We start from the raw sequence: 58,254 nt of genomic DNA on the forward strand, positions 1-58,254 counted from the left end.
TGGGGCTTAAGAACTTGGATCGATAATTTTCAGGGCCCCACCATCCAAATTCCTTCGAGGGGGTGACTCTAAAAACTGTGTGTCTATTCTTTGCTACTTTCTAGATGAGCCACAATAATATGTTATCACTGGAAGCAGCCAGTAGGATTAATAGGAAATTAGTTGCGTAATAATAGCTTGAGAGACAGCCAGCAACAGGGAGATAGCTGAGGAACACAGGTGGCAGGGCCAGACTCCTGGGGGCACAGACGTGCCCGTTTGCCGGCGGCATCATCACACAGGCATTTCAGGGGTGCGCAGGGACAGGGTGGGGGCCCCATGGCCCGAGAGGATGGGGCCGTGGTGGAGGTGAGGCGGGATGTCGGGGGCAGCAAACGGGAGGCCCTGACATGTTTACCGAGCGCGGGGTCAGCCTCGGTGGTCAGCTGTGACCACTGGGTGAGGTCAGCATGGCGGCCCACATTGCAGGAGAGGAAACGGCGTCTGGGTGGGTGGGGGGCTGCTCGGGGCCGGGGCCGGCGAGCGGCAGGGCTGTGATGGGGATGGGGCCCCGGGCTCGAGGACGCTTTGCAACACGGACTCTGGCCAAGTGTGGACAGGACCCTTGTCCCCTGGTCTTGCCTGGTGTGTGCAGTGGTGCTCAATAGATGCTCCTGGACCCACCTGCTCGGGCGCAGCGCTCGTATCTACACTGTTCCCGTGTGGCCGGTGGCCAGCTGGAGAGGTGAAGCCCTGGGGTAGGGCCGCGGAGCTCCAAGCCCCCCGACTCTGCTCTCCCTCACTCAACGATGCCTCCCTGGGCCTCGGTGTCCTCACCTGAGACCCGGACCAGCTCAGCTCCTCCCGTCTGTGGTGACAAAGGGAAGAGCAAGGTTTTGTCCCAGGAAGCCTGGCCTTCCCAGAACCACGGTCAGCACTGCGCTCTGAGCATCCTGGCCCCTGCCTGGGCCCAGCTGGACACCCAGGCCTCCCCCATCCACCTCCCCCTCCTCCCCCTCTCCTTCCTCCCTTCCTCCCCTCCCCCTCCTCCCCCTCCCACTCCCTCTTCCCCCCTTTACTTCCTAACCTCTCTCCCTCCTCCCTTCCTCCCCTCCCCCTCCTCCCCCTCCCCCCCCTCTTCCCCCTTCACTTCCTAACCTCTCTCCCTCCTCCCCTCATCCCCCTCCCCCTCCTCCCTCTCTCCCCTCCCCCTCCTCCCTCTTCCCCCCTTTACTTCCTAACCCTTCCTCCCCCATCCAGTTCCTCCCCCTCCCCCTCCTCCCCCTCTCTCCCTCATCCCTGTTCTCCCCCTCCTCCCCCTTCTCCCCCCTCCCCCTCCTCCCCTCCCGAAGGAGTCCCAGGACAGGAAGTCAGGGGAGAGCTCTCTTGTCCAGGCCCTGGGAACAGGCTGCCTCAGGGACCAGGGCTGTCCGCTGGGCAGGGCAGTGGCTGGAGTGTGGATGCCTACACACAACCAGGGAGAGCATGCACACACACCACACTCACCACACACACACACACACACACGCACACACACGCACACGCACCCCTGAGCACACATGGACACGCACCACACACCCAAAGCCATACATTCACCACACCAGCACACACACACATTGCACACACATGGACACGTGGGCACATGTATGTGCACATGTGCGTGCACACACATCTCTTAGAAACCACTATTCAAAGTCTTACCCTCCATACGTGTCAGTGGAGAGAGAGGCAATCAATAAAGGAAAAATTCACCCAGGGCCGTTCCACCAGGGTTCACATGGAGAGTTTCCTTCCGGATTTTGATAGAAATGTACAAGGCATAGACCCAGGCTGATTTTTACCAACGTGGCCTCCAAGGAGGCCACCAATGTCACACCAGTCTTCAGGGTCATAAATAGCACCGTGGGAGACTCACAGCCAAGCCTCAGTTGTTTATTGATAAACTCCCAGGAGCCCATCGTGAGCAGCATTTTACCTACACAAGAATCGGTCTCTGTCCACCCATCTGTCCAGGAGTCCCCGTTCCTGCACAGGCGCCCAGCACAGGGGGAGAAGACAGAGGGTGCCCCCGGATGAAGTGGGTGTTCCACTTGGCTGGAAAGCAGCATGGGCAGAGGCCTGGAGGTTTGCCCTGCGGCCGAAATCTCCCCAGGTGCTTTGGAGGGAATGGAAGTGGGAGGGCAGGCTGACTTTCGCCAGGGCACGAGGCCCCTCATTGCCAGTAAAGGAGGTGTGGGCTTTTTCTTTCTAACTGTAGTGAAATAGATACAGCATAAAACCTGCCTTCCAGATCACTTTTAGGTGCAGTTCAGGGGCATTAAAGACATTCACAACGCACACCGCCAGCAGGGTCCACCTCCAGACAGAAGTGTCACTGCAGGGAGCCTGGCCATGCTGGGAGGTAGGAAACGGGGCTGGAGAGGCCCAGGAAGTGAGAGGAGGACCCTGAGCTGCACCCCAGGTCGGGCCAGGGCCCCGCCCTGCGCTCCAGAGCATCAGGCCCAGAGTGGGGAGGGAGAAGGGGTGTGGGGAGGGGGCATGCCTTGGGGCTGAGGTCACTCGGGCTGGCTGGGCCGGCGAGGCGGGAGCCCACGTGCTGCGTCTGCACAAACTCAGGGCGGGCTGGGGGTGGCCAGAGCCGGCCGAGGGCGGGGTGGGCACCGAGGCCTCTTGGGGGCAGGGAACCGCGGGCCTTGGGGCTGAAGCTCCCGACCTATCCGCAAGGAAATTATAGGGAAGAGCCTGGCGGAGTTTGCGAGGAACACATCCACTCTGGGGCTTGGGTTAAAGAGGCATCGTACTGGCAGCTCAAAGCACCACAGAAGTGCAAAGCCCAGTGCTGGGCACCCTGGGCCAGCCCAGGGGGGAACCATGCTCTCTCAGCTACTTCGCCCCTCCCCTCCACAAAACGGCCCTTGCCACCCTCAAGGACACATCAGCCCACCCTCCCGCCCCCTGGCATCCCAGCTTGGAATCTTTGCGCGAGCCCTCCTCTCCATCTCCGCTTTTCCCTGCACGTCCCCTGCCCACACTCTGGCCACAGAAAGCCAACTTCAGGCTCCCCAGGAGACTGACTTCAGAGAGGGGTAAGGTCCTGGTGGTCTCCAGGGGGTCAGGCACTCAGAACTGTTGCAGAGGCCATGTAAGCAAGCCACAGGGATGGGCAAAGGGCGCTGAGACCCTGGCCTCCCATAGCAGATGACTGAAGCTGGGCCCCTGCTGCTCGCCAAACACAGAAATTAACTCAGAATGGATCGCAGACCCAAACAGAAGAGCTAAGTCTATAGAACTCCTAGAAGAAAATACAGGAATAAATGTTCGTGACCTTGGGTTAGACAGAGGCACCTTGGATAGGTCACCCAAAACACAAGAAACCAAAGGAAAAATAGACAAACTGGACCCCGTCCAAGCCAAACCTCTGGGGTTCCCTGGGGGTCCGGTGGTTAGGACTTTGTGCTCTTACTGACAAGGGCCTGGATTAGCCCCTCGTTTGGGAACTAAGATTCCCCAAGCCGTACAGCTTAAAAAAAATTTGAAACTTTCGTGCTTCAATTCAAGTGTTAGGCGTCCACTTGTGTCCAGCCCTTTGCAATTCCCGTGGACTCTAGCTGGGCTCCTCTGTCCATGGAGTTCTCCCGGCAAGAATAGTGGAGTGGGTAGCCATGCCCTTCTCCAGGGAAGATAGTCCCAACCCAGGGTTGAGCCCAGGTCTCTCATGTCGCAGGCAGATTCTTTACCACCTGAGCCACCAGGGAAGCCTTCAAAAGCCACCAGTAAAAAGACAGCCTATGGAATGGGAAAAATATTTACAGATCATGTATTTGATAGAGGGATTTTATCCAGAATGTTTGAAGAACTCTTACAACTCAGCAAAAAAAAAAAAAAAAGAAAGTAACCCAATTTAAAGATGGACAAGGGATCTGAACAGACATTTCTCCAAGGGAAATATTCAAAATGCCAATAAACATGAAAAGATGCTCAACATTAGGGGAGTGCAAATCCAAACCACAGTGGAATACCACCTCATATAGAGTAGGATAACTATACGAATTTTTTAAAAGACACAAAATAACAAGGATGGGCAGGGAAGGATGTGGAGACATCAGAGCCTCACCGCTGGTGGGAACATAAAATGGTGCAGTCTCTTGGGAAAGCAGGCTGGCGGTTCCTCAAATGGTTAAGCATAGAGTTAGCATCCTTCCCTGGTGGCTCAGCTGGTAAAGAATCTGCCTGCAATGTGGGAGACCTGGGTTCTACCTCTGGGTCAGGAAGATCCCCTGGAGAAGGAAATGGCAACCCACTCCAGTATTCTTGCCTGGAGGATTCCATGGACAGAGAGGCCTGGCAGGCTACAGTCCATGGGGTCACAAAGAGTCGGACACGACCTGAGCAACTAACACTTTCTTTACCGTATGACCCAGCAATTCCACTCCCAGGTATGTATCCAAGAGAATTGTAAAGTTATCTCCACATAAACATATATGAATGTTCATACTATTTTTCCATAAGAACCAAAAATCTGAGCACAACCCAAACACCCACTAGTGGATAACAATGGATTATAAATGGACATACAGTAGGTGGCATATCCATGAATGGAATAGTACCTAGCCATGGAAAGAAATGAAACACTGTTATGTAATGACAACATGATGAACCTTGAAAACCTTAGGCTAAGTGGAAGAAGCCAGTCACAACAGGACCATGCGTTGCGTGATTCCATTTGTGAAATGTCCAGACCAGGCAAAACCAGAGACAGAAGCTAGATCAGAGGTCATCAGGGGCCCTGGTGAGGGGAAAAGGGGGAGTGACAGCTGCCAGGTGCAGGGTCTCTTTTTCGGGTGGGAAATGTCCTAAAGTTAATCGTAGTGACAGTTGTTTCTGTTGCTCAGTCGCTCAGTCGTGTCTGACTCTTTTTTGCGACCCCATGGACTACGGTACGCTTCCCGGTCCTTCACCATCTCCCGGACTTTGCTCAAACTCCTGTCCATTGAGTCGGTGATGCCATCCAACCGTCTCATCCTCTGTCGTCCCCTTCTCCTCCCACCTTCAGTCTTTCCCAGCATCAGGGTCTTTTCCAATGAGCTGGCTCTTCGCATCAGGTGGCCAAAGTATTGGAGCTTCAGCTTCAGCATCAGTCCTTCCAATGAATATTCAGGACTGATTTCCTTTAGGATGGACTGGTTGGATCTCCTTGCAGTCCAAGGGACTCTCAAGAGTCTTCTCCAACAACACAGTTTAAAAGCATCAGTTCTTCAGAGCTCAGCTTTCTTTATGATGAGCTCAGCTCTCACATACGTACGCAACTACTGAAGAAACCATAGCTTTGACTAGATGGACCTTTGTTGGCAAAGTGATGTCTCTGCTTTTAATATGCTGTCTAGTGATGGCTGTACATAGTGAATACGCTAAAAAAAAAAAACCCCACTGAACTGTACTTCATAAAAGGGTGAACTGTATGGCATATGAATCACATCCCAACAAAGTTGTTATATATTTTTTCAAACCAAGGTTAGGGGAAATTCCCTGTCAGTCCAGTGGTTAAGTCTCTGAGCTTCCCCTGCAGGGGGGCATGGCTTCAATCTCTGATCGGGGAACTAAGATCCCACAGCTAAAAAAAAATAAATAAAACCAAGGGGGATGGTTAGAAACTGAGATTTCAGAGGTGAGCAGTTTCTGGTGATATGAGATCCAGGATGTGGCGTGGGGGCTGAGGAAGGGTGGAAGAGGAAGTCCCTGCGGTGAGGGGTCCTGGGAAGGGGCCACAGGATGCGCGTCCACTCAGTCACTGGGTGGGATGGGGACTGACATTCGGATTTGGGGAGGGAGGGGTGAGCTAAGGACGTGGCAGAACCTACAACTTGAGCTAGGAGCCGCCTGCACCCTGGAGCCAGCTCGGGCCAGCACTGTGCTCTCTCCCACCCCTGTCAGGGATGCCCCCAGCCAGCCAACACTCCCGGTCCAAGGAGTGCTGGCGGACTTGCCAGGCTGGCTGGCAGGATGGGGGTCCACCTGGGAGAGCCTCCCCAGATGTCCAGCGTGGCCAGGCTCTGGGCTCCAGCTCACAGGCGGTGCCCTGGGAGGGACTGCCCAGGGGCAGAGAACCCACAGGGGCTGTGGAGTTGGACAGACCCAAGTTCAAATCCTAGCCTTGGGTAAGGGTTGGTGATCTATCATTCTCAGATCCTCGCCCACGCAAAGGGAACCTCGTCGTGGGGACGTAAAATAGACAGCTTCCGGCACATGGCAGGCAGTCCGTTCAGGGGCGTAACCCCCACCAAGTGGCTGAGTTCTTGTGAATCTATGTTTATCATCAGGGTTGGCTGGGCACAGACCCTGAACAGCAGTCTGAGCTGTAGGTAACACAGGAAGCTCAGTCAAGCTGACTTCAGCATCACTTGGCTCAATCATCTGACAGCTGAGAAACAACAGCTTCAGGCGTGGCACGATCCAGGCTCAAGACCAGCTTGCTTTCTCTCCTTTGCTCAATCCAGGCTGAAGACCAGCTTGCTTTCTTTCCTCTGCTCATTTCCGCTCCTCAAGCGGCTCCATTCCAAGGCAGGCTTTTCCCTCAAGACCATCAGATGGCGACTGGTCACTCTTCACGGCTCCCACACGGAGGAAAAGAGTCTGTGTAGAAAGAAATGTTTCTTCCTGACAGTGCCAGTGAATGATTGATCCGTCATGCAGATTGGCTCTCATTGGCTAAAGGACTCGCCCCTGAACCAATCACCATGGAAGGGGGGCAGGATATGCTGATGAGCTCAGCCAATCAGGGCTCACCCCTGAAGGCACTGGGGTTCAGACCCACGTGAGGTTCAGGATGGTCAGGAAACCAGGCTCCACGTGATGGATAAATGATAGGCAGTTCCAGAAAGGCACCAGGGTCTGCCTCCAGAGCTTGTACTGTCACCGGGTGGGCTGAGAGGCAGAGGGGAGCCCAGCCTGGCTCAAGAGACGTGGGTGTGAGGGTCTCCCGGGCCCAGGAACAAAGCAGGGCAGGCTGCCCTGGCAGGTGTGCAGGAGGGGTTCCCATCCCTGCCGGGGGTGCAGGTCATCAGGAGGTTGCCTGGAGGGCCCTCTAGCCTCTCAAGGGGCTCCCGCAGGCCCGGACCACCTCACCTTGGCTACTGTGTGACCTCAGTCTCCAACTGGCCACCCCACAAACCAGGGCCCAGCCGTGAAACCCGTGGGCCAGCACCCTGTCTTCCGTGCCCTGGCCGTGTAGCCCTGCAGGAGCCACTTCCCCTTCTCTGAGCCTGTAACACGGGGATGGCAGGAGCTTCTCTGCAGGGACCCCGTGAGGGGTAAACCTGGGCGTGGAGCATGCTGCGGAAGGGCGTGAATGTGGGCCGTTGAGGGGGCGGGGGCCTGGGCAGCACCTGGGCCCCATTTAGCAGCTTGAAAGCTTGGAGGGGAGCCCCCGGAGGGCCAGAGGCGGCCTCCTCGCCCTCAGCTCTGCAGCCCTTCCTCTCTGGCTCGTCCTCGGTGCAGCAGGCCGTCAGGAATGTGTGGAAACAGCTCAGGGGTCCCGAAGGGCAGCGTGGCCCAGGGGCTGGGGGAAAGTGGCGCGAGATCCCCACCCAGCCAGCCGGCCTGACACCCTAGGGGCCCAGTGTGAGTCTCTGGGAATCTGCTCGGCCACAGCTCTGGGGAGGATGGAGGAGGGTCTCAGGCTCCTCAGAGAGTGGCCAGAGGCCAAGCAGCCTCCAGGACAGCTGCACCGTCAGCTGGGGTGGGAGGGGGGTGAGCCGGCAGTCCAGGGAGGGCTGCCTTGCTGGACAGGATGGACAATATGTACCTTCCCAGGCGTGGGGAGGCAGTCTCGTCTAGGGGAAGTTTCACGTCCAACTCCTATCAGCTTTGGGGTGGGGCAGGCAGGGTCATTTCCAAGAAAGTCTTGGGCTGCAGACAGTCAAAGCTGAAAGCTGTTGTCTTAAAAGAAGGGAAAAGGACAAAGCCCTGCTGGCCGGGTGGCCCTGATTTCACCATTTCATTCAGCTGGGGCCCCTTACAGACGTCTGTCCGCTCCTTATTACCAGCTCTGCTTACCCAGTCCTCAGTGTCTGCTGGTTCTGAACCAGCTCGTGTAGGAGAGGCACGTTGCCTGGGTTCCCATCGCAACCTATAGCTCCCTCGCTTGCTCTGTGACCTCGGACAATTACTGACCCTCTCGGTTCCCTCTTCATCTGTGAAATGAGCACGTCAGCCGGAGCACGTGGTCAGGGTCAGATACAGGTGTTTGGGCTTCTGCATAGTACAGGCTTAGTCCGTGTGACTTTCTGTTATCAATTAGCCTGGTGTCTCTGCAACCCACCTCCCCTTCCTGAGCCTCGGTTTTCCCTTCTGTAAAATGGACATAGAACAGAAATGTGGGGTGAGGTAAGAGCATGAGCTTTGGGTTCAGACCCACCTGTGTTCTAACCCTGGGTCCATCATCACCTAATGCCTTTGGGGCCTTGGAAAACCACAAGCCCTACTGGCTTGGTTTTCTCCTCCCATTTGGTGGGTATAAATAGTGCCCACCTTGTTGTATCCTCCCTGGAACTTAAAAAAAAAAAAAAAAAGCTCGCAAGAAAGGGCAGACCTGGCCCAGCCTGCAGGGCTCTGGAGTGGCTGTCTCCCGGGGCTGGGGCCTGGCCCCGGGGTGCAGGGGGGTGCCTCCCCTCCTCCAGGCTGTTGTCCCCCCAGCCCCCCAGCTGCTCCCCTGACTCGCTCCCTGTGCTCCTCTGAGTCAGCTCCCACTTACTCAGTCCTCACTGCCTATATTTGTTTTCTATGCTCACCACAAACCTAGTGGCTGGAAACCATACATGTTTATTTTCTCCTGGTCTCTGTGGGTCAAGACCCCGGCACGTTTCAGCCGGTCCTCACTCAGTGGCCCACACCCCCGGCTGCAGGCTCAGCAGGGGGAACATCTTCAGGCCCTTCAGGTTGCTGGTAGAATTCCTTTCCTTGTGGGTAGGGCTGAGATCCCCACTATCTTGCAGGCTGTTGCTGGGGACCACGTAGCTCCTAGAGGTCACCCCAGATCCTTGCCTTGTGACCCCCTCCATGGGTCCCTCACACTTCCAATCTTTCTACACTTGTGTGTCTGACTTCAGAAAGCGCCCAGGGCCTTTTAAGATTAGGCCAGGCCCACCCATATTCAAAGAGAGTGGGAAGGATGTGTCCGCCGGGGGCAGGAATGTTGGGGGGCACCTTACAGCTCTACCTCCTGCCTCTGATGGTCCTTAGGAACCCCAGGAAGGTTTCCTTTTCATTCTCCAGATAGATAGAGAGAAAGCTGAGGCCCAGGGTCACACGGGAACTAAAAAGAGAAGGAAGAACTTGAGGTCCAGCCTCTGATGTTTGCAGTCTTCTTCTGGAGATGAGGAATCAGCGTTTTCTCCCCAGCCTCCTGGGGCCCAGCAAAGCCCACAGGTGGGAGTTGCAGGAGCAGCACTTAACTCAATCAGAGAAAGAGCACTCTAACAACAGAAAAGACTGCCTTGATGGGTAGTGAGCTCCCCATCACCAGGGGTGTGCAAGCAGAGTGTGCAAGCCTGTGAAGGGTCAGTCACAGGGCAGCTTCTTTCAGCTCAGTCTCTGAGGCATACTTTCCTGCCATCTGGGACAGTCATCTGGTTGGGAAATGCTGAGCCCAGCAGGAGGTGATCAGAGCTGGACTGCCGGTAGCCGCCAACTCTGCTGCCTTCATGACTGAGTCGGGGATAGAGGTGAGAACCACTGTAAGACACACTGAGATTTTTGCTAGGACTGCGAGGGAAAAGGACCCTCAGAGTATGTGGGTCTGGTTCTGCTGACAGCTGTCCTGCAACCCCCCGGGCCAGTGCTGCGGGGAGCACAGCCTAGATGGGCCACAGGACACTAGAAGCTCCTGGATCAAGCCACCCCTGATGCTAGCCCACCGGGACCTGTGGGGAAGGTGCACACATATGCCCTCTTCAGCTGAAGCCAGTTGCAGTCAGGCTTTCTTTCATTTTTTTGCATACAACTTGGGGCCAAAGCATCAGCTTGCCCCTGGGACCCTGACACACCCTGCTCTGGCCCACCCGGGCCCTCAGGTAACCCCACGCCACGCTGCTGCTTCCCCTCCTCCGGGGGTCCTTGCTGCCCTAGGGAGAAGGCCTGTCTTCCTGAGCCCTGCTGCCCCCCTTTGCAGCCCTGAACCTCTCCTGCGGCCCCCTGTCTTCTTGCTCTGCCTGGCAAGCCCTCCTGTCTTCAGAGCCTGCTCGGGGAAGGCCCTCTTTCTCCGGGGGCCCCAGAGTGGCCCCTGCCCAGTCCCTGGGCTTCCCTCTGCCCCAGCATCTCCTGGATGTGCAGTCACAGTGTGGTCGCCCCGAGACAGCACAGGGGACTGGCCGTGGGCATGAACTGTGGAGCCAGACAGCCTGAGTCCACAGCTGGCTTTGTCTGGGGCAGGCTGTGTGCCTTTGGGCACGTTACTCCACCTTTCTGGGCCTTAGCTGCCTCACTTGCAGGGATATTTCTTTTTTTCTGAAAGTCACTCAGTCCTGTCTGACTCTTTGCAACCCCATGGACTATACAGTCCGTGGAATTCTCCAGGCCAGAATACTGGAGTGGGTAGCCTGTCCCTTCTCTAGGGGATCTTCCCAACCCAGGGATCGAACCCAGGTCTCCCGGATTGCAGGTGGATTCCTTACCAGCTGAGCCACCAGGGAAGCTCAAGAACACTAGAGTGGGTAGCTTATCCCTTCTCCAGGGGATCTTCCCGACCCAGGAATCAAACCAGGGTCTCCTGCATTGCAGGCGGATTCTTTACCAACTGAGCTATCAGGGATCCCAGGAAGCAGGGATCATAAAAGCCCCTATTTCCCTGAGCAGTCCTGAGTGCTGGCTGGTGCCTGTCTGTGTTCCTCCCCTTGAGGCCAGGGGCCAGGGTGGGCACAGGGCTGGGGAGAGAAGTCTCTCTCTCTGAAGGACTCACTTCCTCTAAGTGTGGGGAGGGCCCAGGGGGTGGGGGCTGAAGACAGAGCGGGTCCCACCCACCCCGACCCTCCTCCCCACCCCAACCCCGTGCAGGGGCCCACCCTCTGAGTCATTCACTGATGAGTCTTACTGCAGGCCGAGGTGTGGCTGGGAGGGCCTTCAGGTCCCCAAAGTTACATGAGTCATGACCTCATCCAGAGTGAAGCTGTAGACAAAGCTGAGGTCAAAGGACAGAGGCTGCCCAGAGCCTGGGGACCCAGGCCCCGCTGGCTGTCCAGCTCTGTGCAGAGATGGAGGCATGGGATGGGGGTGCCCCAGGGGGCCCACACACCCTGGCCCAGCTCAGGTCCCCCCCTGGAGGGAGCCGACCCCATTCCCATCAGTGGGAGTAATGTTGGCCGACGCCCAGCCTGGCCAGCGCTGGGGAGGTGAGACACTGTCCCCAAGGGGGCTGATGTCTAGATGGGAGCCAGACCCAGAGGGTGACTGTATTGTGATGGAGAGCTGAAGCAAGATCACTTTCTGTAGCAGGAAGCCCTACCGGCAGGTGCAAGACCTTGAGCCCCACAGAAAGCATCCCCTTGGCCCAAGAATTTGTGGGTGTTTCCTGGGGGCGCTTCTCCCCCAGCTCACAGAGGCGGCAGAGTCTGCAGGGAGCAGGACTGTCCTTGGCCCGCCGCTGCTCTGCTGGTGGTCAGGAACGTGCTGGGCAACCCTTGGGGCCCTTGGGCGCCAGGCTATGGGGAGATTACCTTGGTCCCCCGGGCTATGTTTGGTTAGAGGGCCCCGAAGCAGAGTGTCGGGGCCCTCGCTGACTTGTTTCTGATGGCCTTCGGTCCTCTCGGGCCTCCCACCTCTTCTGGAACCTTCTTGCCCTACTGGGTTGTGGGCCACTGGTTGGATGGGCCGACCCAGCCTGTGCACTGAACAAAGGTTCCTGGAGCTCTTTCCCTGCGGTTTAACGTGTCATGGGGGCAAGGACGTGCGCAGGGAAGACATGCTTATGAATCCGTGAGGCCGGTTCTCATCACTTTCAGTATCACACGCTCTCGCTCCTGAATGAGCTTCCAGGATGTTCTGCCAGGCCTAGGCACCACGGCAGAGCTCCCCTGCCTGCCCGGAGCATCTGAATCCCACCTGCTAAGGAATGGCGTTTCTTGAAGCACGCCTAGGCTGCTTGCCCCTCGTTCCCACTGAGAGCTGTTTTCTGGGGAGCCACGCGGGACCCGCTATGGGGGTGCCTGGACATACCACAGCATCCTTTCTGAGGCTCCCCTGGGGACGCTCTCTCCTCTCCGTAGTGAGAAGTCAGGCTGCTCTGGAGTGACGGCTTGTTTCTGTAACACGGGCATCTCATCTCCATCCTTGCCCCGGCTGCTAGGAAGCTGGGAGCCAAACTTACAGCCATGCACTAAAACAGGGGTCCTCAGCCCCCAGGATTCGATGCCTGATGTTCTGAGATGGACCTAATGTAATAGAAATAAAGTGCACAAAAAATGTAACGCACTTGACTCATCCCGAAACCATCCCCTCCATCCCAGGTCGGTGGAAAAGTTGTCTTCAAGGAAACTGGTCCCTGGTGCCAAATAGGTTGGGGACCACCGCACCAAAAAACAGCATCTCAGGGCAACAATTTGTGGACCAGCCCTACCTCTGGCTTCCTGGTTTTTTGTTTTTCTATCACTGTTTTTGGCTTTACTTGGTTTCTCTTCTTTCCTTTTTATCTTGATCTTGTTTGTAAAGGGGCTTTAGTACTGAGAGCAGCGGTGGGGGTTGGGGGATTAAATGTAAATGAATAATAAACAGGAGGAACCTCCAGCGTCCTTGAAGCTCCACCCAGGGACATCCTAGAGCTTTGAGGATGCCCACCCTCAGCAGCCGTGAAATTAAAAGACGCTTGCTCCCTGGAAGAAAAGCTATGACCAACCTAGACAGCATATTAAAAAGCAGAGGCATTACTTTGCCAGCAAAGATTTGTCTAGTCAAAGCTATGGTGTTTCCAGTAGTCATGTATGGATGTGAGAGTTGGACCGTAAAGAAAGCTGAGCACCGAAGAATTGATGCTTTTGAACTGAGGTGCTAGAGGAGACTCTTGAGAGTCCCTTGGACTGCAAGGACAACCAGTCCATCCTAAAGGAGATCAGTCCTGAGTGTTCATTGGAAGGACTGATGTTGAAGGTGAAGAAGCTTCAATACTTTGGCCTCTAAGAGCTGACTCGTTAGAAAAGACCCTGATGCTGGGAAAGATTAAAGGCGGGAGGAGAAGGGGACGACAGAAGACGAGATGGTTGGATGGCATCACCGACTCAATGGACATGAGTTTGATTAAATTCCGGGAGTTGGTGATGGACAGGGAAGCCTGGCGTGCTGCAGTCCGTGGGGTCACAAAGAGTCGGACACGACTGAGCGACTGCTGAACGGAACTGACCCTCAGGAGGGGCGGGGCTCTGGGGGAGACTGAGACGCGGGGAGCAGGGGTGGTGGTGAAGGATTCCTGCCACCCAAAGGGAAGCCCTGAAGGTGTCCTGGTTTGCACCCGGAGGCAGAACAGAGTCTGACCAGCAGGGGGCACTGCTCCCTCCGTCTCCTGGGCACTGCCAGGACACCTGGAAACCAATTCCCTTTACCAACACAAGCACTTGGGTCCTCCAGACAGCCATGCTTACGGCAGCTTCTGCGACCGGGGGGCCTGCCCTTTCCAGGCAAAAACTAAGGCGACCCCAGGGGCCTGTACCCCAGTTTCAGATGGGAGAAGGAAAGCGAGGGATGGGTCCTTTCACTTAAGGCTTCAGTTTCCCCACTGTTGTTTAGTCGCTCAGTTGTGTCCGACTCTTTGTGACCTCATGGCCTGTAGCCCACCAGGCTCCTCTGCCCATGGGATTCTCCAGGCAAGAATACTGGAGCGAGTTGCCATTTCCTCCTCCAGGAGGTCTCCCCGATGCAGGGATCGAACCTGCATCTCTTGAGTCTGCTGCGTTGGCAGGTGGGTTCTTTACCATATACTTTAACAACTGTGTTCATAACAGCATGGCTCCCCGCCCCCCACCCCCAGTAATGCTGTGCAGCTTGTTTGATGCATGTAAAGCCATCATTCTGAGCAGGGCTCTCTAGACCTCAGCAGGCGGCCGCAGGGCCTTGCAAAGAAGGTGCGGACCCCCAGCTCCAGGGTCTTCAGCCGAAGGCTTTCTCCGCCTGACAGGTCACCCCCTGACCTGGCTTTGCTTCTGAGCCTTCACCCAGGGGGGAACTAGCTCCCTGCTTGACGCCAGCAGCCCACAGGCCCACTACAGCATCCAGACCCTACACCCTCTTGAAGCTCACCTCCAAAGAGGGTTCTGTCCTCTCTCTCCTTGGACCACACCCACCCACAGCCCTCGTCACACTGCAGGCAGCCCGGTCACCAGGCTCTGGGCCCTCGGGGCAGGGTCCCCGGCCTGGAGCGTCTTTTCCGAGAACGTGTGCAGAATAATCAGCCCCCTGTGGGCTGACTGCATGCCATGCCCCAACTCAGGGGACGCCCCCTATACAGCACAGCCCTACGCCTTCCCCTTTCCCAGGGGGGACACTGAGGCACAGGGCTGTCAGGTGACCCCGCCAGGGTTCCAGGGCACCGAGAGCTCGGGTGGAACCAGACAGACCTTGTGCGGAGCCTGGGGAAGCAACTCCTCTGAGCTCTAAGGGCCGGGGTCGGTGGGGTGGAGGCGCTTCCTGGAGGTCTGTCCCCAGCGTCTCCCCAGGGGGGGCGATGTCCACCTCGACTGCCGGTGGGCCGGGGGCCAGGCCTGTGAGTCCTGAGGGCACCCAGGCCCAGGAGGCCCGCGGTGGGGGTGGGGGCGCTGGGCCGCAGGGCAGGGAGAGGAGACGGGCTGGGGAGGAGGGGCCGGGACTAACGGTCTGGCCTTGCCCATTCTTTGAAGGGGGGGGACCCGGAGGAGTAGCTGAGGTCACTGGAACTGGGACACGAACCGGGCCGGGTCAGAGATTCCCGGGATGGTGCCCGCGGCCTGCACGCGGGTGGCTCCTCCCCTACAAGGCCCCTGACACGACGGGCGGGCGCTGCATAACCGTCACCCGGTTCCCCAGACCAGGCAGGCCCAGCTTTTGGCCGCGGGTGGGTCCAGGCCCCGGAAGGCCGGCGCGGGGGGTGGAGGGGGGCGGCGGTTGGGCCGGGGCGGAGCTGGCGAGGGGCCGGGCCACCCCCTTTCTGCGAGGGCGGGCGGCCGGCGCCTTAAAACGCGGCAGGGCCGGCCGCCCAGCAGACCGTCGGCCCGGCCGGCACGGGGCGCCTCTCCAGTCCCTCGCCGCGTTCCCCGCGCCCCGGGCATGTCCCTGCGGTCCCGGCGCCCGCCCGCCTGAGCCCGAGCCGCCGGCGCAGGGGGCCGCGTTCCCTCCGTCGGCGCGCAGAGCCGCGGCCTCGGTGCGCGCCCCCTCCCCGGGCCGCTCTCCCGCGCCGCCGCCCGCCGCCGGCCGGTCCGCCATGCAGGCGCGGGCGCTGCTCCTGGCCGCGCTGGCCGCCCTGGCGTTGGCCCGGGAGCCCCCAGCCGCGTCGTGCCCCGCGCGCTGCGACGTGTCGCGGTGCCCGAGCCCCCGTTGCCCTGGCGGCTACGTGCCGGACCTCTGCAGCTGCTGCCTCGTGTGCGCCGCCACCGAGGGCGAGGCGTGCGGCCGCGCCGTCGACTCGCCGTGCGGGGAGAGCTTGGAGTGCGTGCGCGGGCTGTGTCGCTGCCGCTGGGCGCATGCTGTGTGTGGCACCGACGGGCACACCTACGCCAACGTGTGCGCGCTGCAGGCGGCCAGCCGCCGCGCGCTGCAGCTCTCTGGGACGCCCGTGCGCCAGCTGCAGAAGGGCGCCTGCCCATCCGGTAAGCGCTCGGCCGGGGCGGAAGCGCCAGCATCGCTGGCGGGGTTGGGGGGGTGGGGGGGTGGGGATGAAGAAGCGTCTCCTGGGAAACGGGGCTCAGAGCCAGGGCGGAGTGCTCCCCAGGGAACAAGTGACGATTTCTTTTAGAGATCTCTAACCAGGCTTCCGGTTTTCAGGTCGGGGAACCAAGATGGGGAAAGGTAAAGTGCTGTCCCCAAGGTCGCAGAAGTAGCCCACCGGTGGTGAGACCAAGGGCTCTGACCACCCCAGTGGGCCTGGTCCACCCAGCATTTCTCCAGCCTCATTAAAATGTACCCACCTTGTGTCTCATTTCCCCTGGTCCCCACATCCCTGCCCTGCCTGGGAGTTGGATGCAAAGCACTCTTTCCTGGCCTTCGATATCTGGGTATCCGTAGGACAGCAGTTGAGCCACATAGGGTGTTTTCTTTTCTTTTTTTTTTTTTTTGTACTGCATTTGAAATACGTCTCTGGAAGGTCGTTTAGGAACGGTGAGCCAGTGTGTGGTGTCTCTGGACTGTGTGAGGGGGCTCTGTGTGGACAGGCCGTGGGGTAAGAAATCTCTCAGTCCCATCAAACCTTGGAGCATGCGTGCGTGCGTGCGTGCGTGCTAAGTCGCTCAGTCGTGCCTTTGTGACCCCATGGACTGTAGCCCACCAGGCCCCTCTGTCCATGGGATTCTCCAGGCAAGAATTCTGGAGTGGGTTGCCATGCCCTCCTCTAGGGAGTCTTCCCCACCCAGGGATGGAAGCCACATCTCTCGTCTCTTGCCTTGGCAGACCAGCTCTTTACCGCTGAGCCACGGGAGAAGCCCAATCTTAGAGTAGACCCCCTAACCTGGGGTTGGCTCCAGGTGGCTTCTTGCCACACAGGCTGACCCTGTGAAAGAAAATGCTAGAAAACCCTGCTGTGCCTATGTTCGTCTGGGGCATTTCTTGGGAAGGCAGGCTCACGCGTTGGTTCCTAGGCGCTCTGAGCACAGCACCCTGCGCTGAGTTCACAGCAACTGAGAGGAATCAGGCTCCGTGTGTGCCCTCAGCCCACAGCTGGGGAGATGCTGACCCCCAGGACGGGCTCCACCGTGGGGCACAAGGCCACCTGGGAGCCAGGGAGCCTGGAAGGGCTGAAGGGCTAGCTCTTCTGGGAAGAGAAGGCAGTGTGAATCGCCACATGGAGACCTTACCGTGTGTGGTGAGCCAGGTCAGGGAGAACACACAGCCCAGAGCAGCTGGTGTGCAGGGGTGTGTGTGTGCACACATGTGTGTGAATGTGTGCACGCATGTGCATGTGCGTGCATGCGTGTGCATGTAGGTGTGTGTGCATGCATGTGTGCACGTGTATGCGTGTGTGCATGTGTGTGACACCCAAGGCTGGACAGCTTGTCAGGGACAGGACCATGCATGTCCCATAAACATTGTACCTTAGATTTCACCCTGTAGGCCAGGCTTCCCAAATCAGGTCTGGGATTCTGAAAACAAGTGTCCTGGGGCCCAAACGTTCTAGAAAGTAAACTCCAGCCCTGCAGTGGGGAGTCACATTCAGCTTGAGTCTTTCAGAGCTCCCTGCAACAAGGTAAAAAAAAAAAAAAAACCAAAATGATAAAAACCCAGGGTTTCCCAAGAGAACTTCAGCAAAGAGCTCCTTCCTAGGAGAATGCACGGGACCTCCCCCTGGCACGCCGGGGTTCCAGGGAGCCTGGTTTGGGAAGCATTATGTGGGATTAGCCATGATTATATGGGACAGCCTTTGAAGGGTTTTAAGAGAAGTGAGTGTGATGTGGTCAGGCTTGTGCTTGGATTGTGCCTGGGAGACTGGGGGCGTGGGGCCACTCGATGTCACGGGGGTGGAAAAGTTATCATTTACTGCGTGCCCGCTTCACCCTCTGCCTTGGGGCTCAGAGCCAGCGGGCCCATCTCAGGCCATGCTGGCAGGTCAGATAGGCAGAGGGCTCAGGGTAGGCTCCCCAAAGCCAACTCTCCCAAGTAGTGGATGCTCTTAGAATCAGGCTCCAGGGCGCCAGGGGCTGGAGTGGGTTGGAGGTGGTCTAGGCATTTCGAAGCCTTTATTTTCTTTAATAACTATTAAATGTTGTATTCTTTTTTAAAATGTTCATTTACCTGGCTGCGCCGGGGCTTAGTTGAGGCCCAGGGGATCTTTAGTTGTGGTTGGTGAACTCTTAGTTGTAGCAAGTGGGACCTAGCTCCCTGGCCAGGGGTTGAACCTTGGGCCCCCCGCGTTGGGAGCACAGAGTCTTAGTCCCTGGACCACCAGGGGCGTCATGAAACCTTTCTTCTTGGCCGATGGAGTCCCAGCTTGCGAAACCCCTGCTCTGTGTGTCCTGCTCGCCGTGGGCTGGCAACAAGGGCCCTGCAATGAGGCAGAGCCCGGCTGGACCCTGGAGAAACGGATGGAGGGAGACACTGGAGGCTGCGCAGAGAACGGTAGCGTGGCGGCCACAGGCAGCCGCAGAGGGCTCGGGCGGAGTGGGAGGCCTGCAGCTGGGGCTGGCCCTGCCCCTCCTCCGAACACGGTGCTGCCCATGAGGCCCTGCTCCTCAGTTTCCTCATCTGTCAAGTGGGACGAATGCTCAGTTTCGGTGAATTGGTGCAGACACGTGCCTCCAACCAGCGGTCGCCAGACGGCCGGTTACTTTGTGTGTCATGATCGCGCTTCTGACGCCTCCCACCACCCTTTCCATCACCTGGCAAGGCCTGGGAGGCTCCCCAGAGGCGGAGCTCCAGTGCTGAGCGGTGGGAGGTGACCCGGGCTCTCTGGACAGGTGATGGGGAGGACGCAGGGAGCTGGGAGCCGGGCCGAGGCAGAGGGACCGGCCGCACCGGGTGGGCGCGCAGACCGAAAGTCCTGTCTTCAGAGCCCCCCGGGGCAGGGGGCGCCCAGAGGGTCTGCGGCCACTGCGGCCTCGGTGGCCGGGGCCAGATGGGCCCAGCCTCCCATGGGTACCTTGCACACCATGGTTCGCGGCCCGCCCCTGCTCCCGGCGCCCGGGCACAGGGACCTCAGACACCCGGCTTCCCGCAAGGCAGCAGGGGCAGAGTCCAGCCCCTGTGGACTGGCGCCGTCTCACTTGGCGAATCCGTTCCTTACTCATGCACCCGAGATGTGCTCACGGAGGCAGGGAAGGGCCAAGTGATGGGGCTGAGGTCACTCGGCTGGGAAATGACAGAGGCAGGCCTGGCCCGGGTCTGGCTGGCACTCTTCTTCACGCAGGGCGGCGGGCCCCCAAGGTCTGGGGTCAGGATCAGGCCTGGGTCTCCAGCGCCAATAGGCTCAACCTCTATAGAGCATCCCTGGTGGCGATACTCGCTCCCCGACCCCGGGCCTTCCCAGGGCCTGGTCAGAAATCACTGGGTGATGTCCACGTGTAGTGGCAGGTAAGGGGCTACTATCTTCAACATATCCCTCTGGACGTGAGTCCTGCCGGCTCCACCCTCACTTGCCTTCGGACGCACCCAGGGTCCTGTCTCCAGCCCCCTCCTTCCCTGAGCCGAAGTCCTGTGTCCTGGTCCAACAGGACCACCCCTGGGGAGTTTAGGTCAGAAGGCTCCGTCATGCTTTGACCCCTTACTTCCCCTCGTTCCTCACTCCCTGTCTGCAGGAGGGTCCTCAGCTCGACCTTGAGATGTTCCCCCCAGGGTCCCTCCAGCCACGCTGGCCTCCGCGGACCTTTTCCGCCTCCCTCATCCTCCCTTCGGTCACTTCTTCACACGGCGGCCAGGGTGACTGTGATAAATCCATGCTGCCCATCACGGGTGGGACCCCTGCAGCCGTTCCCCAACACCTACCCTGAGCCTCAACCCCCTGTGCCGTCTGGCCCTGCCCACCCCTCCAACACCCTCTTCTCCCGGGCTGCAGCCACACTGGTCTCCTTTCCGCCTCGGGGTCTTTGCAAGTACAGTGTCTGCTGCACCAAATTCCCATTCCTTCACCTTCGTAGGACCGGTCCTCAACTTGCCTTAGCCTAGATGAGCTGCCCTCCCTGACTGCCTGGGTGGTCCCTTGCATCAGCCTCATGGGCGCACCATGGGGACTCCTCTGAACCACCTCTCATTTCTTCTCTAACTCAATGTCTTATTCAACTTCACCAGGCTCTGAGCCTCACAGGGCGGACATCTGGTCTGTTTGTTCTCTGCAGGCCTGGTCCAGCAGCTGAGCTCAGTGGGTGCCGTTGGAATGAAAGGCCGGCCCACATGGTGGGTGTCTCTCCTTGCATACCCCCCAGTGACGGTGGGCTCACTACCTACCCAGGGAGCTTTTGCGCCTTCCCATGTCTGTGCAAGGCAGATGCTACGTGTTGGGGATGAGTATCCATCAAGGGGAAAGTAAAGGCCGGAAAGCTGCGTCTGCACGGAGCAGACGGGTCTCTTTTCACAGCCTCTGCCCACAGCTGCAGACCAGGAGGCCTGTGCGTCTGCAATTCAGAATTTCGAGCCCCAGGGCAGTTCATTCGTTCTCGGTCGCTGAGAGGTCAGTTGTCCGAACCTGTCCCTGGGATTTTCCCAGCAAGAATCCTGGAGGGCAATTCACAACGTGGCATTTAATCATCAGTTTTTATTGTTCAGCCCCAGAGCAGGTGCCAGTGGAGACTCTGGGCTCTGTTTGTTTAAGAGCTTTGTTGACTTTCGGTGTTTAATCCTCTTAGCAGCTTCCCGGGCCTTGCACTCAGGACTCACCAGGGCCCCCACCTCTCCCCTTCCCCCGCCCGGACCAGGGGCTGAGTTGCAGCCTCTGGTGGCTCCTGAGGACCTGTGAGGAGCCAGGGATCCGGCCAAGAGGAGCTTAGGGCCTGGACTGCTGTGCCGCCATCCTTTCCCGGCCAGGGTTTGGCCTGGACAGCACCCTCACCCAGCCACCTCGCACTCCCTAAAGCTGATCTGGAGGTGTGCTGGGATCCCATAGCACCCCATCCGGTCCTGCCTTCCCCAGGCCTGTCCCCTTCCCATGCACCTCCACACGGGACCCCCACTTGCCTTTGGGGACCAAGCAGGACTTCCCATGCAGCCCACTGGCTCAGTATATCCTGGGCTCTGCTTCCTGTCCACTGCCACCACCACCACCAGCCAAGTCCCTGTGAAATCTCTGATCATCTGTGCCGTGAAGGGGAGGGAGAACACATCTCTGGGATGAGGAGAGGGAGCAATCAGGGAGAGCTTCCTGGAGGAGGTGGCATCTAAACAGCCGTGGAGATGGCCGATGCAGGCAGAGCCTGTGCAGAGGAGGATAGCAGGAAATGCTAAGCATAGGCGAGAGGAGCAGTGAGGGTGAGCCATCTTCAGGAAGTGAGAGACCCCTGAAGCTTCTGGGTAACAGGTGTGCAGAGTGGGGCGTGGGGCCCAGCTCATGGGAGTCTGGTGCCTGAGTGGGTCTGAGCTCGGCTGGCAGCCGAGGGGGACAGGCCCCAGAGGCTCTGGGGTCTCATGACTGAGGGAGCAGGGTGCAGGGCAGGCGGGTGGCTGGGCCTGTCCTGAAAGAGCAGGTTTGGAGAGCTCTGCTTAGGTTCTGGCGTGGGTTCTGGCGTGGAGGGTGTCCAGTGGGAGACGGGCTTCCGCAGCAGGAGCCTGGCTGGCGAGCGGCCCTGTCCCTGGGTTGGTACTGCTGTGTTGCTGTGTTTGCATCATTGAGAGGGGGCGGCCGAGGTTTGGGGCAGGGCCACAGGCTCATCGCCCCTCCTGACTGTGGGAGCCCCCTCCATGACCTGCGGGGCCCGTGGAGCCCCACCCCCACCCCGTCCAAATCCAGGTCTGAGCTTGTCTTCAAGTCCACATCCCAAGGGGACCCGATGGAGACCACCCAGCCACTTGGGGGATGAACTGTCCTGAGTCCGTCATGCCGTGAGTATTGTGCCGGGGGAGCCGGAGCCCAAGTGAGTCAGGCTCAACCCACTGACGGCGTCCACCTGGCCCGACACGTGCCCCTCGGCTGCCGAAAGCCTGGGAGAAATGAGGACAAGCAGAGTCACGTGGCCTCCTTGCAGGCCCGGGGTTCATACAAACCGGGTGTGGAGCGGTGGGCCACTGGCTGAGTCCTGCCGGAGAGACTGAAAGCCACCTCCTCCTGGGCTGCTCTGATGGAGAGAAGCCAGCAGGTTTTACCAGGGTCAAAGGTGAGGCCTTGTGCTACAGGCTAAACGCCCGTCGTATCTGGGTGTGTTTGTCATGGCCCTTATAAGAAAAGACCCCAGCAAGGTGCAGTCGCCTGCCAGAGGTCAGCAGGTGGGAAGAGACAGCTCTGCCCTGAGACTGGTCTTGGCCACCGGGCAGGCCTCCAGCCCCTGAGGAAGTGGCCTCCCAGCTTTGATAAAGGTGTTGAATAGTTGGAGAAAGAAAGAAAGCACAGACTCCTTGTCCTAGAGTAGCACAGACATGGCCAGGACATGTGGGTGTGTGTCTCCCAAACAGAACACCAAGTCTGCTGCAGAGGGGAGCATGGGGCCCCTGGGGTTGTGCCGCACACAACCCGCCTGACTGTATGCTTTAGCCCTCTAGCAGAGCCAGGACTGAGACCCAGTTCTGTTCGAGTTCCACCACTTCCCGAGGTGAGGCCCTGCAAATCTCGGCTCTCCACACCTCAGCTTCCCCATCTGTGAAGGGGGGCCAACAGACCCTCCTCCCTGGATCACTGACAGTCGATGAGATAATTTACCCCCGTGTAAGGGTTAACAGGCCTTGGTGGGAACAAACCTAAACATTGCCAAGTCGACGTTTCTGACGTGCATGGAGTTTATGAGAGGGAGGCAGGGCCATTGAGGATGGGAAGGAGCCAGAAGGCAGCGCTGGCAGAAAGGCTGCCACATGCCAGGCCTTGCCCACGGGGGTTCCACTGGCCTCGTTTAGCCCCCACGTCACAGCTGAGTCAACTGATGGGCCAGTAGGGCAGGGAGGGCTTCCTGTAAGAGGAAGACCAGGGGGTTGACCCCACCTTAGCTTCTGGGTGGCCTGGAGTCCTGCCTGGCCTGTGGCGCCCCTTCATAAAGCGCAAACAGGCTGGTGGAAGAGCCCTCTGCTCCGTGGCGTTGGCTGCAGCCGCAGTGGGGTTCACAGCCGGAAGAGCTGGGCTGGCCCCAAGCTGAGGACCGGCCATGCCGGGCTCTCCTGGGAGCGGGACAGCTCACCACTCTGGACAAGGACCAACGAGGAGAAAGAGACGTGTCAGGGGTCGGGGGACCTGGCTGCCAGCCTTGCTGGGTGCCCTGACCTCTCTGAGCCTTTTTCCTCGCCTATACAATCATGATGATCCCTGCCTTGCAGAACAGCTGTGAAAATTCCCTGAAGCCTAAATGCCCAGAGCCTGGGCTGGTGTGGCCTGTGGAGTGGAGGTCTGGCTGCAGCCCTCAGCCCTGTGTTCCAGGGATGGGAGCCTGAGGGTCACAGACAGCAGGGGTCCCCCCTCCCTCCTACCCTACCCCTGGAGCCGCAGCGGGATCTGAAGTCACCGTCTTTGGCTGCGGGGAGACAGTTCACTCCGGGACAGGCATGTTTTCAAGAAAAAGAAAAACACAGGCAGAGAGCCATCCTGGGAACTAATTAGATCCGGAAGGCAGCCCCTGGGGCTGCAAAGCGGCCCCTGTGGGTGGTGGGTGGGGCCTGGGGGTGTGGAGGAGAGGCTGCGGAGGAGCCCCTGGGACGGTGCACCCACTCTCAGGCCCCCCGTTCTCTGAGGCTCTCTGCTCACTGCTGTGGGTCGGGGTGCCCAGGCCATGGGGACTTTCTCGAAGGACAGGTCTGGGAGGGGGTCACACAGGGCCTTGGGCCCCAGATGAGACAGCTTGGTCCCTGAGCCCACTGAGTCAGGCAGGGCGGCCTCCCCAGGGGCAGTGTGTGGGCCTGGGCCTGGGGGTCTGCAGGAGAAGGACTGACTACAAAGGCTGGGTGGGCCACTTCAGAACGTGCGTGCTTGGGGAACCACAGCCGAGGCCACCGGGAGGCGGGTAGGGCACTAGCGAGGCTGCGGGACTAAAGGGGAAGCCCCGGCCCCCGAGCCCGGGCGAGAGGTTGCCCTCCGGCCTGCAGGCTGTCAGCATTGTGGATGGATGGGCCCGGCCTGGGACCTTGTGGGCACCTGCTGATGGTCCCTCCCTCCTCAGTTCTTAGCTGACTGCTGGGTGATGACGGGGGTAGCGGGGGAGTCTTCTGATTGCAGGACGCAATAGAAGAATGGGCAGTGACCTCCGAGTTAGAGGGAAAAAACCTGAGTCTCAGTCCTGGCTCTGCCCGCTGTGTGCTAGACAGGTGAGGTGTACAGTTGGGCAGGTTGCGCACTGCACAGTTCCAAGGGCAGCTGCCACGCTGTGATCTCTGTTAACAACGGCCCCAGGGTTGTACAGTTCACAACCTGTGCGGCAGTACGCGTGGCCCTGGGTGGGGTGCCTGGGCCAGTCCCTCTGCCTTCCTGGGCCGGGACTTCCCCACCCGTTCCCCGGGCCGTCGTGAGCACCCAGAGTCAGCACACGCAGTAGAGCCTCTTTCAGGGTCCGCCACTGTCAGCCCTCCCGGAAGCGCTGCCGCACAGAAACGCAGGAGGCGGGCGCTGGGCACACTCGGCTCTTTTCCCATCCCCGGGAGGTGCCACTGGACACCTGGCCTTGACTGCTTTGCGCTGTTTTCAAGGTCTTCCTGACTAGGACTTCCAGGGCCCGCGGGCTAGGGCTAACACACACACGCACAAAGTGCTAACAGCTGAATCTGGTCAAGACTGACTGTAGACTTCAGAACTCTGGCTCCAGGACAGGGTGAGGCCGGGGTGGGGGTTGTCAAAAACCCCCCAAATAAACAGAGTCCGCCTCCCAGCCGTGGGGCCCGCGGTTTTCATGTGGAGCGCGGCGGTGGGAACCGCGTCTCTCCTTTCCCACTGATTCATGGGATGACTCATCTGTGTGTGGGGGGGCGGCCCAGGCAGCCCTCCCTGCCCCGCCTCCCCCCCATCCCCACCACCCACCTCGCCCTCTTAAAGGGACAGGACCTGGTTCCGGGGCTGGGGGGGGTTGCTGTGAACCAGCTGGCTGACCCAGGAGCTCTGCAGGGGCCCAGGGTCAGGGAGGACAGACGGTCTGGAGGCACCAGGCCTGTGTCCACCCTCAACCGTCTTTACCTCCAGCCTGTTTCCTGACACACGGCTCCCACGGCGAGAGCTGCTTAGCAGGCTGAACAACCTTTGTGGTGGTGTTTGCAGACCTACTGTGTGCTGCTGGGTCAGCTGGGGTCTGGCAGGGCATCCCTGCTCTCCATCCTTCCCACCCTCCCCCTCTCAGGGGCTGCCTTGGGGGTCACCTCTGCTGGTGACAGCTGGGCTGTGGGGCATCCCGACAGGTCTGCTGTGTCCCAAAGGAGCTGGTGCATGGGTGGGAGGTAAGTCCTGCCCACCTTCTCCCTGGGGTTCCTGCAGCCACCAGGGCCCTGCCGCCTGCGGCGCTGGAAACTTTTGCTCTCATACCCCCCTAGCCCAGGGCACACACGCGCACACACACACACGAAAACACACGCACGTGCGCACACACATGCATGCACGCATGTGCACACACGCACACACACTTGTGCACACACATGCATACACACACGCATGCACACACAGCCCGGACCAGGCCTCCCTCTCTCCAGTCTCTGTTTTATCTGCGTCTAACTTGCCTAGAGGAGAACCTTCAGGAAATCCACAAACCGAAGCACAGTCGCCCGTCGCTCTGCCTCTGCCCTGGTGGCCGCCATGAAATCTTGTGATGTGTTTTCCCACCAGCCTGTAACCTGTGAATGTTTTACAGGGGGTTTTTGTTCTCAAATCATTACATGAAATCGAGTGTGGCCTATTTTAACTCATCTCTGGAGAGGCTGCATTGGAAAGAAGAGCATCTGGGGGACGGTCCATGTGCGGTCTGGATCTGCGGGCAGCTGGGTCAGCGCCTCAGCGGCTTGGGCAGCTCGGGGCACGCTCTGCCAGCTGGCAGGACCTGCTGGGCAGGGTCAGCCAGTGGGGAGCAGACGTGCCTAAAGCTCTGGAGTCCCTGAGATCGGGGATGGAGTCAGAGTCCCAGAGGTCGGGGATGAAGTCCCTGAGGTCAGGGACAGGGTCCCTGAGGTCGGGAATGGGGTCCCTGAGGTCGGGGTCCCTGAGGTCGGGGACGGGGTCCCTGAGGTTGGGGATGGAGTCAGTGTCCCTGAGGTTGGGGACGGGGTCCCCGAGGCCGGGGACGGGGTTGCATGGTGGCACGGCCTCTTCTGGCCGGATGCTCTCACCCTTCTCTGCCTTGTTCACACTGGGCCCAGTTTGCGCTCAGCCAGATCCACCCGGAGCTGCCCTCATGCTGTGTCTTTGCACCTCTGCTCCCCCAACCCAGTGCGCCCTTCCAGGCACTGGACTCCACAGCACACCCCAGGCCTGCCTCGGTCCCATCGCTGGTCGCACAGTGCTGGGACTGGCCGGTCACTGGCCCGTTCCCAGCACGGGCTGTGTGCCCAGAAGGTGCTCGGCACCCCATGAGAGCGAGGGCGGCAGACCGGTCTTATGCCGGGAGCCCCAAGGAGGATCTGGGGGAAACCTGCCGGCGGTGAGGGGGAGGGGGAGCTGCCTGGAGGAGGAGGGGCTTGAGCTGCACCTGGGACGGGGAGGGCTCGGGAGAGATGCGGGTGGGAGGAGGCACAGACAGCGGGTGACGGAGCAGGGCCTGGGGGTGAGCGGCCCTACCGGGAGGGGCGACACCTGGCCTTGCCCGCCCCAGTGCAGAGTGGGGGTGGGCACGAGCCCAGACTAAAGAATATCCAGGCCGAGTGCCAAGCCCTCCGCTGCCTGGGTTGTCCGGGAACCTTGGGGACATAGGGGTTGCCTGGTAGGGGAGAAATTTGTGAGACCACAGAACCTGAAGTGGCCCCTCCGCCCTGAAGGCAGACATGAATGCAGGTTCCCAGCGCCCTTGGGCAGGGCCGCAGAGCTAGGCTCAGCCTCCACGGGCTAGCTGGCCAGTAGCTTCTCCTCCAGAATTTCGGGGACCACTAGCAATCCACATGGAAATAAGTGTGCTGGGCACCTGTGTGTGCTGGGAGCCACAGAGCCCTGGCCTGGGGTGGGCCCCAGGTCTCTGACCACGACCTCTGAACCTGAAATGCCACCCCTCCACGGGGCTCTGCCTCTGCAGGGGGTCCCTGGGAGCCCACCGTTTGATCGTCAAGGAGCCAAGAGTGGGGCACATCCCAGCTAGGCTCCTGCCACCCTGGACAGGCGGCCTTTGATTCAGGCTGACCGCGGGAGGCTGGGCCCTGAACGGTCAGTGACCATGGGCTGATTGAGAGGCAGACATCACAGAATCAGTAGGGTAGGCCCTCCTCGCCTCCCCTGACCACAGAGCCCAAGGCAAGCTCTCTTCTGGGCCCTGAGTCCCAGTCAGGCTTTAATGCACAGTCAGGGCCTTGAGTGGGGGATCCGGCAGGGAGGGGGTCCCTAAGGTGGGTGGCCTAAGGGTCACCTAAGGGAGATCTGTGGCCCCGTCCAGAGCCTGGCTCTCCTCCAACGGAGTTTCTGTTTTTCTACCTTCGGGATGGAACTGATGACCCCTTCCCTGGCTGCCCCCTGGACAGCTGGGGAGATGAGTCCGGCTGTGGGTGGGGGCCTCACTTGTCCACAGAGGCTTCCGAGGCCCCGACCGTGGGCCTGCGCTCCTTCCCGTCCCTTTGGACAGTCGGGAAAAACCAGATTTTCTCTAGATCCTGGTGTCCAGTCACTTCCCAGAGACCCTCAGCTGCGGGGCTGGGCTTTACGGGCTGAGCCCTCTTTGCTCAGCAACTTCGGGGAGCCTTAAGGTTTGCAAGTCACGGCCTGTTCCCTCAGCTCTCTGGAGCGGGCAGGGGTGGAAAGGACCAGAGACTGTAGCGATGTGCCTGAAGCCACACAGCTGGAGCCCAGCCCGTTGCTCCTTTCGGGCCCTGGGAGCCTCTTAGGAGCAGTGCTGAGCAGCACGGGCTACAGATGGCCCTGCTGTCTAGTGGAGGACCTGGGAGACCCCAGCACATGTGCCCACAGGGAGACCAAGGGGAGTGGGTCTCATGGCACCCACATGCCTCAGGCCTGTGGTCCCGGCAGGCGGCTGCTGACGGCAGCAGAAATCTGAGCCGGTGAAAGCTCCAGGGAAGGTCGCGAGCTGCCTGGTAGGCCGTCCTGGGGCCGGGCCAAGCTTGACACACACGTGGAGGGGCCCTGGCAACTCAGATGGCGGCAGCCCGACGTGGCCCAGGAGGGGGCCACCCCACGGCCGGGGGCTTCGGCCATGACCTTGTCCAACCACTGCACGGGCCCAGGGCCTGCAGGGACAGGCCAGAGCTGCAAGCTGGGGTGGGGGACGGTTTCCTCACACCAGCACACTGCTGTCTAGGAGAGAAAGGGCAAGGGCTCTTGGCAGCTGGCCCAGATAGGTCCAGCCCGAACTTTCTGTGAGTGCTACGTGTCCTAGCGTAAGTGTCCTGACCTCTCTGAGCCTCCCGGCCGCCCTGGCGATATAAGGTGGGGAAGCCCGGCGTCTGCCACCCTTGGGACAAGCGAGCCCTGTGCCTGGAGGTCTGGGCCTCACTAATGCACCCGGTTTTTCCTGCCAGTACAGGTCTCCACCAGCTGACCAGCCCGCGGTACAAGTTCAACTTCATTGCCGATGTGGTGGAGAAGATCGCGCCGGCTGTGGTCCACATAGAGCTCTTCCTGAGGTGCGTGGAGCCCCTCCTACCCCCCACCCCCACCATCTGCTGGGCCCAGACTAGACTCGATCCCAGCACTTGGGGGAAGGGGGCCAGTAGAGACGCGAGTGGCTGTGGAGTCCAGCGGACCCTGCTCAGACTTCCTGGTTGCTGTTGCCCTGGGGAGGACGCCCCTCCCCGACCCTGACCTCATGGCCTAAGGAGGCAGAAAGCAGCTCGCACTTGACCCAGCTGTAGCGGCTGCTGCAGGGTCACGGGGGCTGTCTGAGCTGATACCGCCCTGCAAACCCCCGGCTCCCGCAGAATCCTGGGGTCTCCTCTCAGACCAACTTCGACACTGCAGCTCTGTCTTAACCTCACGGCCGCTGTGTGTGGAGGGGGATGGCAGGGGCCCAGACGGGACACACAGGGTCAGACACCCCTCTTCCATCCTGTTGGGGTCGGAGGGAGCCAGCCCCTTGCATGCCATGCTGCCCGAGGGGACCATCGCCAAGGCCTCGGCCACAACCCCGGGGCCTCGCTTGACTTGACTTCACAGCTTTCCCCAAGCAGTGGGGGCAGCCAGCGTCATCAGCCCCCCAAAGCACAGGGGACGAGGCAACCCGCCCCCAACCCCACCCCGAGCAGGGGGCCACGAGCGGGCAGAATCGCTCCCACGCTGACTCCTGACCCCAGCACGGGACCCCGCCCCTGCCCACTGGCCGTGGAGCCTGATCAGTGGGAGCACCTGCATCCCGCCCCCAACCTCTGGAGGCCTAGGGGCTGAGCAGATGCCTGGCGCGAGCTTCGCACGGTCCTCGGAACCTGCTCCGTGCCCGTCGCCGCACGGGCTGCCCTTCCTGCCCTCCTGAGCCTCTCCCACCGCCCTGGCCTGGTGCCGCCTCCCGGAGGAGATAGCCGGGCCCAGCAGCCCACACCTCAGCGCTGACCGACAGCAGGTGCACCGTACTCCGGGGCCCTCCCACGGGTCGGGAAGGCAGGCTCCCATGTCCCCATTTCTGGATGTGGAAACAGAGGCCCAGGCAGCTGCCGCAGGCTCAGGGCTGCCCCCCGGGTCTCTGGCATCTCAGAGCCAAGCCCATCCCCCTGCAACACGCTGACCCCTCACTGCCTTTTCCATGGGCCCCAGACCCTGAAATGTGTCTTTAAGGAAACGACAGCCCAACGTGTGAATGGCCCATCCTTGGCCCTGCAGGTGGTTGTTGGGGGGCAGCGTCCTTCCAGACACCAGCCCTTGAACCAGATAGTTGCTGACTACAGTGGGAGGCCGCAATGGTGGGTCCAGCCTTCCTTGGAGGCTGACGTCTTGGGGTGGGGGCAGGGTGAGGCCGAGGTGGGCACCATCCCAGACACGGGCAGCGTGGTCCTCCAGCACAGGCACCTCCGGCTGTGACCTCGGAGTGCACAGGGAGAGGCCCTGGACTGCCTGGGGCTCTTCCTCAGACCCAAGGCGAGTCCTGCACCCGGCAGGCCCCGCAATCGGGTGCAGCTACTGCTCAGGGAACCACATGGAATCGGGTAGAGGCAGGAGCTGGTCTCAGGCCTGAGCAGACAGATGCTCTGGTCACCGCTGGAGGGGCTGAGTGGCCAGGCTGCCCAGGTCAAAGCCTGGCTCTGCCCTTCCCCTGCCTGACCCGGGCGGCTGGTTCATGTCCCTGGGCCTGGGTCCCCATCTGTGAACTGACTGTGGGCAGGAGGCTGACCTCTCTGAGCCTCAGTCTCCTCATCCAGGAAATGGGCTGACACCACCTCCCCTGACCCGGGAGGCTGGTTCATGTCACCGGGCCTGGGTCACCACCTGTGAACTGACTGTGGGCAGGAGGCTGACCCCTCTGAGCCTCAGTCTCCTCATCCAGGAAAGGGGCTGACACCACCTCCACTGACCCGGGCAGCTGCAGGCCTTGTTTCCCCACCTGTGAACTGGGCGGCCTCTCTCTCGTAGGGCGGCCGTGAGCATGGTGGGACTCGGTCCCTGGCTCCGTGGGCACTCTTGGTGACCTTGGTAGTCCCTGACCTGCTGGGGAGGTGGCATCTCTGCGCTTCCCAGAGATCCTCTCTGCTCTTCCTCCCCGCCCTTCCCCATCCCCGCCCCCTAACACACAAACACACACAGTTAGACCCTTTATGGCTGGTGTCTGTCCAGCAGCCTCAGGCATGCTTGACCTGCCCCGTCCAGACCCTGCACTGCGGCCCCAGAGACAATGGCGACCCTCCCCCGGGAAGGCCCTGAGCCTTCCAGGGCTTCAGGGCAGGCAACCAAGGCACCGGAGGGAGGTGGGAGCATGGGCCCCTCAGTGTTTATGACCCTCTCTCTGTGCAGCTGGAGATTAGGACGCTGACATTCCCCGGGGGCCTGCTGAGTCCCGTGGAGCAGTGTGCACATCCTCCTGTCTTCCCTATGGCTTGTTGACTGACTGCCTGCACCTGCTTGGTGGAGCAGGTGGTATCGGCCCATTTCCCAGATGGGGAGACTGAGGCCCAGAGGGGTCCGCCTCCTGGCTGTCCACAGTCAGGCAGGTGTAAGTGGGGATTGGACTCAAGGTTACAATCCTGGTCTGTCTGGCTCCAGGGCAGGAAGTGCCTGCTGCGTCGTCACGGCGCTGACATTCACAGGCCTCACATCTTGTCCTCGCAAATGGCAAGTCACAGGCCATTGTCCCCCTCTCTGTGGCTGTGAAATGGGTCCAGACTTAACAACTGGCCAAGGCCACAGCCAATAGGTGGCAGAGCCAGGATTCAATCCTAAGGCCTGGTGGATGCTCATTTCCCCCAGACCCTGGCTGTGGCTGCCCCCACCCAAGTCCTGACCCAGCCCACCCACCTGCCTTCCCCACAGACACCCTCTGTTTGGCCGCAACGTGCCCCTGTCCAGCGGCTCAGGCTTCATCATGTCGGCAGCGGGCTTGATCGTCACCAACGCTCACGTGGTGTCCAGCACCAACACTGTCTCAGGCCGGCAGCAGCTCAAGGTGCAGCTGCAGAATGGTGACACCTACGAGGCCACCATCAAGGACATCGACAAGAAGTCGGACATCGCCACCATCAAGATCCACCCCAAGGTGAGTTGGGGGGGAGCCCTTCCTGGACCCTGGGGCTCAGGGACCTCTCAGCCCCACTTTCCCGTCAGACACTCAGAGGAACCGAGGCCCCTGGGGACTGGCAACACGTCCTAGTCTTGGGTCTAGTCAGACTACAACCCCGATATCTGGACACCGCCCTGCAGGGCCCTAAGGAAATATGCCGCTCCCACATGGAGGGTGGAGGGTCTCCAAGGCTGGGGACACTTCCATTGTCCCTCCTGGGCCTATTCCTGCAGATGCCACTGTCCCCCTGGGGGTCACAGAAGGGGTGACTCCCTCCTGCATGCTTCTTGCTGTTCAGCTTCATGGTCCCAGCTCCATGGGGCACCGTGGGCTCACCTGGGTTGACCTGTGCCCTGCCCACGCCATGAAGTCCATGGAGGCGGCGGCGGTTGAGGGGGGCCCATGTGGGCTGGTGAGTCCAGCTTGGTTGAGCTTGCACCCAGCTTCTGCTCTTTCTGAATAAAAGTTGCCAGGACTTGAGATGATCAGTGTCTTGCAAGGAGGCCTCCTCTCGCCTGGTCACGCGAGAGGGAATTCAGTGACTCCACGAAATTATCCTAAGGGAGACCCTCGCCCACTTTCGGAGCCCTGTGACAGTTGTTCCTGAGCCCAGGGCACCACCTCTATGTTGGAGACGGGGAAACTGGGGGTGACGGGAGGGCCATACTCAAGGTCAGAGGTTGGCAGACGTTTTCCGTGAAGCGCGGACAGTGAACGATGCAGACTTTGCAGGGCCCGTGGTCTCTGTCGCAACCTCTCCACTGGGAACCGTCCTGGGAAGGCAGCCACAGGCCAGACAGATGGCTGGGCTGCAGTCCAGGGAAAGATGTGTTTACAGAAGAGGCTGCTGGATCTGGCTGGATTTGGCCGAGGGCCATAGTATGCACCCCCTGCCCGAGGACCCCTGTGGGGAGAGGCAGAGCCGTTCAGAGCCCTGGGTGGGCGGCCGCTGGGTCTCTCCCCTTCCAGGCACTGGAATCTCCCCCTGGGGAGTGGAGGGGTGCATCCTAGCAGCCACCAAAGGTGCTGGCAGGGTCAGTAAGACCAGGTACCCTGGTGCCCAGATGGGGTTCTCCTGACCGCAGTCTGACTTCCAGCCCCCAGCCCTGCATTAAACTGGGCTTTGGGGAAAGCTGCTGACCTGCTTTGTCCCCTCTCGGTCCTCATCCCAGATGCCACTTCCTGGGTCCTCACCTGGGACCTCGTGTGCCTCTTGCAGAGGCTTCACTGCCCAGCAACACAGAACGTGGCGCGTTGAGGCTCCATGCCTCCCACGTGGGCACAGCTGCTCAACGCCTCCTTAACCCTCACTTCTGTGTACAGCATTTTTCCTGCTTTATCAAGAGCTGCTGTGAAAAACAGAAAACTTCTTACTTGACTTGGAGGCAGACAGTACACAGGGGATGCCCCTGACATGGGAGGAGAGGCCAGATGGATGGAGCCCGCGGCCCTGAGGGTCTGTGGCTCAGGGTCCTGCCTTCTGACCTCCAGAGTCAGCAGAGGCCCCTGGGATCTGGGCGTGGCTGTGCCTCCTGGCTGTGCCCAGCCAGACCTTTCTGTGTCCTCCCTGACGTGGACCTGTGGCCTGCCTTGGGGAGACCTGTGGTCGCTGGTGGGCTGAGCCCCTGCTCTGCGAATGCCCAGCCCTGGGTCTGGTGGCCCCAAGGGTCAGCCAGCCTTGCTTTGGCCTGCACCCTGATGGCTCTGCTGCTCCAGGGACCACCCTGCCGGGGGCCTGGCCATAATTTGGCTCTGGTCCCACCAAAGGCCCACCACTGAGCTTCCCTTCCCGTATCCTCCCCGCCTCCCTCCACCCCCAGAAAAAGCTCCCGGCGCTGCTCCTGGGCCACTCGGCAGACCTGCGGCCCGGCGAGTTCGTGGTGGCCATCGGCAGCCCCTTCGCCCTGCAGAACACGGTGACCACTGGCATCGTCAGCACAGCCCAGCGGGACGGCCGGGAGCTGGGCCTCCGGGACTCGGACATGGACTACATCCAGACGGACGCCATCATCAACGTGAGTCCGCACAGCGGCCTCAAGGCCGGTCCCCGGAGCCCGGCCCACAGGGCCCCGCCCCGGAGCCCGGCCCACAGGGCCCCGCCCCGGAGCCCGGCCCACAGGGCCCCGCCCCGGAGCCCGGCCCACAGGGCCCCGCCCCGGAGCCCGGCCCACAGGGCCCCGCCCCGGAGCCCGGCCCACAGGGCCCCGCCCCGGAGCCCGGCCCACAGGGCCCCGCCCCGGAGCCCGGCCCACAGGGCCCCGCCCCGGAGCCCGGCCCACAGGGCCCCGCCCCGGAGCCCCGCCCACAGGGCCCCGCCCCAGAGCCCCGCCCCGGAGCCCCGCCCCGGAGCCCCGCCCACAGGGCCCCGCCCCGGAGCCCCGCCCTGGAGCCCCGCCCACAGGGCCCCGCCCCCCAGAGCCCCTCTCTCCAACGTCCACTGGCTGGAAGTTCTTTCTTTACATTAAGTGGAGCTCTGACTCCCGGGAGTTCTCCCCGTGGGCACCAGGCCGGCCCTCGCAGCCTTAGAGGCCGCAGCCCTGATCTAGGTCAGCCCTTCAGAGTAATAGAAATGCAGCCAAGACCTCAGAAATATCTTTGCCTAAATCACTCACCCCATCAACATCATTACCACTGTTATTGCTGCTACTGTTATTATTTTATTGGATGCTGCTTCTTGCATGCACAAAGCCCTTTGCCCAGACACCCAGCACCCGCCACCTCTCTGCTCTGCCATGGTTTAGACCCTCTTCTGGGAAGTGTTGGTCTTTGAAAGACTTCTCGATGCCAGTGGGATGAGAAGCGGTGCCCTGTCCTGCATCCACTGGGGAGGGTAGAGACATGGATGAGAGGCTGGAGGGAGCCCGTGAGGTCTGGTTGGACAGCACCGGCCAGCTCAGACCCCGATGATTAGAGACGGCTGTGCACTCGGCCGCTGTGGGCCTCAGCCTTCTTGTCTGTGGAATGGGCACTGAGGCCTTTGAAGCCTGTTGTGCTAAGTCGCTTCAGTCGTGTCTGACTCTGCGACCCCACGGACTGTAGCCTGCCAGGCTCCTCTATCCGTGGAATTTTCCAGGCAAGAATAATGGAGTGGGTTACCATTTCCTTCTCCATTCAACCCTACTGGGGGAGGAAATTCAATTACGTGTTTCTGGACCGGTTGGATGGTAGTTTCTAAAGAAAAAGCTTCAGAAGCCCTCTGGGAGGGGAGGTGCGGGGCCCGGCTGACGTTCATTTCCTCCCTGCAGTACGGGAACTCCGGGGGACCGCTGGTGAACCTGGTGAGTGTCCCCTGGGGTGGGAGCCTTGGGTTTTCTGGGGCCCTGTTCACACTGGGGTGGGCGGCACAGCCGCGAGGGGGACTTGGGACCCAGAACACGGCCCTCGCACCTTCACACCCAACGGTCTGCGGGCCCTGGAGGAGGATGCGACCCCAAGCATGTGCTGCCCCCAGGGGAGCTGGTGCTGTCAGCGGAGCAAGGGAGTTCTCAGAGCAGCAGGACCCAGTGCCTGTGGTGGGCCTGGGGCAGGGGACACGGGTCAGGGGCCGGTCCCCTCGACGTCATGCTGACGGGAGAGGAGCTGGGCTTGCCACGCACCTCGGCCCCCAGGCTCCCTGGGGCTGGTGTCTGGGACATGTAAGGATAGACACAGGCGGGGTCCCGCAGGAGCTCTGGGGCAGGGGTGTCTGCTGGGCACCCCTGGGAGGAGCTGCGTCCAGGAGTGGGGTCTCAGGTGGCAGATCAGGCCAAGCTGCCCCTGCCTCCTTATGTGGGGGGGAGGGGGCAGGACAGGGAGGGAGCCCAGCTCGAAAGGGACAGACAGTGGAGGATGCTGGGGGCTGCCTGGCCCCACGTCCCCCCACCCTGCTTCTTGAAAGAGAGGATAGAGGGTCCCTCAGTCCTCACCACATCCCTCTTGGCTCCAGCCCCTCAGAAGGCTGGCTGGGGGCGTCTTCGGTCAGTAGGCACAGCTTCTAGGGGACAGACTATAGCTTCCCAGGCCAACACTCTGCAGTGATGCAGCTAGGGGGTCAGGTGTGGAGGCAAATGGCAGGAGAGGTGGGGGTCCCTGACTCAGACTTGGACCCTGGAGCACCTTTAGGGAGCTTCTCAGGGAGGGCCCCCCATCTGGGAGCCAAGTCGCACGGACACGCTGCTCTGCCACTGAGGGCAGCGGCCACTTGGGCTCTCGGAGTGACCGCCCGCTCTGATCTCCTCCCCAGGACGGTGAGGTCATTGGCATCAACACACTCAAGGTCGCGGCCGGCATCTCCTTTGCCATCCCCTCAGACCGCATCACGCGCTTCCTCTCAGAGTTCCAGGACAAAACCGGCAAAGGTACGGAGCCCCCACGTGGAGTCAGGGGCGCTGTCCCAGGGCTGAGCTCACAGCCTCCAGCAGGGCCAGGGGATCCCACAGTGCTCTGTGACGGCACCCACCCCCCAGCCCACCCTGATGTCCCGAGACCCCCACCCGGGATACCTCAGCCTCTCTCCCATCCTCTCCTCACCTCATGATGATGACCACCCCCACCCCTCTAGACGGTCCCCACTGGCTGGGGATCATCCATCTCACCTCCCGCCTCTAAGGTGGTGGCCCTAGGTTTCACTTGCCTGAGCCACTCCATAGTTGCCAGACCCAGATAGAACTTCCTTCTATCCTATTAACCCATCTGCCCTCCCACCCACCACCCCATCCACCTACTCACCAACCCACCCATCCATCCTTCCACCCACCATCCCACCCACGCACCAGCTCACCCATCCATCCTTCCACCCACCATCCCACCCGCGCACCAGCTCACCCATCCATCCACTCATCCCTTCATCCACCTGTCTTTCCTTTCTCCCTTCTTTTTCTCGCTTTCCTTCCTTCCATCCTTCCTTCTGCTCATTCATGCATCCACCCCTCCTGCATCTTTTTATCTATCTAGTTTTTGAGATGATGGTTTTTCTTCTTCATCTTTTGATATGGTAAATTTCTTTGGTTTGTTTTATAATATTAAACTATCCTTGCATTCCTGGAATAGACCTCACTTAGTTGTGATGTATTATCCTGCTTTATGTATTGCTAGGCTTGATTTGCTGAAAGCATTTCAAGACTTTCCACATCTATCTTCCTGAGGAATGTGGGTCTAGTTCTGTTTCTGGTTCTGGTGTTGGGATAATGAGCTGAGAAGTGGCTTAGGAAAAACAGTCCCCCCGTCCGTCTCTTCTACTGTCCATTTTCCACTGCAGGGCTATTTTACTTCTGACACATCCGGTCAGCAATGAGTGGGGTTTCTCCCTGCCAAGCTGGGTGTCTTACAATTTAACTCCATTCTGACACTGTCTGCCTGGAGAAAGCCTCAGACCCCACAAGTTAAGGGCTTGGCCCTGCCTTCAGATGCCCATTGCACACTGTGACTATAAACCAGAATTGCCCATGACCCCTTTCTTGGGTTGGATCATTTGCTAGAGCAGGAAAAGTGTTTTCTCAACAGACAACCAGTTTATTGTAAAGGATATGTCTCAGGAACAGCCTGATGAAAGAGAAGCAGAGGGCAAGGTGTGAGGAAAGGATGCGGAGCCCATGGTCTCTGGGAGCACCTCCACACGATCACCAACCCAGAAGCTCTTCAAGCCCGTCGTTCTGGGTTTCTGCGGCGGCCGCATGACGTGGGCGTGGTTGGCTAAGCTGCTGTGTATGCGTTAGTTGCTCAGTCGTGTTCGACTCTGTGCGACCCCACGGCCTGTCGCCCGTCTACTGTCGACCGTAGCTTCTCTGTCCACGAGGTTCTCCAGGCAAGAATACCAGAGTGGATTGCCATGCCCTCCTCCAGGGGATCTCCCCGACCTAGGGGTTGAAGCTGGGTCTCCTGCATTGCAGACGGACGCTAGCATCTGAGCCACAAGGGAAGCCTCTGAATAAGTTATTAGCCACTGGCAATTGATCCAACTTCTAGTTCATCTCCTCTCCCCGAAGCAAGGCAGAGGAGGCTGAGGAGAAATGTTCTAATCCTCCAGTTACGTGGTCGGTTCCCCTTGCAACCTATAGACACCCTTAGGGACTTTCCAAAGGTCACCTCATTGAATAAAGTCAAATGTGATTGAAAGGGACTTGTGTATAATGAAAAGCCATGTGAGAGTTAGACCATAAGGAAGGCTGAGCACCAAAGAATTGATGCTTTCAAAACGCAGTGCTGGAGAAGACCCTTGAGAGTCCATGGACAGCAAAGAGATCCAACCAGGCAATCCTAAAGGAAATCAACAATGGAATATTCATTGGAAGGACTGATGCTGAAGCTGAAGCTCCAGTATTTTGGCCACCTGATGCAAAGAGCTGTCACGTTGGAAAAGACCCTGATGTTAGGAAAGATTGAGGATAGGAGGAGAAGGGGACAACAGAGGATGAGATGGTTGGATGGTATCATTGACTCAGTGAACATGAGTTTGAGCAAACTCCAGGAGATGGTGAAGCACAGGGAAGCCTGGCGTGCTGCAGTCCATGGGGGCTGCGAAGAGTCGGGCATGACTTAGTGACTGGCCAACAATAACAGCTTCACCTTTAGAGGTCTGGGAACTATTTCAGGAGCTGTGAGAAAAAAATGTCCCTTAGAAATCTGATCACTTTAGGGAAGTACAAAAGTTTTAGGAGCTATGTGTTAGGAACCCTGGATGAAGACCAAAATATGTATACATTTCTTATTATTAGTCACAGAATCACAGAAATAGTCACTCATTTTCAGTTTTGCAGAACCGTTTGTGTAGAACTGATATATATCTTCCTTAGGCGTCAGTTAGAATTCTCCTGTAAGACCATCTGGGCTTGAAGTTACTTTGTGGCAAGATTTTTGCTTTTTTTTGTTTGTTTTTTTTTTACTTTATTTCTTTTTGTTTGTTTGTTTTTTGTTTTTTGTGTGGCAAGATTTTTAACTACTTCAATTTCCTTCCTAGGTACGGGGCTATAAAAAGTGTTAGTCTTTCAGTCGTGTCTGACTCTTTGCAGTCCCATGGACTGTAGCCCACCAGGCTTCTCTGTCCATGGCATTCTCCAGGCAAGAATACTGGAGTGGGTTGCCATTCCCTTCTTCAAGGGATCTTCCTGACCTGGGGATGGAATCCAGGTCTCCTGCATCACAGACAGATTCTTTACTGTCTGAGTCACTAGGGAAGCCCATATAGGGCTACGGAGGTTGTCTGTTGCTTCTTGAGGGAACTCTCGTAGTCTGAAATTTTCAAGAAATTTGCTGCCTTTTCCTCTGTTGTCCAGTTTATTGAGACCTAATTGTTCATCTTAGTCTCTTATCTTCTTAAAACCCATGGAATCTGCAGTGATGTCACCTCTCCCATTCCCGATATTGATCATTGTGTCTTTTTCCCCCCCTAATTAGTCTGGCTAAAAACGTATCTGATTGCAAAAAATCAACCTTTGGTTTTCATTTATTTTCTCCGCTTTTTCCATTTTCTACTTCTTTGATTTCTGTTCTTTATTATTTCTTTTCTTCTGCTTGCATTAGATTTCATTTGATCTTCTTTTTCTGGTTTTAAGGAGAAGGCTGAAGTCACTGATTTGATATCTTTCTTTTTTTCTGATATTGGTACTTCAGTGCTATTAATTTCCCTCTAAGTACCGCTTGACCTCCATCCCACGACGTTCGGTACGTTGTATTTTGTTTTTTCAATTTAAAATGCTTTCTAATTTCTCTTTTGCTCTATTCCTTAAAGTTGGGTTATTTAGAAGCATGTATATTTACTTTCCCAGTTATTGTGAGCCTTGTAGACACCTTGTAGGTTGGATCCTCTGTGGCCAGGGAGCGCATTTTTGGGGTACAGCATTTTTAAACCGTACTGAGACTTGTTTAGCGCTTGCTGTCGCTGTTCAGCTGCCCAGTCATGCCCGACTCGTTGTGGCCCCTTGGACTGCAGTGTGCCAGGCTTCCCCGTCCTTCACCAGGTTTAGGGTTAGACTGTGTGAGGTCCTTTTGGAGTCTAAGGCATCTGCTAAGTCACAGGCTGGAGAGGCTGGGGGCACAGAGCTACCACCTCAGCCTTCTGTGTTTATATTGCTCCAGCCAGGGGGCCTGCCACACCGTTTGAGCTCACTGGGTGTTATCAATTAATATCTGGTTTTGGGAGAAGGCAGGAGAAGGCGACCAGTTCAGATCAGAGCAAGGCGACTTGGGGAGCCTGTGGGATGGGGGCTGGAGCTCCGCTTTCCACTGGGGTCGGGTGGAGGGGACCAGCAAGAGAGCAGATATCAGAGCTGATGTGGGTGAATGGTGCCTGATGATGAGGGTGGGCCCGAAACCCCCAGATCGGAACCAGGACCTCTCCCAGGCCCTCAGGAGTAGCCCCGTGGGGAGAGGTGCCTCTGGGCACCTGGTGATGTAGGAGCCGGGCTGGGCCCAGGAGGGTGGCCCCTGCTGCCCTCTGCTCCCTGGCCAGGCCCCTCTGGGAGCACTGAGGCTCCCACGGCGGCTCTAACCGAGCCCCAACGCTCTGTCTCCAGACTGGAAGAAACGCTTCATCGGCATCCGGATGCGGACCATCACGCCAAGGTGAGTGTCCGAAGGACGCTGGCGCCCGCCGCCCTTCACCCCCGCCCTCCTCCTGGGCCCTGGCCCCGGCGGGCCTGCCCACCAGCAGGTGCTCCCATGGGCCACGCACCAGGCTTCTGAGCCTTTGTTCAGGTCAGTCCCTCGGCCTGGAACGCCTTTCCCCCTCAGCCTGATCCAAAGGACTCCTTGCAGGTGCTCCTCCTCCAGGAAGCCTCCCAGATTAGTTTTCCTGGGGCTACCACAGCAAATCACTCCCAAGTTAGTGGTTTAAAACAACAGAAATGTTTTTCTGTCAACAGTTCTGGAAGCCCTCAGTCCAAACTCAAGGGGTCACCAGGGCTGTGCTCCTTGGATGCTTCGAGGAAGGGTCCTTCCTTGCATCTCCCAGCTTCCGGCGGTTCTGGGTGTTTCTTGGGTTGCAATTTCACCACTACAAGCTCTGCCTTTCTCATTGCATGGTGGGCACAAAGCCCCCAGATTAGAGCCAGGATATCTCCCAGACTCTCAAGAGCAGCCACGTGGGGAGAGGTGACTCTGAGCGCCTGATCACACAGGAGCTGGGCTGGTCCAAGGAGGGTGGCCCCTGCTGCCTTCTGCCTCTTCCTTCTCTGATAAAAACACCAGCCATTGGATTTCGGGACCACCCTAAGTCAGGCTAATCTCATCTCGAGATTCTTAACCAGCCGCATCAGCCAAGTCCCTATGTCCAAACAAGGTCACATTCTGAGGCCTGAGCAGATGTGAATTCTGGGAATGGGACACCATTCTCCCTCCCCGGAGGCCACTTCGAGGGAAGGAGATGTCTCCTCTCTTGCACAGCTGCGCTTCCCTCCCCAGCTTGCACTGGGTCCCCCGGTGGCAGACCTGCCCACCCCCAACCATGGCCATGAGCTTTTTGTGAGCAAGGGCTGGGTCCTGCTCACCCCCAGGGCCAGGACTATAACACAGCAGGTCTCTGCAATTCTGAGTGCGTGAAATAGGGGAGGGGCTGGGGAAGAGGAGGGACAGGGAGGAGGGAAGGGAGGCAGAAGGGAAGAAGATGCAAAGTCCAGGGGTTTGGAGAAGGAAGAGGTCACTGCGCTGGGGAGACCTGGGGAGAACTCAGCTCACCTGAGTGACCCTCCCACCCACACAGTCCCTAAGATGACATTCCTGCCTGTGTCGGCAACCGTTCCTCTAGGGAGTAAATCTGAAAGCAATTTGGAATCAAGACCGATGTGCCAAGTCACCGTCTAAAGGTGCTATTTTTCTCTTCCGTCCCACCCACCGTCCACCCGGCCTCCCATCCAGCCTCCTGTCTCTCCGTGCTCACCCGTTGTCTGTTCGCCCTCCTGCCATCTGCCCGTCTGTCCATTGCTCTTTCCTTCCCTCCGTCCCGCCATCTGATCACACATCCCTCTTCCTCTCCTTCCCTCCTCACCCCTCCTCCCGCTCATCCTCCCATCTGTCCGTCACTCTCCCCTCTCCACGCTTCCAATCATTCACCCTCACAGAGTTCTTTCGAGGAGCCCGAGCTGAGTGGGGGTCACAGGCAAGAACCAGTGACAACCCCGAGTGGCCAGTGGCAGGACCCGGCAGCGTGGGGTCAGAGGAGACTCCTCGTCCCAGGTGGAGGAGGGGACAAGGGGCAGCTTCGTACTGAAGAGTCAGCTCAGAGGCCCAGAAGCGCCTTAACGGTGGAACTGTCTTTTCAGTTTGGTGGAGGAGCTAAAGGCCAGTAACCCGGACTTCCCGGCAGTCAGCAGTGGGATTTATGTGCAAGAGGTTGTTCCGAATTCACCTTCTCAGAGGTAGGCTCCACCAGAGGAAGCAAGGAGGCTGGGCGGGCGGGCTTGGGACCTGGGCCGGACTTCACTGACCTTGCATGACCTTGAGCTTCCTGGCAACGTGGTGTAACATGAAAGTGGCAGGCGGGATCCTGGCCAGTCCTCTAAGCTGGGCTCAGGCTGGAGGGTGAAGGCCGACCCCTTCTTGGCCCAGAATGTCCTTCCCTTTGGGTCTGGAGAGACAGTGTAGTGGAGGCCCACACCCCCCAAGTTGAGACCTGCATGCCAGCCCGACTCTCACCAGCCTTGCGGGTCAGCCTGGGTCTTTCCTGGCCAGTTTCCTCATCAGCAAAATGGGTATGACTCTGCCTACTCTTCCTGCCCCACGGGACACTGTCAAGATCAATTAGGGAACAAAGCCTTGCCTTCTCGGAAACTGAGCATGACAGAAAGGTCGAATGTTGCAGCCTGGTGGCCTGAAGCAGGCTTGGGGGGTGATGGCACGCGTGAGCCCGTGCCCTGGACCGGCTCTGGACGAGCGCCCACCCCTCCTCCTCCCTGGCGTCCGTCTGTGCAGTGGGTGGGCTCCTTTGCATCCTGCTTCTAAACTGTAGCTTCAGGAGCAAGAAGTGGCCCATGTAGGGTCTGGGGCCCCTCTGAGGGGGAGAGTGGAGCCAGGCAGGAGGGTCCCCCAGCCCCTTCAACCCAACAGGACTCGTTTTCTCTGTTCCGTGTGCTGGGCTGGAAGATGCAGATCCCTGGAGTTTCCCTGCCCTGAACGTGGCACGCATGCTCAGCCCGCAGCTGCCCTGCAGTAAAAATCATCGAGACGCAGATCTGTGATGCCAAAGAATGGTCACCCCCAACTCAGGCTCCCTCTGGGGGCTCTGGGGCAGCAGGCAGCGTCAGGGAGAGTGGCCACATGCAGGGTGCCCCGGACCGGGGAGCTTGGTGGCGACGGCGGCTGCGGCTGGCCCAGGCTGGGTCGTGAGCTGGGCGTTGCAGGTGTGTCCCCTCAGGGGCTCCTCACTGCAGCCTGCGAGGTGTGGGCTCTCGTCCCGTTGCTCAGACGGGAAGACTGAGCCTTGACGCAGTCAGTCCTCCGAGGTCATGCAGCTAGTCCTCCGAGGTCATGCAGCTAGCCCGTGTGGATCTGGGTCCTGTCACTCGTGAACCTGACCTTGGTGCCACCCTGCCTGCCCTCTGGATGGAGGGGGAGGTCATGGCAAGTCAGGTGCAGAAGGGGGCTGGCCTCGCTCACTCCAGCCCTAACAGGAAAGTCTTAGTAACTGCAGCGTGGTGGAATCGATACCCCGGACCTCGCTGTGATTTGCCAAGAGTATCCCCATCCAGGGCTGCAGTGGCGGGAGCCGAGGCTCACAGGGCTGCATCCCTGGCCCAGGTGGGGAGGCCACAGCCAGAACGTGACCCCAGTCCCTCTGCTGTGCAGAAAAGTCAACCGACAAAGCCGGTGGTTGGACAGTGGCCTCTGCCCGGGGTGAGAGCCTGGCGGTCACGGCCCTGTCCTCGCCCGTTGCAATGACTTTCCTTAAACCTGCGGCTGTTAGAGGCACCCAGGCCCCAGCCTCTCAGGGATGAGCTGTGACCACCTCTCTCTCCCGTTGGCAGGGGGGGCATCCAGGATGGAGACATCATTGTCAAGGTCAACGGGCGGCCTCTGGCCGACTCGAGCGAGCTGCAGGAGGCTGTGCTGACCGAGTCGGCCCTGCTGCTGGAGGTGCGGCGTGGCAACGACGACCTGCTCTTCAGCATCGCACCTGAGGTGGTCCTGTGAAGGCAGGGCCGTCTCCCCCACCCCGCCCACCGCCAAGGACCGGGGGCCCCTTGGGCTGTCTCCCTCCAGAGCCGCTGCCCCTCACGGGATCAGGACGAAGGACCCGGGTCGGTCCTCAGCACAGCCAGCAGACTCTTCCCGGCGTCCGGGACCGGAGCCACAGGCTGGCTGGGCTTGGCCGGGGGCCCGCATCTCAGCCGCATCACGGTGTCCCCCACCCCACCCCCAAATGCTCCGGGGGGCCCCCCACATTCCCAGATCTAAAAGACTCTCGTATTCCCCCCAAAGCCCCTCCTCTCTCCTGCCTTCCTGCCTTTGCACCCGTCCGTAAGGTACTTCTCTGTAAATGCCTGCCGTTCCTTCCCCATCCGCACCTCCCCTGCTCTCACTGATCAGGTCTCAGGCCCCCAGCCTCCTCCTCTCCCTGGGGTGCCCCTCTGCCCCCCCCAACCCAGCACAGCGCCTATCACCTTAAATGACCAGGGCTGTCTGCCTGGCTCACCTGCTCCCACTGAGGAGTCCGGTGTGGAGGGTCTGGCCGGCAGCTGGCACTGTGATGCGTCCCCTGACGACCTAGCCGAGCCCTAGGGCTTGGCGACCAGCCCTGGCCTCCCAGGTGGGAGAGAAGCAAGCAGAGAGGGAGCAGAGAGTAACTCCCACCCCCACCTCCCGGGAGGCTGGCCTGTCCTCCTGGAGAAGACCCTGGGGTGGGGTGGGGGCTGCGGAGGAAGCTGGGACCCGCGGGCAAGGGGAGGCGAGGACTGAGCCGCTGGCCTCCCCAGCTGTTCTGTGGGCAGCGGGGACTCGTGGCGCCCCCTCTCGGCGGGGAGCCTGCTTCCGGGCGGCTCCGTGAGCTCCCCGGTGCAGCCCGGTCCCCAGTTGCTTGTACTGTGTGTCTCTCTACTGTGTGGAAATTAAAGTTTACAGGCACGTGGTTCTGAGCCGGCAAGGGCGTGTCGGGGCCCCCGCCCGCTGCTGCACAGTCTTTCCTGACCCAGGGCCAGCCCATCCGTCAGCAGGCACAGAGAGCGGGGCCCACTGCCAGGGGCAGCGCCTGAGCACCGCCATGCCCCAGCCGGCCTGCCCTCAGCCCCAGGCTCCCCACTTTGACTCCTGGCCCCTGGTCCCCAGCAAGATGCCTCCCCTCCCCATTGCAGGAGCCTCTCCCCTGACACAGGAGGGTCCTGAGACCACCCGCCTCCTGGCAGTGGCCTCCTGGCCACTTGGAGAGGGGTCTGGCTGGCAGCAGCGAGCCCACTGAGTGTGCAGGGCACGCCCGGTCAGGCCGTGGGGTGAAGTCTCCCTGGGTCATCCCCACTGCAGACCGCCCAGCAAGGGGGCTCGAGGCAGTACAGGGGAGGGCGGAGCAAAGCCAGCTGCCCGGGACCCCAGCAGGGGCTGCCGGCAGGGACCGAGAGCTGTGAAGTCACGCAGAGCCCGCCCCCAGGGTCGCATGAGCAGGAGGGTAAGGGGCGCTGATCCAGGCTGAGAAGGAGAGCCCAGCCCAGAGTTCTGGACCACCATCCTGGAAAGATGGAGACCCCTTTGGTCCAAACCTCTCAGAGCAGCAGGGCCTGCCCCCAGCTGGCCTCTGTGTGACCACAGCCAGCTTGTCCCTCGGGGGTGGGGGAACTACAGATGTCACGCTTTGCCAACTCCTAAAGCCTGAGATTCGACAGGTCCAAACTTAAATGACCCGCCAAGGGGGCTAATTTTAGGAGCTAGCCTCGGATGGCCACGGTGGTAGCTGGAATCCCGCTCAGTACCTAGAGGGACTCGTGGGAGATGGGCCCAGAGGGTGGGGGGCTGGAGGGGCTGAGGGGGCTGTGTGGCCACAGGCCGGCTGGACAAATGGGGTGGGGGTGGATTGGGAATCAGACTGAAGAGCTCTCAGCACCCACAGCCGTAAAAGACCCGAGCGCGTCTGATGATGCCGTGATCCCGTTCACCAGCCTAGTCTTGCAATCCCAGGGTTCAGACGATCACAGAACTGAGCACACTCCCCAGCTGCCAGGCCACGTCCAGGGCCTGCTGAGGAAGGAGGGGGCTGGGCGCAGAGGCCACCCTGCAAGGCACCTCCCAGCCCCACCACACAGTGGTCCCTGCCACCCACCGCCCACCCCCCCCACCCCGTCCACCCTGAGCGGGCTCCTACCACAGCCCACCCCGCAGCCAGCGTCCTCCGGAACTGTCCGGGCACCTCCCCCGAGCCTGGCCCAGCCCGCACTGTGGGACCACCCACCTTGCAGCCAGCCCCCATGCCACTCGCCCACCCAGGGTGGACCAGCCCATCCCCACAGAGCAGGCCTGTGCCATCTCACCCCCCGCCCCTTCCCCCCATCCACTGCCCAATCCGGAGCAGTCCTGATGCCCAGGGTCAGTCAACTTGCTGAGGTCCCTGCTCTCACAGGCCCTGAGCGGGCCCCTGCTTTGCACATCCACAATGGCACACAGAGCTTGGTCCTTGTTCTCCATCTCTGGCCCCCTGACAGTGTGCCCAGCGGCCACGTGGTCCTCCCTGGGGGTAGGGAGCCCGGGGGAGCTGGGCCATCTGTCCAGATCAAGGCCGCTGGCCTGGGGGCCTGGGCTTGGCCGGACGATGAGCGGGAAGTAGGGCACTCAGAGCGGAGGCTTGGACTTGAATGGGGCCAGGTGTCTGAGAGGGCTCTGGGGCCCGCGATCAAGGGGGTCAGTTCAATTCCTGGTGAGAGCTGCTTCCTGGCCTAGCAGAGGTTGCTGATGGCTCTATGCCCAGGAGGCAGGGGTAGGGGTGGGAATGGGGAGGGGGCAGGAGAGGACTGGAGTCCCTTCCTACAGGGGTGGTAATCCCACCGTGAAGCTCCCCGCCTCGTCTAACCCTGCTCGCTCCCCCAAGGCCCCGCCTCCACTTCCCACGACGCTGAGGATAGGGAGGGCTCCCGCTTGTGAAACTGGGGGACACAGTCCAGTCCTTGGCGCAGTGGCGCAGGTCGGGAGGAACGGAGCGGGGAAGCAGGGGAAACATACGGGCCTGTGGGTGTTGTGCTGGAGGGATCAGGGGGTGACAGAGCTGGCTGAGCCTCTGTGAAGAGCTGTGCAGGTGGAAAGCTGGTGGCAGTGCTGGCCCCACCTGCCCTCCTTCCAGAGGGCGGAGTTAGTGTCCCCTGGGCCCAGAGGGGGCCCCCAGGCCCCAGAGGGGACCCTGAGCCCAGAACTGTCCCTTGCAGCTGCAGGCGTCCTCAGAAGTGCAGGTGTAGGGGGAACATGGCCGGCCGTTCCCGCCTGAGACTTGGAGAGACAGACAGCAGGGTGCCCGTCACCTGCCCAGAGGTCCAGAGGCATCACATACTTGCAAGTGCCCAGGATGGTCACCAGCGCCCTCCGGGCATTTTCCAGAACCATCTTCCCCTGCGGTCTGGCGCTGGGGTGCACCAGGCTCCCTGACATGGTCTCTGCGGGTGTTAATGATGACCAGCCCATCAGCATCGCCCCCCAATTCCACCACCACCCAGAAACCCTCGTGTTTGGAGGGCAGTCGTGACTGTGGCCCCGAAGGGGCGGGGCTGAGGCCCGTCTGGCCCCAAAGCTGCTTTGCTGCAGCAAGTGTCAAATTAAATGTCGCACAGGGGGCTTCCCTGGCGGTCCAGTGGTTAGGAACTGGCGCTTTCACTTAGGGGGCAAGAGTCCCGTCCCCGGTCAGGGAGCTAAGGTCCTGCAAGCCCTGTGTGTAATCAGAAAAAAAAAAGAAAAAAGAAGTCACAAAGGAGGTTCCTGACTCACAGTCTGGCCCCAGAGTGCCCAAAATATCACTTCATATCCGGTCACTTCCTGCACCAGGCCCTGGGGAACAGGGCTACCCGGCCCTCCGCGACCTCAGGCCATCTGTGTGTGAAATGGGAGGTGGGATGCGAGGGTCTCAGCTCAGGCCTGGGCTGGGGTCTCAGCTCAGCCCTTCGCCGCCTGTCTGCGGGCGCCCTTGACTTTGTGCTTCAGCCTTCGGGGAGGCCCGCGGATACCACCACTGGGGCGGAGGGACCCCTTGCCTGAGGCTGGAGGAGACCCGCTCACCTGCCCCTGGGCTGGCTCTGCAGCAGCGGGCTCTGTGAGGGTTGAGGCCTCTGATCCCTGCCTGCCACTCAGCCCTGACGACCCCCAGCCAGGCAGACCTGGCCTCTCCTCAGCTGTTTCAGCGGATCCTGGTGAAAAACAACTTTTTCAGAGCCCGCCAGCTGCCGCCCGAGCCATTGTGCAACCTTCAGGCTCCTGACGCAAGCCCTCCACCCCCCTGCTCCCCTGCTCTGTGTCCTGGGAGCTGAAAACAGGGTTCTGAGAAGGTCAGAAGCACCAGCCCCCACTTCTGGCTTTGGGATTTCCACCCCCGTCCAACACCTGGATCTCTAGATGGACCGGACTGGAAGGGGGCATCACAGCTTCCCTGGTTCAAACAACCCATTGCAAAGAGGCTGAAACTGAGGCCCAAAGGGGAGAAGGACATGGGGTCACATGTGAGCCAGGGACTGGCTCCTGCAGGGCACAGGGCTGAGCGGGAGCAGACAGCTGTGGCCGCAGCTGCAGACGGACAAGCATCCATCTGTCCGAGTGTGTGGGGCCCAGGCCGGGAGCTCCAGGAGCCAGCGTTCTGGGGGTGGATGGCTGTTGTTCCTGTGAGCTATGGACCTGCAGGCCATCCTCCTCCCCTTCCCCTCCGGGATTAGTGAATCCAGAACACAGTGACCAAAGATGGAAGTTCTGGAATGGGTGAGATGCGAGGGAAACAGCAGGGGGCCTGGCACAGCTGCCTCAGCCTCGAGCAGCGGCGCCTGGAGGGACGGCTGGGGCCCGCCTGCCAGCACTGCCCAGCTCCGGGTCTGTGTCAGGCAGCCTCCCGCCTCCTGTTCACGCCTCCCCTCCACCCGCAGGCTCGGATGCTCGTCTCCATTCTCGCTGCCCCGTGGCTGCCCTGACCTCGGTCCACGGTTCTGCGGTCTTTCAGGGTCTGGCTCTGGTCTCATCCCCCGCGCTTTCCCCGCCTCTGTGGAAGCTGCCCTTCTCCTGCAGTCTGCTCCAGGCTGCTCTGTGTCTGCTTCTTTTTACTGACCATCTTCTTCGTGATGGGCTGAGAAGTGGTCTCCAAAGTGTCCACATCATAGCCCCGGAGAACCTGTCATGTCAGCTCACCTGGCCCAAAGGAGCTTGCAGGTGCCATCCGATGTAAGATCCTGGATTCTCCGGGGCCCGGGCACGTGACCACAGGGTCCTTAGAGAAAGAGGCAGGAGGGTCAGACAAGACACGAGGTCGGGGTGACGTGAGAAAGGGGTTGAAGACTGTGGGCGCCTCTGGAAGCTGAAAATGAGGTCTTCCCTGGAGACCCCCAGCGGAACCTGCCCCACCCACACCTGGACTTCAGCGGTGACCCTGACCCTGAGCGCCGTGACAGTCAGGGGCTTTGTTCAGTCAGCCTACTTGTGATCCCTGAGGGCAGGAACCCCAGATCATCTCGGAAGGCCATCCACCTCTCCCGCATCCCGCCTGTCCCATTGATCAGCTCCACACCGACCGCTTCCTACCCCGGAAGGCCAGCTCCAGGATCAGGCGAACCGTGAACGTGTCTGAGGTCCCAGCCGTGTCCCCAGAGCCAGTTCATGCCCGCAGCAGAGCAGATGCTTGGGGAGAACCCTCCCGGGCCCACGCTCGCCGCATCACTGCAGACCAGACCCCCAGTTCCACGTCAAGGAAGACCAGGTGCCAGGGGCGGGACCCGGGGAGGGGAGGGCACCGCCTTCATCATTGCCACGCGTTTCTCTGAACCCCAGGAGCAAGCGCCGCCCCCACCCGCAAGCGTCATTGCAGATGGGGCGGCCATGTGCTGCTGCCTATCACCAAGCCCTGCCCGCGGCCCGCGGCAGCCCCCAGGGACACCCCCAGGCAGGGGGGCCTCCAGGGGGAACGGACCCTCCTCCTCACACCCGCCAGCCCCAGCCTCTGCCCCGTTCCCTCCCCCCACTTCAAAGGAGGCCCCCACTCTGGGCCCCCCAGGGCTCCGAGGAGGAGCCCCTCACCTTACCCCTCACCCACTGATTGCCCAAGTCCTCTCTGACGTCCTGACCCCCCGTACCCCCGGGCCCTCCAAGCCAGGGCAAACACAACCAGGATGTACAGAATGTGCCCACTGCACACGTGACTGTGCACACGGCACACAGGTGAATACACACACGTGTGTGTGCACATAGCACACATGACTATGCACACGTGAATACACACACAGGCACGTGTGCGTGCACACACCCTGTGCCCGCCCTTCTCCCCATCGCCCCGTCCGTCGGCGCGCCGTGTTGTACACAACTCCTTTTACACCACATGTCATGTTACCCCCACCTTTCTTGGATTCAATGTCGACTTCTTTTATCATTTCTTTTTCATTTTCTTTGAAATGTTTCCTCAAGTAAATGTTTTCTAAAGGAAGCCCAAGGTGTGACAGGCGAGCTGACGTGCTTGAAATGTTTTAATTTTTTCAAAATTTTTTCCCTGTGAAGTGTGACACAGACAGGAAAGGACCCGCACCCGCAGTGGAGCGTACCATCCGGAGATGAAGCCACACCAGCCTCCCACCGCCGAGTCACGAGCAGAGCCCCGCTGGTCCCAGACCACCTGCAGCCCCTCCCCTGATGCCCCCTCCTCCCCTAACATTGTGGTCGCTGCTTCCTCCCCTTGCTTTGAGGTGTTACTTCCTCCGTCTGCGTCACTCAATGTGAGGCGAGTTTAGCCTGCACCTTTCACTATTCAGATGGGATCCCACCTCGCGTCCTCACTGGAGTCTTCCTCGGAATATCGTGTTGTGAGTTTCCTCCACAGAAGCTACCGATGCTCATCATTGTAGCGTGTCCGGTCCACGAGTTCCGGCCTCCTGGTGATGGACACCCAGGCTATTTGCAGCTCAGGGCCGTGCCCACCCCCTGGCCCCAGGCCACACAGCCCTGAGCATCGGTGTGAGTGTGTGTCTCTGATGACTGGGCATTCATTTCTGCTGGGTGCATTTCTAGGAATAAAAACTTCAAGGTCACCGGGTGCATGGGTGTCCCCTCTGGGTAGAAATACAAGCTTTACAAAGTGGTTTCACTAACTTGCGCTCCCCCACCGTGCGTATGAGGGTTCCTGCTGCTTCACACCCTCAGCGGCACTTGCTGTGGTCCGCTTTGCATGGGAGGCATCCCGTGGCCACGGAGCCAGAGCTGTGGGTTTCGGCTTGTGAATCCGAGACTCCTGGGAGGCAGGGAAGCTCTGCCAACATCGCTGGTCAATTAGATTCCTCTCTGGTGCAGGGCCTTTCGCTTCTTGCCTGTTAGTCTCTAGAATGGCCTTTTCCTCATTGCTTGGTGGTTCTTTACGCCCTGTAGAAATGAGCTCGTTTGTCTTTTTTGTGCTGAAAATACCTTCCCTGTCTCTGTAGTTTGCATCTCCACTCTTGAATTGGTGTGCTTTGATGGGTTTGTTTAATAGCCCAGTTTACCCTTCTTTTTCTTCCTGGCTACTGGTATTTATTGTTTATGTGCTTATTTATTTATTGGCTTCACTAGGTCTTTGGAAGAAAGGTTATGACCAATCTAGATAGCATATTAAAAAGCAGAGACATTATTTTGCCAACAAAGGTCCGTCTAGTCAAGGCTATGGTTTTTCCAGTAGTCATGTATGGATGTGAGAGTTGGACAATAAAGAAAGCTGAGCGCAGAAGAATTGATGCTTTTGAACTGTGCTGTTGGAGAAGACTCTTGAGAGTCCCTTGGACTGCTAGGAGATCCAACCAGTCCATCATAAAGGAAATCAGTCCTGGGTGTTCATTGGAAGGACTGATGTTGAAGCTGAAACTCCAATACTTTGGCCACCTGATGCGAAGAGCTGACTCATTTGAAATAGACCCTGATGCTGGGAAAGATTGAAGGCGGGAGGGAAAGAGGATGACCGAGGATGAGACGGTTGGATGGTATCACTGACTCAGTGGACGTGAGTTTGAGTAAACTCCAGGAGTTGGTGATGGACAGGGAAGCTTGGCTTGCCGTGGTTCACGGGGTCGCAAAAAGTCAGACACGACTGAGCGACTGAACTGAACTGAGATCTGCTTGGCTACATGCAGGTTTTCCCCAGCTGCAGCGAGCGGGGGCTGCTCTTTGTCGCCGTCCACGACTTCTCACGGCACTGACGTCTCCTGTTGCAGGGCCCAGGCTCCGGGCACACGCGCTCAGCAGGGTTAGTTGATCCAACGCATGTGGGATCTTAGCTATACTTTCTAATGCCTGATTTAGAAAGACTCTTCCCACCTTGGGATCACTACCTTCCTGAAGCTTTATTATCTTACATTTAGATGCATAATCCAGCTGGAACTGCCTTTCGTGTGTGATGCAAAGGAGGGGTCAAGTTGACTTCTTCCATCTGGACATCTGGAGATATCACTGTCCCATAAAAGGCAATTCTTTCCCCCTTTGTCAGAACCCAAGCTCCCATATGTGCACGCTATAGGGTCAAGCACACCCATGCGGAAGCATTTACACACATGGTGTCGGAGGCTGGGTCCCCCAGGGCTGACGCGGAGCCACGGATTCAGGTGCAGGTGGCCCCCAGAAGCACTGCAGGGAGTGCAGAGTTGAGACAGGTCAGGACGAGAGAAAGCCAAGAAGCTGGTGATTTGGGGGGCAGCTGGGGCGCAATCCTATGGGGAGGAGAGGAAGGGGAAGGAGGAGGGGGAGGCTCCTGTCTGAGCCTCCGTTTTCTCATCTGTGAAATGGGATAGTTATGTCCATTTCATGGGGTGGTTACGTGGCTTGAGAGAGGCTGCAGGTGGAGAATCAGCCGGCTCATAGTGAGATGGAGTAACCAGGGGCCATCATGATTGTGTGTTCCTAGAATGGTCCAAACTCCCTGTTTCCACCTCTAGTGGCTTTCTAACTCTGGGAAGCCATGACAACGGTAAACGACCCTGAGCACACTCCCTTTAGTGAGGAGGACCCGCTCTCTCTCTGAGGTCTGCCTGTTCCCACATGCCTGGCCCCAAGATCAGTCTCAGGAAGACGTTGCCTTTCTGTGAGGTTAACCGTAGCACGTTTCTATGAGCATTTTTATACTGTATTTGGGTAGGAAGCATCGATGCGTCCGGGTCATCCAAGGGCTGGGCCACGGTCTGGCTGCGTTGCTGCAGGCGAAGTCTCCGCCAACAGCTCAGCTTATCCGCAGATAGAGCCATTTTCTATTTTGGTGTCACAGAGAAGGCTCTGTGGACGGGGTCCAACTTGGCCACTATCTTGACAATGTGTTTGCATTTAGAGCTGGGTTGGATCTAAAAATAGGTCTGGGAGAGATGGCTGCTGAGGCCGGTATTCTGCACGGCCCGAGGCAGGCCTGGGGTCTCTGGAAGGAGAATGTGAGGGGAGCGCTTACAAGACCCTGCCTGCTGGTCTCCCCTGGCCACCATCTGAGCATGCCTGTCCATCTTCCCAGGGCCGAGAGCCGCCTCCTCCAGGAAGCTTTCCTGGCCTGTCAGCTGGGGTGGCCTCCGTTTCTCATCCTCTGTGATTGGCTTACTGTCTTCCCCATGAGAATGTGAGCCGCACAGGGGCAGGGCCGAGTCTGTCTGCTTCTTCTTTCCCTTCCTAGCTCTTGGTCTAGCTGTTTAGTGGAAGCTTCGGGCCGAGCCCACAAGAGTGTTCATCTTGTTTCTGCGTCTCCAGCTCTGCGACCTCAGGCCCAGGTTTTCCTATTCTGGGTCTCACTGTCTGCACCTGGGAGGCAGAGAACATTTCCTCCTCAAAGGGCTTGTTGTGAGGTTCAGACTATCCAGGCGCCCCCTTCCACGCTGCCCTTGGACTTTTTCAGGCCTACATGAGCCACTCTTTCACTTGGAGCAACAAGGACAGAGGACCCATGATGGGTCTATAATAATGTACGTTTAGGGAGGGTTCCTGAGATAAATGAGACAAATCAAGGAAAATTAAAGCCCTGCCTAAGACCGAGTAGGTGTCCCCAGATGTTCGGAGCCATCATCACCGTAACCACCACCACCATCCCCATCAATATCACCATCTTCATTGACACCGCCATCCCCATCAACACCGCCATCCCCATCAACACCGCCATCCCCATCAACACCGCCATCACCATCAACACCACCATCACCATCACCATCAACACCGCCACCACCATCAACACCACCATCACCATCAACACCACCATCACCATAATCAACACCACCATCCCCATCAATATCACCATCTTCATCAACACCGCCATCCCCATCAACACCACCATCCCCATCAACACCGCCACCACCATCAACACCACCATCACCATCACCATCAACACCGCCATCCCCATCAACACCGCCATCACCATCAACACCGCCATCACCATCAACACCACCATCACCATCACCATCAACACCACCATCCCCATCAACATCACCATCTTCATCAACACCGCCATCCCCATCAACACCACCATCCCCATCAACACCGCCACCACCATCAACACTACCATCACCATCACCATCAACACCGCCATCACCATCAACACCACCATCACCATAATCAACACCACCATCACCATAATCAACACCACCATCACCATCAACACCACCATCACCATAACCATCACCACCAACCCCATCAACACCACCAACTCCATCACCCCCACCATCCCCATCAACACCGCCATCCCCATCAACACCGCCATCCCCATCAACACCGTCATCCCCATCACCATGGCCTGGTGGGGGTGTGCTCCACAGTCTCCCAGGGACCCCACTGGGACTGAGCCCCTGAGCCCACAGCCATGATGCTTGGTGTACCCTCCTTCTCCCACTCCGTGCCAAGGCTTGGTCCCTCTCACCAGGCTCCTCCACAAGGAGAAAGGCTTCAGTGACCCAAGACACATTGGTCACATGCATTAGGACGCCAGGCAAAGGAGCAAGCTCTGTGGAGCCGGGAAAACAGAGCGGGCTTCCTGGAGGAGGTGGCACCGGAGAAAGGCCTTAAAGCCTGAGCAGAGACAGAGAAGCAAGCCCCTAACAGACCTTGGGCCTCTTTGGGGCCTCTCCACTGCAGGCTCTGAGACGGGGGACTTGATCGTGAGGAACTGCAGTTGGCCTTTTCGACAGTATCTGCCCCATCATTTATTTTAAAAGAAAGGACCCCAGCTGGAGAAGTAATCCCCTCTTGGCCCATCCAGACCATCGAAAATGGATACCTCCCAGGTGTTCCATCTCCGCAGATGTAAAATGCAGGGAGGCCCAGACCCCAGGCCGGCCTGTGGGATTGTCTCCCCACCAAAGCCCTTGGACGGGGCGGGATGGGGGCGGGGCCCCAGGCACTGGAAGGAGACACAGGACAGCTGCCCCGGGACGCTCCTGGGTGCCGTCCAGCCCGCTCCAAAAGGCTCTGCTGCCTAACTCATCTGCCTGGCCCCTCTCTGCCTGCCCTTCTTTCTGTGTTTATTTCTTTGAAAAAATATATAGCTTCAGTAAGTCAGAAGGGGGAAAACAAATATCTCATATTAACTCATAGACACGGCATCTAGAAAACTGGTCCTGACGAAGCTGTTTGCAGGGCAGGGCGAGAGAGGCGGAGACCAGGCCGGTGGCACAGAGGACGAAGGAGAGCGTGGGACAGACTGAGAGCGAAGCACCGGAGCGCAAACGCTCCCGTGTGTGAAACGGAGCGCTAGCGGGGAGCTGCCGTGTGACACGGGGAGCCCGACCCGCTGCTCTGCGGCGGCCCAGAGCGGTGGGGGCGGGCGGTGGGCAGGGAGGCTGACGCACACCGTTGCCCGGCAGAAGTCAGCACAGTTTAAAGCAACTGTCCTCCAATTAAATACGTATATATACACATGTACAGAACTCCAGTGCTCTTTCCTCATGTTAGGAGTGGTAGACGCTCACTGTAGAAAACCCAGAAAAACACGAGGAAAAGGAACTAAAGTCACTCATACAATTATGACCGCTCCGCATTGCTCCACGGCAGAAGCCAACGCAACACTCTAAAAGTTCAAACACAGAAACTTTTTTAAAAACCACTTTTAATGTCAGGATGCAGCGGCAGTACCTGCCGGCGTCTGTGAGTCTTTCCAGGTCTTTGATTAACGTCCACACACACACGAGAAAACAGGTTGAGATTCTGGTTAGGCTGCCTTGAATCTATAGATCAAGTTGGGGAACTGACATCTGGCCATTCTCGAGGCTTCTCTTCCGTGAACGTGGAATCTCTCTCTTTCTTCTCTGATGTTCAACTTTTTTCTAAACCTTGTTGCACTGAGATCACACTGCAGGTAAAGGCCAGCCCTGCTCTCCCACTTCACATTATTTAATGTTGAGCCTTCTCCAAGCACAGAGGCTAATTCTCGCCTTATTTTCTGACACGAGGAGACACAGTAGTGCCCCCGTCATCCCCTATGATCGCGCCTCTTAGGCTAAAAACGGCAGCTCTAGCTTGTTTCCAGGCTTGTTTTGAGCTAAAAAACAGTAATGAAGCTGGAATCAAGATCACCGGAAGAAATATCAACAACCTCAGACATGCAGACGACACCACTCTAACAGCTGAAAGTGAAGAGGGATAAAGAGCCTCTTGATGAAGGTGAAAGAGGAGAGTAAAAAAGCTGGCTTAAAACTCAACATTTAGAAAAACGAAGATCATGGCATCCAGTCCCACCACTTCATGGCAAAGAGTTGGGGAAATAATGGAAACAGCGACAGACTTTATTTTCTTGGGCTCCAAAATCACTGTGGATAGTGACTGCAGCCGTGAAATTGAAAGACGCTTGCTCCTTGGAAGAAAAGTTATGACAAACCTAAACAGCATATTAAAAGGCACAGATATCACTTTGTCAACAAAGGTCTTTAGAGTCAAAGCTGTGGTTTTTCTAGTAGTCATGCACAGATGTGAGGGCTGGTCTATAAAGAGGACTAAGCACCAAGGAAATGATGCTTTTGAGCTGTGGTACTGGAGAAGACTCTTGAGAGTCCCTTGGAGAGCAAGGGGATCCACCAGTCCATCTTAAAGGAAATCAGTCCTGAATATTTGTTGGAACGACTGATGCTGAAACTCCAATACTTTGACCATCTTATGGGAAGAGCTGACTCACTGGAAAAGACCCTGATGCTGGGAAGGATCAAAAGCACAAGCAGAAGGGGATGACAGAAGAGAAGATGGTTGGATGGCATCACCGACTCGATGGGCATGAATTTGAGCAAACTGTGGGAGATAGCGAAGGACAGGGAAGCCTGGTGTGCTGCAGTCCATGGGGTCGCAAGAGCTGGACACGACTGAGCGACTGAATAGCAGCAGTGATGAAGAAATGCCTCTGCTCGCTAACACTTGGAAGCAGTTCAGTAAAAAGCTCAGCAAACAGCTCACGCGTGGTCAGTCAGCTGTCCTCTCGCTCTGCGAGCGGCAGCCCCCACCCCCATGTCCATGCTGAGACCTGGTGTGCGCAGGCCCAGGGCCCTCAGAGAGCAGCAATGTCCTAAGAGCGTGCGGTCAGGACGGGAGCCCCCTCCACCAGCCTGCGGCCGGGACTCGCCTCCTCCTGGGCCTAGCCCCTTCTGCTTCCTAAGTGCCCCAGACTGAGTCCCTGGGGGCTCTTGGAGACACTACACACTGTGGACATCCTTGGAGCTTGCTGTCAATGAAGTGATGAAGACCCAGGACCCTTACCCCACGTCCTTCACCCTATTTTCCGTGCTTGCTTTGTTAATGAACCTTTTCCTGGATGTCACGTACGTGCAAAGCAGCTCTCATCCCAAGGGCACAGCTGGCGGCTTTTCACAGGCTGACCATGCCGTGCACTCAGACCAGCTCAGAGAGAGGGCGGACAGTACCAGGAATGCCCGCGGGCACCTCAGGCACAGAGGCTCGCGCCTGGGACAGTGCTGCCCCCAGGGCACGTCCTGGTGGTGAGTGCAGACACTTGACTGTCACCGCTAAGCGGGTGCTGTTGGCATCGAGTGGGCAGGGACTCAGTTCAACACCCCACTCTGTACAAGTTGGCCCCTAAATGGAGGGCTACCCAGCCCCCAGTGACAGCAGTGCCTGGGCAGGGAAACCCCGCTCTGGTCTATCCTAATTTCTAGCTGCATAGACTGGTTCTGGTTGGTGTTAGTCGCTAAGTTGTGTCTGACTCTTGCGACGCCATGGGCTGTTGCCTGCCAGGCTCCTCCACCCATGGGATTCTCCAGGCAAGAACACTGGAGCAGGTTGCTGTTCCCTTCTCCAGGGGATCTTCCTGACCCAGGGATTGAACCCGGGTCTCCGGCATTGCAGAAGGATGATTTAATGATCCAACAACCAACCCTGGCTCAACTGGGTCTTCCTGGGTCACCATTCCCCCAGGTCCCTTCTGTCCTCCCCAGTCACTGAGCCCAGACTCTGATCACACCCTGCCTGGGCGGGGGTCCCGCCTCCCCAGCCCAGACTCGGGGACTCTGATCACACCCTGCCTGGGCGGGGGTCCCGCCTCCCCAGCCCAGACTTGGAGTGGTACCTGACTCAGAGGTCAGGGACAGGTGACTGAAGGCATGGTGGCTGTCGAGAGGACGCTCACCAGGGTCCCACCTTTGACAGG

At 59.0% G+C, this 58,254-nt stretch overlaps 1 protein-coding gene and 1 long non-coding RNA gene across 2 annotated transcripts; one reads left to right on the forward strand and one right to left on the reverse strand.

Moving 5' to 3' along the window:
* Window positions 1–15,409: 15,409 nt before the first annotated feature.
* HTRA3 (HtrA serine peptidase 3) lies at window positions 15,410–44,595 on the forward strand. The gene is made up of 9 exons (XM_052641670.1): window positions 15,410–15,794; window positions 28,404–28,503; window positions 31,331–31,553; window positions 33,398–33,592; window positions 34,823–34,855; window positions 35,800–35,914; window positions 40,067–40,115; window positions 41,810–41,905; window positions 43,511–44,595. Exons 1-9 carry the CDS (start codon window positions 15,410–15,412, stop codon window positions 43,674–43,676), a joined length of 1,362 nt encoding a protein of 453 aa, XP_052497630.1. The 3' UTR covers window positions 43,677–44,595.
* Window positions 31,342–33,621, reverse strand: LOC128049438 (uncharacterized). The gene is made up of 3 exons (XR_008199586.1): window positions 33,437–33,621; window positions 32,772–32,926; window positions 31,342–32,481 (listed from the first exon to the last, which is right to left on the reverse strand). It is a non-coding gene; the product is annotated as an uncharacterized LOC128049438 (long non-coding RNA).
* Window positions 44,596–58,254: the final 13,659 nt, after the last annotated feature.

This window comes from Budorcas taxicolor, chromosome 6, assembly GCF_023091745.1.
Source record: "Budorcas taxicolor isolate Tak-1 chromosome 6, Takin1.1, whole genome shotgun sequence".
NCBI lineage: Eukaryota > Metazoa > Chordata > Mammalia > Artiodactyla > Bovidae > Budorcas > Budorcas taxicolor.

Excerpts from the sequence above, each read along its gene's own strand:
- HTRA3 (XM_052641670.1), top strand. The coding sequence starts at position 15,410 with ATGCAGGCGCGGGCGCTGCTCCTGGCCGCGCTGGCCGCCCTGGCGTTG. Across the intron at positions 15,795-28,403 it reads GAAGGGCGCCTGCCCATCCG|GTCTCCACCAGCTGACCAGC; the intron begins GTAAGCGCTCGG and ends CTGCCAGTACAG. Across the intron at positions 31,554-33,397 it reads CCATCAAGATCCACCCCAAG|AAAAAGCTCCCGGCGCTGCT; the intron begins GTGAGTTGGGGG and ends CTCCACCCCCAG.